Source organism: Cyprinus carpio, chromosome B4 (assembly GCF_018340385.1).
Source record: "Cyprinus carpio isolate SPL01 chromosome B4, ASM1834038v1, whole genome shotgun sequence".
In the NCBI taxonomy this organism is placed as follows: Eukaryota; Metazoa; Chordata; class Actinopteri; order Cypriniformes; family Cyprinidae; genus Cyprinus; species Cyprinus carpio.
Window position 1 is genome coordinate 28,858,671 of NC_056600.1, and position 63,240 is coordinate 28,921,910.

General features: G+C 40.2%; 1 protein-coding gene across 1 annotated transcript; it reads left to right on the forward strand.

The window, feature by feature from the left end:
* Positions 1–39,358: 39,358 nt before the first annotated feature.
* On the forward strand, positions 39,359–54,844 carry LOC109080716 (zinc finger protein 91-like). The gene is made up of 3 exons (XM_042722826.1): positions 39,359–39,498; positions 40,032–40,137; positions 49,200–54,844. The coding sequence occupies exons 2-3, from the start codon at positions 40,053–40,055 to the stop codon at positions 51,824–51,826; spliced, it is 2,712 nt and encodes a 903-aa protein (XP_042578760.1). The 5' UTR covers positions 39,359–39,498; positions 40,032–40,052; the 3' UTR covers positions 51,827–54,844.
* The last annotated feature ends 8,396 nt before the right edge of the window (positions 54,845–63,240 follow it).

The window sequence follows — 63,240 nt, forward strand, 5'->3', positions numbered from 1 at the left end:
CCTTAGAGTTACAAAATGACCTGCTCTTATCATCTGATCGTGGTTGTATCTCTCTATTAAGTGCTATTGGATCTTAGTGCTGCGTTCGACACTATTGACCACACTATTCTTTTGCATAGACTAGAACACTTTGTTGGCATTAATGGAAGTGCATTAGCATGGTTTAAATCGTACTTACAGTAGGTGGACATCCAAAACGTCGTTTCTATACCGCCGCTCGTACCGCCGCCGCGGCGTCTGCAAAGTGCATTTGCAGCTTTTGACCGCTGAGTGGCGCTTTAATCACAGGTTTTCAAACAAGCACATCAAAGCACATTTTTCGCAAATAGACGTCAGCTTTGCCTCACCGAAGTGTTATATTTGATTGCAGTCGGGGAAAATGAAAGAAAAAATATTTAATATTCACAGATGAAAGTGTAGTCCCTATGAAGATATGTGCGTTTCTTAGAACGAATTCAAGCAGGATAAATGTCAAGCCTACGAGCCTGTGCTTATATTTTCTCTACTATATATTTTAGATTAGACACATTTAAATAGTGTCCAGTATTATTTATATATGTATATATTATATATGAATTATGTGTTATATTATTAAAAAGAAAATGTGGTTTACTTTGCATTGGAGCATTAAAAGTGATAGGCCTATTGTGAGCTAGGCTTGCGTGTTTTATAAATTATTTTCTTTATTTTAGTAAAACGTAAGGCACTGTATAATTTCGCTCCCATTATTTAGGCCTAATTAAAACAAGAAACGAATAAATTAAACCTGCACGATTTAACTAAATCATTGAAACTATAAAGAATGTATGGATTAATAAAACGTCCTCTTATCAACAAAGTGCACACGATGTAAAAAAAAAAAAGAGCTTCATTAATTGACAACTTCAGTGATTTTAAATGGAGTCTTCTTTGCTTGCTTTCATATAATTAAGTAAAGTAAAAATAAATAAATAAAATAAATAAATAAATTGCAGCCGCATTTAAATGCAGGTTTGTATAATATTCCGTAAAATATCAGTGCAAGATTTGCTCTGCATGATGCTAAGTGCACGCAGCATTTATTCTTATTTGTCTACATATTTTATCTTCATTACAAATCTTGTCTGGTTTTATTTTGGATAATTGCATGTAAAAAATATTTACTTTGTAATGCATATGCAAAATGTGAATTATTATTTATATTCAAGTGTTTGTGCAAAAATTATTAATGCGCATGCATGACAGGGGAGGCGCCCTCTCGATCACGTGATTTTTTTCCTAATAATGAAATAACTGAAAATTGTGGCGTCTCACATACATGAGAAATATATCTACAGAAAGCTTGAAATGTCTTTTAAACGAATCAATTCAAAACGAAAGCATTATGTAATCTGTGAAGGTTGTATTTCTCTTTAAAGGCGCATTCATGTGGAGAGAGTCAGCACTGTGAATTTCATCTTGCAGCCGACAAGAAAACAATTGTTTATTAATAAATAATTAAAATGTCTCCTTTTTCATAATTATTAGGCTACTTCTGCCTGTGCTTTGTGACAAACTTAATGCATGTTCTTGAGCATGGAAAATATTAAGGCTGGATTATAGTTGTAAATTTAATATAAACTTGCGATTAGTTGAATAATGACAAATGAACGACTAGTAACTACAAATCTTACGTGGGAAGCAGACCTATTAAATACCATCTAGACATCTCTGTTAAAGTTTTTTTTTTTTTTTTCAATTATCTTTTTATTGATTTTTAACATTTTAATAACATAATGCACAGAAGAGACAAAATATATAATAAAAAAAAAAAATAATAATAATAATAAAAAAAAAAAAAAAAAAACAGCAAATTAAATCAAGTCAGTCCATGGTCACAGATCACAGTTCAACCTTTGTAAATGTTATGTAAACATGCAAACATTGTAGTGTCAGAGGTCCATAAGCGGTTCCCATATCTTTCTGAAGGCATCCCACTTATTTTTTTAGGACGTATGTGCGTTGTTCCAGCCTTAAAGTTTCATTTAGGATTTTGTTTAAAACAGATTGAATGATGGGGGTCTTTGTTTGTTTCCAATTGAGCAAGATGCATTTCTTTGCTATATACGACATTAAGAAAATCCTCTTCCTGCATGTGGTGTCCAGTGTCCTTGTCCCAATTCAGTACCAAAGAGGTACAGTGTTGGTGTAATGTCCAGCGGGGTTTTCACAATCTAACAGTTAGATCATGTACTGCCTTCCAGAAATGTTTTAATTTCCTGCATTCCCAAAAAACATGCATAATTGACCCTTTACATGTTTTAGACAACGATGACATCTGGGGGATGAATTAGGAAACATTTTTACTTAAGCGGAGCGGAGTAAGGTACATTTCTGTGCATGAATTTATAATTTTGTTCGATTATCTTATTACAGGACAGTGAGGAAAAAACATTCTGACATATCGTATCCCACTGATCGTCATCAAAAGCACATCCCATATCCTTCTGCCATATGTTCCTAAGTGGGGTTAAGGAAGAGCTGTAATGGTCCAACAAAGTGCTATAAATTTCAGAGATTTTTCCTTTTAATGATGTCGATTTTACCAAAATCTCCTCAAGATTTGTTAGCCCCAAAGATAGGCGTTTTTCCCCTTTTAGGGTGTTTATTAGGTGGCGAATTTGTAAGTATTTATAAAAGTCCCATTTCGGAATTTCATATTCTGACATTAAAACAGCAAAGGACTTAAGCGTATCACCATCGAACAATTGTAGGAATTGGTATATACCATTACTTCTCCACTCTGCAAACAAGGAACCATCAATAGATGGTGGCAGATCTGGATTTAAGTATAAGGGGGAAAGCCTGGAGATTTTACCAAAATTCCCACAGACTTGTTTTGTGTCTTGCCAAGCCCGAAGAGTGTTGTAAACTACATACGTTTTTGTTATTTGATGTAGTGCATTTATGTTGTTAATGAATGGTAGCAAGGTTGTAGAAATAGGAGTACAAAGTTCTTCTTCTATGTCTATCCAGACTGCACTATTACGTCTTTGCACCCAGCTAATAATGTTCTTTGTCTGGGCGGCCCAATAGTACATCTGTAAGTCTGGTATTGCCAGTCCCCACTTTCTCTCTGGATTTTGTTAGAGTTTTAAAAGCTGTTCTTGGTGAGGAATTTTTTCCAGATGAAAGAGGTTAACATTTTTATTTACAGATTTAAAGAAAGTTTTATCCAAGTAACAGGGCAGTGACTGAAATAATAACTAAAACGGGGCAGAACATTCATTTTAATTACATTAGTTCGTGCGAGAAATGAGATGGGGAGCAATTTCCAATGTTCTAATTCTTCTTTAATCTTTTTAAGCAGTGGAATGTAGTTTATGAGGTAGAGGTCCTTAAGTTTTAGAGCCACATTCACCCCCAAGATATTTAAAGCTGCTTTGAGCCCAGGTGTGAACGGTGAGATTGCCTTGAGAGTCTATTCGAAACTGACGAGTTAATTAATAATGCATTGGATTTTGTCAAATTGATTTTATAGCCTGAAATTGTTCCAAATTTAGTTATAAGGTCTAATATTGCTGGGAGTGATTGCTCGGGACTAGTTAAGTATAGAATTATATCATCGGCATAAAGTGAAATTTTGTTCTGTGTTTTTCCCGATATTTATACCAGCAATCTCTTCATTAGCCCGTATGGCTTCTGCGAGTGGTTCAATTGCCAAGTTAAATAAAAATGGAGACAAAGGGCACCCCTGCCGACAGCCTCTAAACAAATCAAATTTTTCAGTGAGGGTACCATTTGTACATATTTGGGCTTGTGGATTGCTATACATAGTTCTGACCCACCTAATACATTTTTCACCAAGATTAAATTTCTCCAGAACGGCAAACAGATATGACCACTCGACCCTATCAAACGCTTTTTCTGCGTCAAGCGAAAGTAATAAGGCTGTTCTGTTGTGTAGGGATGAGTGGTCAATTATATTTAGTAGCCTCCGGATATTGTCAGATGCATAGCGTGCCTTCATAAAGCCGGACTGATCGGGATTAATAATCTGGGGCAAAAGGTCTTCCAGCCTGTGTGCAATTAATTTGGATAATATCTTAAAGTCAACTGGAAGTAATGAAATTGGGCGAAATCATGCGCATTCAGCAGCATCCTTGTCCTTATTGTGTAATTAAAGATATTATTGCTGTCTTCATAGTGTCAGGAAGGACACCATTTTCAAAAAAATCAGTAACCATGGGCATGAAAAGTGGCTCAATTTGCACCCAGAAAGCCTTATAGAATTCTACAGAATATCCGTCCAAACCTGGGGTTTTTCCAGAGGGCATTGACTTAATTGCTTGTAACACTTCCTCTGGGGTGAATGGGGCACTTAACTGCTCCTTCTCATCCTCTGAGATAGAGGGTAAGGATATTTTTTCCAAAAATCTGTGGATATCTGTTGCGAAGGGATTTTCTGACGCGTAAAGCTGTTTATAAAAATCAAGAAATGAGGACTTAATAGATTGTGTATCATATTTCAACTGGCCTGCCGCATTACAGGTGCATTTTTATTGTGCTTTCTGCGCGTTCTTTTTTGAGTTGATAGGCTAGAAATTTACTCGGCTTGTTACCATATTCATGATATTTCTGTTTAGTAAAGAATAAAAGTTTTTTAATATGTTCTGTTTTGAATGAGATTAAGATTAGTTCTGGCTGCATAAAGTTTTCTTAAGTTTTTCCTCTATAGGAGATTGTTTATGGCATTGTTCCAAATCGATTAACTCTTTCTTAAGTTTGTTCTGCTTGTTTAGTAATTGTTTTTTTTTTGCAGATGCGTATGAGATCAACTGGCCCCTAATTACTGCTTTAGCCGCGTCCCACATCACTCCCGGAGTAACAGGGGAGGACACATTATCCTGTCTGTACTGCTCTAACCATTTTCTAACATTTTTACAGGCTTCATGGTCTGTGAGAAGTGAGGCATTAAATCTCCATTGTTTGTTTTTGATTTGTCTGTTGGGGAAGGGATAACCGCAGGTAGACTGGTGAGTGGTCTGATATAAGAATGGCCCCTATATCACATGAAACTATAGATGAGAGATGATCTTGGGGTAAAAAAAATAAATCTAATCGGGAGTATGATTTGTGTCTAGCCGAATAGAAAGTGTAGTCTTTCCTTGTGGGATTAAGTTCTCTCCAAACATCGACCAGGCCTACATCAGCCGAGGCTAATCTCAGAGTCTTAGAAGCGTTGGGGTTAGACAGTGTGGTTGAAGATTTGTCTAAGTTACTATCCATATGACAATTAAAATCTCCAGCAACTATTCCAAAGTCTGTATTATATTGATTAAATAGGCTGATTGTATCCATCATGAATTTAGGGTTATCTTCGTTTGGTGCGTATATGTTCAACAATGTCAGTTCTTGTCCATATAGCATCCCCTTAATTAGTATTTGTCTGCCACCGAAATCGCTATATTGCTCCTTAAATATGAAAGGTATTCTTTTATGAATAAGTATTGCGGTTCCCCTTTTATTGCTAGTAAAACTAGAAAAATAAACTTGCCCAACCCAATCTCTCTTGAGTTTTTTGTGCTCTTCATTGGACAAATGGGTTTCCTGAAGGAAAGCTATGTCTACTTTTTCTTTTTTTAATTAGAATGTAAGAACTCTCTTCCCGCTTAATTGGGTGGCCAAGGCCTCTGACATTAAACGTTTATTACATTAAGTGTACTAGACATACAAAGTTTTGCCTGCTACATTGGTTTCGTGTGACCATGATAGAGTTGAAGTAAAAGAAAAAACAATATAAGACCAACGAACTAATAAAAACAAAAAATATAACATGGGTAGAGCATGAGGGGCCCCCTCTACCCACTCCCTCCCCGCCTCCCCAAAACCCTAGCCTAGTCCCCAAACAACAAGGCAACCCCATTGAAACACGTAACACCCTCAAGTTGACCGGCAAGTAATAGCTAACTGTCAACAGCGCACATCTGTTTAGAAGAAGGCGGCATCTCTGTGCAGGAGAACGGCAAGAAAAGAGTTAAACCTTAAATTTCTTAGGTGGTACTTCACTCCACTTAACAGCAAGCATGCAGGTAATGAAAAAAAAAAAAAATAAATAAAAAAAAAAACACCTTTTATATTTGTCCAAAGAAACAATATAATAGCATGAAAAAAGATATATGTATAATAATTGTTCTCAAGTGTATATATATACATATATATAGACATACATATATATATATATATATATATATATATATATATATATAAAAAAAAAAAAAATGTTCAGCCTTGCTCTCTTCTACATACCATTGCTAGAAAAGTATCAAATATATCCAAAATAAAGTGACAGTCATATAAAAAGGCTGCTAATATTCACGGAAAATAAATAAATAAAATAAAGATAAAGCAAGAGTCTGTTTTATATTAGCATGTGTGTGCCTGCTGCGGATTGTTCATATTTCCCACCGATGTAGAGCCCGTTACCTGGCTTAACTGGCCACCATCAGGCCCAATGGTGAGCCTGATTTCTGCACAAAAATGTATGTACTCATCCCTCTTCAGGTATAGAAAACGATTCAGTTCAAACCTGGTAAATTTAGGCTATTTTGCAGTGATTTTGCAGTGAAATTCCTCAGCCTCTTGTGGGGAGGAAAACATCTGGATCTTCCCGTTGTGTAGCACTCTCAGTTAACATGGTTGGAGGTGAAATCCTCGGAAGGTCCCCATGTCAACAAACAGCTTTTTTACAGTGTTGAAGTCCCGTCTTCGTCGGATCGTCTCCGCGGAGAAATCCTGGACGAATGCGAGTTTGGATCCGTCGTGTGTAATGTCCCGTTGTCTTGTGGAGCGTAAGACGAATTCTTTATCTTGGTAGTTGAGAAAGCGAAGGAGGACGGCTCGATTCTGGTTGGGGATAGCTGAGGTCAAGGTACGGTGGGCTCTTTCTAATATGAATACTCTGTCGGATTCGATGCCCAGCCACTGGGGTAACATATCGGTTATAAAGTCCAAAAGAGGACGCTTACCCTCAGCTCCCTCCTTAAGACCAAACAGCCGGATATTTTTCCTCCTACCGCGGTTTTCTAGGTCTTCTGTCTTTTCTTCCAGGTATGCGAGCCACCTTGTTGCTTTAGCCATATCCCTCTCGCTCTTATCCAGCGCGTCCTCTGTAGCGGGCTTCAGCTTCCTCGATTCGTTTTTCATTAGCTGTCACATCTCGTTTAATTTCACCTAAATTTTTCTCCATCACCGAGATAGAGTTCGTCAGCTCCCCCAGTTGGTTGTTTATTTCCCGTCCAGCTTCGAGCTGAACTCAGAGCGGAGTGATTTAAGCTCAGTTAGCACGTCGGTTACACTAGCCATGCTGTTGTCTTCGACACTCTCGACCGGAGAAGATATCTTCACGCTTCGTGAGCTTGTTTTGCGAGCATTCAAGAAGATTTCACACTCCTTTGGTACAGGGGGTTTTAGGCATTATTTGTATTATGTAGTTGACCAGGTTTGCAAAGGTTTGGAGCTGTTTAATGTGCGATGTTGTACGGAGCCGTCAAACTATGCTGCCATCTTGTTCGGGCTCTCTAGCGCCCCCCTCTCTGTTAAAGTTTTTAAAGAATTTTATACGCGTTTGCATAAATTCTTCCTTCAGAACGGTCTGTAATGGAGAGATGCCTTAACACTGATTTTTCCTCTGAAACAGAAAAACGAAAATAGAAATAAAATAAATATTTTATGTTTTGAGAATGATTGGGCTCAACCCTCCCCGCGCGTTTGAGACACGCTGCGGAGCAGAGTATGAGCGGAGCGGAGTGATTCTGACTGAAGAGGAGCGGATTTTTTAAAAGTCGGAGCGTCGTGGTTTTCACTCGCTCCAGCACCGCTCCATCACGAATACAATTCATGCCAACAGCCCGTAATATAACTGCATATTTAGGGCAAGAATTCACATGATGAACATATTTTAGCTATAGCTTGATACACATAATCTCTCCGATCAGAAAACTATAATGACGGCAATAGTCAAGCTTTACAGGCTAGTTCTCAAGGAGTTTGTCTTCCTTTTACTGATTATTTTCGGGTTAAAGCATGATTTAAACAGATACAGCACATTCACACGCAATCGCTGTCGCAATAATGCATTCAAACAAATGTAATTTTACAGTGCTGCTTCATCTGTATCTGATTTTGAATGAGCAGAAATCTGTAAGAAATGCATCGATCTGTAGATAAAATAACTGACGAAAATGTAAACTGTTATTTTCATCACAAACAAAATTTGCACAGCAGAAAGCAGCAATTATACCTTTTAATGCTGACAATTTTATTAGTTTGGCGTTTGGTTTGCACACAATAGCCTAATCCCCTTTGAAACTCTCCTGTAATTTTATTCATTTATTTATTTTTATTTTATTTTTATAAGCTATTATGAACATAACATTTCAACTTTAGCCACGGAGTGAAGGCGGAGCAGTGTTTCTGGTATCAATGAACGCGGAGCTTAGTGATTATTAAATGCTCGGAGTGCGGAGGGAAATTGTTGCTGCTCCACTCCGCTCACATAGGCCTACTGTACTGCCGAGTGAGAGAGATGTTTCGCCCTATATGAACAAAGAAATAAAAATAAATACATAACCTAAACCAGCGGCATAACGAGATGAAAATATAAACTAGAAAACTGATTTAGGCCTACACCTTGGTCTGTCCTCCGTCCATGACACTGACTCACTGCGGAGCTGCCAGTTTTAATCTGAACAGCTTTTAACGCCGAGTGGATGGCATGATGAGCTAGTATTAAAAAATAATATATTTTTATATTAAAACTTGTTTTGAACAATTTCTTTGTCATTTGAATATTGATTTTAATAGGGAGGCAAAAAAAAAATCGATTTAAATTGTAAATCGGATTTTTTTGTGAAAAAAATCGGGGATTTTTTTTTAGGCCATAGGCCTATCGCCCAGCCCTAATGCAACAGTTTTTTTTTTTTTTTTTTTTTTTTTAAGTTAAGGCAACTTCCTCTGAAAATAAGTTATAATAACTAATAAACTTTATTGCGCTCTACAGTAGTCAACATTTGAAGTGATCAAACCTTTCTTTAAAGTTGTCCTAAAACCAATATGTCCTAAAAACCTGTTCTGCAAGTTTGAAACCCTCATAAGGCACTGTCCATATGAAAGAGCAAGAAATTCACACCTTTATCTCGACCCCCACAAGCTATACAGAACTACACCCCAGCCCCCTCCAGCTGAACTGAACTCGGTCTGTTTGTTGGCTGTGAGGAACGGTGTGTTGTCATGTTTACTGGGGTGAAACTGCCTGCACTCACAGCAGCCTTACTCTTTTTATTCATTATTTTCCGCGCAGCCCATATTATTATTTTTCACTAGACCAAAATAATAACAAATTATCAATTGATAATTTATCATTATTTTTGCCAAAATCATTGTTATTTGTGTACGTAGGCGTTTGCGGAAGGCTTTAAGACCAAGCGGAATCCTCCATAAGCTGCTCCCGCTTCACAGCGCGGGACTCACGCAAACTGACCTAACATTTAGCAAAGCAGGAAAACATTCAGTCTGCCTGAAGGAAGACGTATTTCATTGTAAGTTAATGCTGTTAAATAGAGAGTAAAAAAAAAAAAACTAGTGTAGGCTATTCTTAAACTTGGAGCTCATTATATTGAAGTACAAATCCAAACACCAGAAGCAACCTACACTCTCAGTGTTCTTTCACTGAAAAGTTATGCATTTTATTTATTTATTCACAGGCTATATGGTTGAAATAATATTTTAGTTGAAAACTTTAAGTGCCACTGTTTAAAAAAATGCATCAAATGTTTCATAGACCTTCAGTTGTCATGCTTTGAAATCCCATGCCATTTGTAATTTCACTGTATTTCACCTCCTAAATGACTACCCCAATTATATAATGGTAAAATTTATTCAGACCGATGGCATTTTTTATGACATTATTTATTTTTATTTTTAGAATAGGCTAATTGTAACATAAATGTCACGGTAGGAAATCCATTGGTTCCTCCGTGTCATGTTTTGTGTTTGTTTTTGTACTCACGTAGTCTCCATGTGCTCGTTTGGTTGATTGTTGTCACCTGTGTGTTGATTGTCTCGCTCCAGCTGATCCTCATCTCCACTCAGCTACATAAACTCACTCATCTCTCTGTCTGTTGTCAGATCCTCATTTCATGTCTCAGCTTCCCAGTTGGATTACCGTCTCCCGTGTTCGTGTTCTGGATTGTGTTCGTGTTGTCGTCTTCGTTTGAGTGTTCCGGTCTTTTCCTGGTTTCATCCATCGACCGCCTTCACCTTCACCACCGACTTCACCATCAGCACTTCTCTCACGCCACCACCGTAGACCTTCTCTCACCATTGCCTACATACTGGACTCTATTATCAATAAACTTCTTCTGATTGCCTGCATTTGCCTCCTCCTCTTTTACGAGCCATCACAGTAGGATCTGACCATCATGGAAGCAGCAGGCGATCGCTCCCCATCTCATCTGGAGGAGTTTCTGCAGAGAGCCATTGGTCGTATGGATCGACAAGGCGATAGATGAGATGGGTCGAGCTTTCCAAGCAATGGTGATGAAGGTGTCCGAGCTCGCTCTCCAGGCTCAACAACAACAACAACCGCCACCCGCTGCGCCTCCCACGCCACCCACCACACCGCCGATCGTCTCCGGGGGGATTTCCCAGTCCGAACCACGCCTCCCCATCCCTGAGAAATATGCGGGTGAGCCAAAGTTTTGTCGATCATTTCTGTCTCATTGTTCTCTGCACTTCGCCCTGCAGCCCCGCACGTTTAACACCGAGGAAAAGAAGGTGGCATTCGTCTTGTCACTACTGACGGGGAGGGCTGCCCTCTGGGGGACGGCGGTGTGGGAGAACCAAGACAGCTGCTGTGCCTCGTTCCACGCCCTTTCGGAGGAGATGAGACGGGTCTTTCGACCGCTCCGTCGCCGGGAGGGAGGCGGCTAGACTTCTCACGGACCTACGTCAGGGAAGACAGGTCCGTATCCGACTATTCCATTGAGTTCCGCACCCTGGCGGCGGAGTGTAAGTGGAACGAAGAGGCGCAGTGGGATCACTTCCTGCATGGGTTGGCTGACCGCATCCAACAGGAGATCCGCACCGTCGAGCTCCCCACTTCTCTCAATGGCCTGATCGACCCTCACCATCAGAGTAGACAACCGACTCGACCAAGCCGCCAGACGGAGGGGGAGAACAGTTCTCGCGACCAGACCGGAGGCTCAGCGTCAGCGCTCAGAGGTTGCGGTCAGCCCACCGGGAGATCTTGAACCCATGCAGGTGGGGCGAGCTCGGCTCTCCCGGGAGGAGAGGATCAGGCGGAGATCCCTGGGACTGTGTTTATACTGCGGCAGCCAAGAACATCACATCCAGCGCTGTCCGGTAAAAGACCAAGCCCGATAGTAAGACGGAGGCTACTATCGGGTGGGATCTCTGCCAGGAAGACCTCATCTACATCGACACTCCTTCCGGTGAGTCTACGGTGGTCCACCCACGCACTCGATCATCACCTTTGTTGGATTCTGGGGCCGAGGGTAGTTTTCATGGACTAAGTTTGCTACTAGACTCAACATTCCTCTCACCTCCCTCAAACACCCCATTGCACCTTTTGCACTCAACGGACACAGACTGCCAGTCATCACACAGACCCACTTTACCTGTTTCTCTCATCACATCTGGCAACCATACGGAGGAGATTTCATTTTTACATCACGGACTCACCTCAATCTCCCATTGTTCTCGGTCACACCTGGCTCCAGAAACACAACCCCAGGATCGATTGGCGCCTCGGATCTGTGGCTAGCTGGAGCGAGGAGTGTCATTGGTCTTGTCTTTTGTCTGCTGGTGTTAATGTTTCTGAGTCTGTGTTTTCAGGGGGAAGCAGTGGATTTGGCTAACGTGCCCGCGGAGTACCACGACCTGAAGGAGGTGTTCAGTAAGTCTCGTGCTGATTCTCTTCCTCCTCATCGTCCCTATGACTGTGCGATAGAGTTATTGCCAGGAACTTACTCCGCCTAAGGGCAAGTTATATTCTTTGTCGATTCCAGAGACGGCCGGCCATGGAGAAATATATATCCAGTTCTCTAGCAACGGGGTTCATCCGCCCCTTCTTCTTCTCCAGCGGGGGCGGGGTTCTTTTTTGTGGGAAAGAAGGACGGATCCTTGCGACCTTGCATTGACTACCGAGGGCTGAACAACATAACGGTAAAGAATACCTATCCTTTGCCGCTTATGTCTTCAGCTTTTGAGAGGTTGCAGGGAGCGTCCGTTTTCACTAAATTGGACTTACGTAATGCTTATCATTTGGTCCGCATCAGGGAGGGGGGATGAGTGGAAGACTGCCTTTAACACCCCTAGAGGCCATTTTGAGTACTGCGTGATGCCTTTCGGGCTAACGAACTCGCCGGCAGTCTTCCAAGCACTCGTTAATGACGTGTTGCGAGACATGGTCGATCTGTTCATATATGTTTACCTGGATGACATATTGATTTTTTTTCTTCGTCTCTCCAGGAACACGTGCAACACGTACGACGAGTGCTTCTGCGGTTTGCTAGAGAATGGATTGTTTGTCAAGGCGGAGAAATGCGTTTTTCATGCACAGTCTGTTTCTTTTCTAGGACACATCATTTCGACTGAGGGTGTTCGCATGGATCCTGAGAAGGTTAAGGCTGTGGTAAATTGGCCATCCCCAGAGTCTCGCACAAGGCCCTGCAGAGATTTCTGGGGTTCGCCAATTTTTTACCGGCGTTTCATTCGCAATTTCAGCCACACTAGCCGCTCCTCTGACCGCCTTGACCTCCCCTAGTTTTTGACGTTCAGGTGGTCAAACGCAGCCGAGGCTGCGTTTGCCAAACTGAAAAGCTGCTTTGTTTCAGCTCCCATTCTCGTCACCCCTGATCGCTCACGTCAAATTCATAGTGGAGGTCGACGCGTCAGAGGTGGGGGTAGGAGCAGTGTTGTCCCAACGCGCATCCTCAGACGGAAGGTGCATCCTTGCGCGTATTATTCTCACCGTTTATCTCCTGCAGAAGTTAATTATGACATTGGCAATCGAGAGTTGTTGGCAGTCAAACTTGCACTGGAAGAATGGCGTCACTGGCTTGAAGGGTCGGGTGTACCTTTCATTGTATGGACGGACCATAAGTATCTCGAATACATTAGAACCGCCAAAAGACTTAACTCCAGGCAGGCTCGGTGGGCATTGTTTTTTTCGGTCGTTTCGATTTTACACTTTCTTACCGGCCGGGTTTCCAAAAACATCAAACCCGATGCTTTATCCCGTCTTTTTGAGCGTTCCAATCGTACTGCTACTCCCGAGCCCATTTTACCGGGGACCATCATTATCTCCGCGCTCAGATGGGAGGTCGAATCGAAGGTGTTGACTGCCTTAGAAGGGGTAACGCCCCGGCTCGTTGCCCACCGAACCGATTGTTTGTGCCGGAGGGGTTACGGTCAGACGTTCTCCAGTGGGGTCATTGTTCCAGTGTTGCTTGTCACCCAGGGGTTAGTAGAACTAGGTTTCTAGTCAAGCAATGATTTTGGTGGCCTGGGATGGCTCGTGACGTCCACGACTTCGTCTTGGCTTGTTCAGTTTGCGCTATTGGTAAGACTTCCAATCGACCTCCAGATGGGTTACTCTTACCGCTGTCTGTCCCTTCGAGACCCTGGTCCCACATTTCGCTAGATTTCATTACCGCGCCCTCCCCCCCTCTAAGGGCAATACGGTGATTTTAACCGTAGTGGACCGGTTCTCGAAGGCGACTCATTTTATTCCCTTGCCCAAATTACCATCAGCCAAGGAAACAGCGGTAGCTGTCATTGACCACGTCTTCCGTATACATGGCCTTCCGACAGACGTGGTTTTCTGACAGGGGTCCCCAATTTGTGTCCAAATTTTGGCGAGAATTTTGTAAATTGTTAGGAGCGACTGTTAGTCTTTCTTCCGGGTTCCATCCCCAGAGCAATGGTCAAACCGAGCGAGCCAATCAGGATGTCGAAAGGGTTTTGCGATGTTTGGCTTCCAATAATCCTTCGTCCTGGTGTCAGCAACTCTCAATTGTGGAGTACGCACACAATTCTTTACCAGTGTCATCTACGGGCATGTCTCCATTTAAGTGTAGTTTAGGGTACCAACCACCTAATTTTGTCAGTACGGAATCCGAGGTTTCGGTCCCCTCCGCACACGCACTAGTCCAGAGGTGTCACCGCACCTGGACCAGAGCTCGCAGAGCTCTGCTCCAGGCTAGGTCGCGCACCAAGGCTAAGGCCGATCGCCACCGGTCGAAGCCTCCCCGTTACGTCGTCGGTCAAAGAGTGTGGCTTTCAACCCAGAATATTCAGATGCGTTCCATTTCGAATAAGCTTGCTCCCAAATTTATTGGCCCGTTTTCTGTTACCAAAATCATTAATCCGGTAACAGTGCGTCTTAGCCTTCCTCCGGCGTACAGGAGGGTTCATCCCGTGTTCCATGTGTCCAACATTAAACCGGTGATTTTTTTCCCCCGTCTTAACCCCCCTCCTGCCCCGGTTCCCCCCCCGCCTCGTATCGTTAATGGGGAAACCACATATTTGGTTAATCGTATTCTGGACTCTAGACGGAGGGGACGCGGATTTCAGTACTTGGTGGATTGGGAAGGTTACGGTCCGGAGGAGAGAAGGTGGGTTCCTGCTCGGGACATACTGGATCACCGCCTTATTGATGATTACAATCTACAGGTAAAGCAGGCTGGGAACGTCAGGTGACGTCCTAGGGGAGGGGGTACTGTCACGGTAGGAAATCCATTGGTTCCTCCGTGTCATGTTTTGTGTTTGGTTTTTGTACTCACGTAGTCTCCATGTGCTCGTTTGGTTGATTGTTGTCACCTGTGTGTTGATTGTCTAGCTCCAGCTGATCCTCATCTCCACTCAGCTACATAAACTCACTCATCTCTCTGTCTGTTGTCAGATCCTCATTTCATGTCTCAGCTTCCCAGTTGGATTACCGTCTCCCGTGTTCGTGTTCTGGATTGTGTTCGTGTTGTCGTCTTCGTGTGAGTGTTCCGGTCTGTTCCTGGTTTCATCCATCGACCGCCTTCACATTCACCACCGGACTTCACCATCAGCACTTCTCACGCCACCGTAGACCTTCTCTCACCATTGCCTACATACTGGACTCTATTATCAATAAACTTCTTCTGATTGCCTGCATTTGCCTCCTCCTCTTTTACGAGCCATCACAAATGGATGAATCAAAACAAATATAACTTTTTAACTGCAGGCAGATATAGGCCTGTATTATTGTACATTACAAATATTTAGATCCCTTATTTTATTAAAGAATAAATACTTATTTTCTTCAAGAATAAACATTATAAATAATTAAAGAAAGAACCTCTATTAGCCCTTATTTGTAGGTTGTAGGAGATATGCGAGCGATTAATAGATTTAAAAAAAGAAAAAAGTGGGTGCTTGGTTTCAGAAAACGTATACAGCTCGTAAAAAATGCTATGATGAAAAAGTCATGCTAACTTATTAATTCATAGAAATAATTTAATTAAAATTTTTTTTTTTTTCGAGATTCAACTTGAATTTCAATACTATTAAACTGACTTTAAAATCTCAAGGAGTTTATAAGTTGAAACGGTAAAATGTCACAGTGCATGCTAGCCTAAATGAACTTGTATCTTGTATAGTATCCGAAGACTTGAGTGCATGTTAGCATAAAACTAACAATATAATTTGATTTTTTTTTTATATGAACAATTCCTGTATAATATGTGACAGCAATCTTTATATCAAACATTTTGAAATCGTCCACAGCTGAACAACGCGAGAGGCAGATTGAGCGCACGGAGTGAATGTGATGCACAAAGTCATTTTTAGATGCAATGGAAAAATAAAGCTGGATAAAAACATACACGAAAACCCGCTAAAAAATAAATTACATTTGTGAGAGTTGCATTTTATTACATTCAGAAATAATAACGGCAGGCCTAATAATGCTATAAGCTAATGTACCAACAGGATATTTTTAGTTCCCTTCACTTTACAACAAATCCTTTAAATTTAAAAAAATTATCAGAACAGAACAAGAATTACAAATATATAATTCTAATGGATAAATATAATTGCAGTATATAATAATATAGGCTTATAAAAAAAAAATAATAAGAATAATAATTTAAAATAATTTAAAGCGATACATTATGTTGGGCTTATCTCTCTCATTTGGGACAAATCCAAACATGTTGCCCATTTGAAGCTAAACTCTTATTCATTAGGTAAAATAGGCTTTGGATTTCACACGTGTTTCAGTATCGACGAAAAAAAAAATCATGGCTCGGTGAACGACTGCTGTTTCCAATGAATATGTGCGCGTGAGGCACCAGCGCGATCAAAGTCACAATTCACAATTATTGGTCACACAGTAAAGGCATAATTCAAAAATGCAAAGTGTTAGCAGTTTGAAAAATCAAGAATAATAACAGAGTTAATATGAATTATTTGTAAATGCTGGACCGTTCTCATTTCGCTCTGCAAATGGAACCAGAAGATTATTATTATTATTATTATTTTTTAAACCAAGAATGAACCGAAATGAAAACATTTTAATCCGTATATATAAATATATATATATATATATATTTATATATATAATGACTGTTTAAAAACAATAGCATGCATAAGAGCCTTTGTGTAAAGGGTTTTTTTTTTTTTTGATGAGTAGACTGTAGCCTAAGACTATCCTATTTTTAATGGCTTTTAAGAGTGTTATAATGTATATTATAATGTTATTGTTGTTTAACGTCTTCCTTTCATTTTACAATTACATTCAGTTCGCAATCCGTCCCTTTGCGCCACCTGGCAGTAGTTTCGTGAATGATTTTAACACGCGACTGATTTGCAGTTAACGCCGCGGCCCTGCGGCGGTGGTACACGCAGCGGCATTACCCATTTTGGATGTCTGCCATCTGTATGTGACCGCCATCAATTCGTAGCAATGAATGAAGAGGTATCATATCGTTCACAAGTGCAGTATGGCGTACCGCAAGGCTCAGTACTAGGGCCGTTACTCTTCACGCTTTACATGTTACCCTTGGGAGATATCATCAGGAAACACGCTGTTAGCTTTCACTGTTATGCTGATGATACTCAGCTCTATATTTCTTAACGGCCTGGCGAAACATACCAATTTGAAAAACTAACGGAAATCATAGTCGATATAAAAAACTGGATGACTAGTAATTTCTTACTGCTAAATTCTGAAAAAACAGAGGTGTTAATTATAGGACCTAAAAACTCTGCATGTAATAACCTAGAACACTGTCTAAGATTCAATGGCTGCTCTGTCAATGCTTCGTCATCAGTTAGGAACCTATGTGTGCTATTTGATAGCAACCTTTCCTTAGAAAGCCACGTTTCTAGCATTTGTAAAACTGCATTTTTCCATCTCAAAAATATATCTAAATTACGGCCTATGCTCTCAATGTCAAATGCAGAAAATGTTAATCCATGCGTTCATGACCTCAAGGTTAGACTATTGTAATGCTCTATTGGGTAGTTGTTCTGCACGCTTAGTAAACAAACTCCAGTTAGTCCAAAATGCAGCAGCTAGAGTTCTTACTAGAACCAGGAAGTATGATCATATTAACCCGTTCCTGTCAACACTGCACTGGCTCTCTATCAAACATAGTATAGATTTTAAAATCTTGCTTACTACTTATAAAGCCCTCAATGGTTTAGCACCTCAGTATTTGAACTAGCTCTTGTTACATTATAGTCCTCCACGTCCACTGTGTTCTCAAAACTCTGGCAATTTGATAATACCTAGAATATCAAAGTCAACTGAGGGCGGCAGATCCTTCTCCTATTTAGCGCCCAAACTCTGGAATAACCTACCTAACATTGTTCGGGAGGCAGACACACTCTTGCAGTTTAAATCTAGATTAAAGACCCATCTCTTTAACCTGGCTTACACATAACATACTAATACACTTCTAATATACAAATCCGTTAAAGGATTTTTAGGCTGCATTAATTAGGTAAACCGGGAACACTTCCCATAACACCCGATGTACTTGCTACATCGTTAGAAGAATGGCATCTACGCTCATATTAGTCTGTTTCTCTCTTATTCCGAGGTCACCGTAGCCACCAGATCCAGTCTGTATCCAGATCAGAGGCTCACTGCAGTCACCCGGATCCAGTACGTATCCAGCCCAGATGGTGGATTAGCACCTAGAAAGGACCTCTACAGCCCTGAAAGACAGCAGGGACCAGGACTAGAGCCCCAGAGACAGATCCCCTGTAAAGACCTTGTCTCAGATGACCACCGGGACAAGACCACAGGAAACAGATGATTCTTCTGCACAATCTGACTTTGCTGCAGCCTGGAATTGAACTGCTGGTTTCGTCTGGTCAGAGGAGAATTGGCCCCCGAACTGAGCCTGGTTTCTCCCAAGGTTTTTTTCTCCATTCTGTCACCGATGGAGTTTTGGTTCCTTGCCGCTGTCTCCTCTGGCTTGCTTAGTTGAGGACACTTCATTTACAGCGATATCGTTGACTTGATTGCAAATTATTGCACAGATACTATTTAAACTGAACTGAGCTGCATGATGACATCACTGAATTCAATGATGAACTGCCTTTAACTGTCATTTTGCATTATTAACACACTGTTTTCCTAATTAATGTTGTTCAGTTGCTTTGACGCAATCTTTTTTGTTTAAAGCGCTATATAAATAAAGATGACTTGACTTGACTATCTATCTGAATTTCTTCTTCTTTATACTCCATCTAGAAGCCTACGATCCTGTGACCAGTTTTTGTTGGTGGTCCCTCGCGTTAGGCTAAAGCGTAGAGGGGAGCATGCTTTTGCAGTGGCAGGGCCACGACTCTGGAATACCCTGCCTTTAGAGATTAGAATGGCCCATTGATTAGAACTGGCACAATTACACTGCAGCTCTCAAAGCAGTTGTTTATTAACTTGTCAACACTTGACAACATGACAGTTCACTTTTAGAATAAATGACAAGAAGGCACAATATATCCATTTTGGTCATCAGAATTGTAAGAATACTGCTTATCAAATGGTCGATAATAAAATAGGTCCTAAAGTGCAAACACTGAAAAAAGGAACAATTTCATCTTCTATTATAAATGCATAAATTTAACACTCCATTTCAAAAGAAAAAAAACTTCTCATCTTTCGCAAACACTACTTTTCAACACTACTGCAAACATACATACCAATATGATACTCTGTACCATAACTTTTTACCCAAAGGGTTGTGTCAACATCAGAATAAATTTACATGTCGAGTTCTCTGCTTAAAACATCACAACCTTGTAAATCATTAACCAGCTCAGGTTTCATTGGTCCATATTGAAGCCTCTCAAAGTTAAATGTCTCCCAGTGCAAAGCCATGTGTGACTGATGCATTTTAACCAATGTTTTTGTAAGGTGTTTAACATTTTTGTTTAAAAAAAATTATGTTTAGCCTCAAATCTCATACACCAAACATGTATAAGCGGACCAATTTTACGAATACACCTGGTGTTTTGGCAATATATATTTGTCTGGAAACAGGGTTTTAAATAAAGTGTGGTGATCATGAATTTAATGTTTAAGGTAGTATGTCATACCATTAGTTAATCGGTTAAACAAAAAAATAAAAAAAATCTTAAAAACAAAAAAAAAAAAAAAACAAAAATCAAAACATTACAACACAACATCCACAAAAACAACAAAAATAAACCTACAACTGCGTAACAAGCTCCATGTCTGAACTGCATTCAGACCAAGATCTTTACTGTCATCCATTTTAAGCCCACTTGGCCTGTTTTTTCTTTCAAGGTAACCGTAATTAAAACTTTGAACTCCTTCACTTAACTCTTTAACAGACAACAAATTTTTAACTAAATGCTGATAAACAAGTTTCAGTTCATACTGCACCACACCTTCTAAAAAATCATGCATTATGTCAACTGCATAGTTCTCAGAGATTTTGAAGAACTACAATATATTAAGCAAACTATTTTTTTTAACACCAAAAACTGAGGTCTCTGGATTTTCAAGTAATGCATTACAATGAACTGCATGTAAATCATTTGAACGAAGAATCAAATGTGGGTCATCTTCGGTGAAAACAGTCTGAAAGTCACTTTCACAGTGAGACAAAATCTACAATGCACTGAACGACTCTACAAATCCAAATAGTCCATGAAGAGCCAAGTTGTCCCCTGTTACCTGAATAACTGTGCCTCTTAAAGGGGCATCAGAAAGAGCAGTGTGTATTCCTTGAGTTTCTAAAATTATGAGGTCATCAATGAGAGGTTGAAGTATAGCATCAAATCTATATTTTTTCAAGTCTTCGGAATGAAACAAGGAAACAACATGGATGTTCATCAAAACAGAGTTAAATTTTGGGGGAAGATTCCTTAAAATAAAATAAATGCAACAGAGTTTGTGAATGCCCTTTTTAGATCCTCGAAGTCATCATAGTAAAGCTGAAGCTGCAGTGCATGTTTGTCATGTGTAAAAAGACTATGAGTTTTTTATGTATTCTGCATCACAAATGTCTTCATAAATATCCTCGTGGAGATGAAAACTTTAACTACTTCCTTATTTTTAAACATGGATAGAAGCATTTTTAGAAATGGAACATAAACAAACTTGTCCATAACTGGGACTTGGGTGTAGACTCCTATTGTTTTGTCTCGATGTACATCATATCGCACACCAAGAACACACTCAATGGGTTCAACTATTTCCCATTTTTCTCTGTAGTATTTCTGTCGTTTAGCCTCAGTGTTGAAAATGGTGAAGGGATTATCCATGTCATCGAATGCAGCTTCAACTTTCTGACTAATTTCTTCACTACTCTGAACTGATGAAAAACTTCTCAAAATTGTCTCTCTTGTATGGCTTTGAATATCATTTATCAACTCCTCCATTGAAACAACTACACTCTGAAATGTACTGTTAGCAATTCTTGATGCCTGTAACTGAGCAACAACAGATCCACACATGTCCTGCAACAGTTTTTCAGATTTAAGCCCTGCTGAATAGTGTTGTGAAGTTGAAGGTGTTGGGTCAGCTTCACTAACATTCAGTTCAAAAGTTCTTTCACAATTACCACTTGATTCACCCTCATTCACACTCACATTGTGGACTGTCCCATCACCATGAACTCTGATTAAATGTTTCTTAAATCCAGAATATGTGCCAAACATTGAAGAACATCCGAACTCTGCACATCGCAAACGCAAGCACTTTCCAGGGTAAAGTCCGTGTAGAAGTTTCAAATGCCGACAGATCAGAGAGGAAGTCCGATGAGAAGTTTTACAAATAAAACATGTAAACATGCTTTGTCCCTATCTTCAATCACTCCTTTCCACTGAGAAATCTTGCCCTTAGTTCTGACACTTGGTCGTCCTTTGGAGGTTCCAGCATCTATGTTGTACACTGCCGTTTGGATGAACATGTAGAAGTTTGCCAGACTTTCGTGGTATGATGTGCTGAACACAAAGTGTGCCTTAAAGAGCTCATCAAATGCTGCTATCGTCATCTAACCCTTGAATGGAATTGGTTTCATGTAGACAATAATGAAGAACCTCTGAATGCTCTTGGTATTTTCTCCAATACAGAGCAGGAAAGGCTGTGCAGATCCGACTTTCTCCAAAAACATTGGAATGCTGGTTCCCATCTACAGGTGCTGGTCATATAATTAGAATATCATCAAAAAGTTGATTTATTTCACTAATTCCATTCAAAAAGTGAAACTTATATATTATATTCATTCATTACACACAGACTGATATATTTCAAATTTTTATTTCTTTTTAATTTCGATGATTATAACTGACAACTAAGGAAAATCCCAAATTCAGTATCTCAGAAAATTAGAATATTACTTAAGACCAATACAAAGAAAGGATGTTTAGAAATCTCGGCCAACTGAAAAGTATGAACATGAAAAGTATGAGCATGTACAGCACTCAATGCTTAGTTGGGGGCTCCTTTTACCCTGAATTACTGCAGCAATGCGGCGTGGCATGTAGTCGATCAGTCTGTGGCACTGCTCAGGTGTTATGAGAGCCCAGGTTGCTCTGATAGTGGCCTTTAGCTCTTCTGCATTCTTGGGTCTGGCATATCACATCTTCCTCTTCACAATACCCCATAGATTTTCTATGGGGTTTAAGGTCAGGCGAGTTTGCTGGCCAATTAAGAACAGGGATACCATGGTCCTTAAACCAGGTACTGGTAGCTTTGGCACTGTGTGCAGGTGCCAAGTCCTGTTGGAAAATGAAATCTGCATCTCCATAAAGTTGGTCAGCAGCAGGAAGCATGAAGTGCTCTAAAACTTCCTGGTATACGGCTGTGTTGATCTTGGACCTCAGAAAACACAGTGGACCAACACCAGCAGATGACATGGCACCGCAAACCATCACTGACTGTGGAAACTTTACACCTGAACCTCAAGCAACGTGGATTGTGTGCCTCTCCTCTCTTCCTCCAGACTCTGGGTCCCTGATTTCCAAAGAAAATGCAAAATTTACTTTCATCAGAGCACATAACTTTGGACCACTCAGCAGCAGTCCAGTCCTTTTTGAAGCGAGACACTTCTGACACTGTCTGTTGTTCAAGAGTGGCTTGACACAAGGATTGCGACAGCTGAAACCCATGTCTTGCATACGTCTGTGTGTAGTGGTTCTTGAAGCAGTGACTCCAGCTGCAGTCCACTCTTTGTGAATCTCCCCCACATTTTTGAATGGGTTTTGTTTCACAATCCTCTCCAGGGTGCGGTTATCCCTATTGCTTGTACAGTTTTTTCTACCACATCTTTTCCTTACCTTCGCCTCTCTATTAATGTGCTTGGACACAGAGCTCTGTGAACAGCCAGCCTCTTTTGCAATGACCTTTTGTGTCTTGTCCTCCTTGTGCAAGGTGTCAATGGTCGTCTTTTGGACAGCTGTCAAGTCAGCAGTCTTCCCCATGATTGAGTATCCCACAAAACTACACCAATATACAACCTAAACACAATACACTAATTTTGTGAGTTAATTAGCTGATTAGAGTGTGGCACCAGGTGTCTTCAATATTGAACCTTTTCACAATATTCTAATTTTCTGAGATACTGATACTTTATTTGGGATTTTCCTTAGTTGTCAGTTATAAACATCAAAATTAAAAGAAATAAACATTTGAAATATATCAGTCTCTGTGTAATAAATGAATATAATATACAAGTTTCACTTTTTGAATGGAATTAGTGAAATAAATCAACTTTTTGATGATATTTTAATTATATGACCAGCACCTGTATTGTAAGGAAATGGGTCAAGGCAATCAAGACTGCATGAAATATTGTTTAAATACCTGAAAAACATCTAGGTTCTCTCTCTCTCTCTCTCTCTCTCTCTCTCTCTCTCTCTCTCTTTCTTTCTCTCTCTCTCTCTCACTCATTTCCAGTGTGTTTGTTGAGCGTGAGCAGACTGAGTGGTGCGAGTGCAGGTGGTGATTGTGAGTGAATCCTTTTTTTCTTTTCTTTTTTCTTGCCTGAGTTTGTTTCTTTAAGTGCTTTATACTTATTTTACTTGTCGGGCCGCGTGCTGCCATTCACTGAGCAGGCAGCATGATGGCCCCGCGGTCACAGGTTTTGAATAATCTCACACTGCGCAAATGTTCATATCTATGTGCTGTCGTGTGGGCTAAATGTGCGCGTTTGGCTGTGGGTGAGGTCGTGGGGCATGAACATGTTGTGTCGGCCTCCAGGATGAACAGTGCCATGGTTGTTTTTCTTAGCTCGATTAAAAAAGCAAACGAGTTGGTTGAGACTGGTATAGTTGTTGACAACCTCTTTACTCCTGTACTCCCGCTTTCCATGCCGTCTAAAAAAGTGTTGTTGTCTAATGTCCCGCCGTTCGTAAGTGATGAAATGTTAGTGAAAATTATGCCCAGGTATGGTAAACTGGTGTCACCTGTCAAGATGATATCAGCTGGCTGCAAGTCCCCTCTCCTGAAACATGTGGTTTCATTTAGGCGATTTCTTTTCATGATCTTAAAGGAAGATGAAGAACTAGATTTGTCACTCAATCTTAAAATTGATGATTGTGATTATGTTATTTATGCCACAACGGAAACGATGAAATGTTTAAATTGCAAGGAGGTGGGCCATTTAATTCGCACATGACCTCGTAAAAATAATGAAAGCAGGTCAGTGGCTGTTGATAGTGTGAGTGATGTTGGTGAGACGGCTGAGGCCGAACCGTCAAATGCTGCTCCGTCTCAGACAGAGTCAGATAAAAGGAAAGACAGTGACGACGTGAGTTTATCTGCGAGTTTAACAGCTCAGGTTACTGACCCCGATATTGTGGTTGAGAAAAGTAGTTCAGCCAATACTACTGATACTCCAATTTCTAAATCTGTTATGGAGACAGATATGCAAAGAGACGATGGAACGGTTAATGTTTTGCAGTCGGATTTACTTTGGGATGGTATTGAAATGGAGGCGGAACAGAGCCAATTTAAAGTGCCAACGAAAAGGAAAAAGCCTAGCGGTTTTCAAGGTGTTAAATCAAATAAAGCAGATGTGGAGGATGGTTATTGTGACGATGGAATGGAAAGCGGTAGTGAGTCCTCGGATTCTAGCGTTAGTTTGTCTCAGAGTGACTTGTCTATCAACAGTTATGAAGCTGAGGATATTAAACTCTTTCTCAGGGCTACAAAAAACAAAAGAGGGATGCGTGTAATTGAGTATTTTCCTGACACAAAACAGTTTGTTGACAAAACTAGGCTTTTCATGTCAGAAGGTTTGTTTACAAACAAAGAGATATATCGGTTAAAAAAGATAGTGAGAACGCTCTCGTCTGGTGATGTTAATGATAGTGAGAAGACTATGACCATGGATGTAGTGGGTGTGTGTGCAGTTCTGCTTTGTTTGTTTTTTTCTATTTTCTAAACATGTGTGAGGTGAATATTGCAACAATGAATGTAAATGGTTTAAGGGAAATTAGAAAAAGAGCTAAAGTGTTTGAGTTGGTTAAACAAAAAAAAGTTGATGTTGCCATGTTGCAAGAAACTCATAGTGATTTAAGAAATGCTGCTGACTGGGCAGAGGAGTGGGATGGAGTCTCACTTAGTGGAGGGGTTGCCATTCTTTTTGCTAAATGTTTTATTCCACACACTTATCAGGTTGAAGAAGTTGTTAAAGGCAGGCTTTTAAAAGTAAGAGCCACTTTTGAAAAATGCACTTTTGTTTTTATTTGTGTGTACGTCCCTACTTCAGCTGTGGAAAGAATGGTGTTTTTAAATGTACTCTGTTCTGTTATGCAAAAATGTTGTGCGGAAGAATACTTATTTCTGGGTGGGGATTTTAACTGTACAGTGTCAAATTTGGATAGGAACCATATTGAGCCTCATTTGCTCTCACGTAATCGTTTAATTCAACTTGTTAAGACACATGAGTTATGTGACATTTGGAGGCGGTTTAATGGGGCACAAAAGCAGTACACCTGGACTCATGTTCGAGACAGTGTCATCTCTTTAGCAAGGTTGGATTGGTTCTATGTATATAAGCATCACTGTAATATTGTTAAAAAATGTTTAATTACCCCCTTTGGGTTTTACTGATCACAGCATTGTGCAGTGCTTTGTGTTTGTAAACTTCATCAAACCAAAGAGTGCATTCTGGCAATTAAATGTTAATTTGTTAAGCGATAAGTATTTTAAAGACATGTTTAAGGTGTTTTGGGAGGAGTTCAAAACTATAAAGGGATCTTTTAATTCCTTACGACAATGGTGGGACTTTGGGAAAATCCAAATGAAGCAATTTTGCATACAATATGCTCAAAACGTCAATAAAGAGGCTACTTTAGTTATGAACACCTTGGAGGCCGATATTTTAAAACTTCAAAAATTAGCTGAGTCAACTGGTGTCCAAAGCTATTTTGACTTTTTGGTCAATAAGAAGACACAGTTGGCTGATTTGCTGGGTTTTAAAACACAGGGGGCTCTGGTCAGATCGCGGTTCCAGTGTGTGAACCAGATGGATGCTCCTTCCAGGTTTTTTTTTAACTTGGAGAGGAAGAATGGCCAGAGTAGGGCCATTCATGCCTTGCGCTCTGAATCTGGTAGATTATTGATGGACCCTGCAGAAATCCGTAAAAGAGCAGTTGTTTTCTATAAAAACTTGTACGAAAATGAGCTTGGAGCAGAATATGAGGGTGAAAGTGAATTTTTTGTCAACTTACCTCAGATGTCAGAGAAGGCAACTGCTGAGATCTCAGGTGCTTTGAGTGAGGGTGAGCTGTATAAGGCCCTCCAAGGAATGGAGTCTGGAAAGGCCCCGGGAATCGATGGTCTGCCAGTAGACTTGTATAAGTCATTCTGGGCTGAACTGAAAGAGGGCCTGCTGGAGGTTTTGAACGAAAGCCTGGCTGAAGGCCGGCTGTCTCTGAGCTGCCGCAGAGCAGTGTTAACCCTCTTGCCCAAAACAGGTGACCTTACTGACATCAAGTGTTGGCGACCCGTCCCATACAGAAGTCACATAGATCGAAATATATTTAAAATAAATACATTTTTATATATTGAAATATCTTACATTTAAATAGAAGAAAATATGTTTTATAAAATATATGTAAATATATTCTAAAATATATTACAAAAATATATTTAAATATTTGATTCTGGCCCGCTTTTTAATATTTTCCACATATATTAAACATATGTAAATATATTTTTATTGGAAATATTTACATATATTTATTTCCCATATATGTAAATACATTTAGATATCAGACTATGTAAATATATTCATTTGGAATATATGTCTATATATTAATTTCTAATATTTGTTAACATATTACATTTCAGTACATGTAAATATATTACATTTCTATATATGTAAATATTTTATATTGTAAATGTTTACATATATTTATTTCCCATATATGTAAATACATTTAGATATCAGACTATGTAAATATATAAATTTGCAATATATGTCTATGTATTAATTTCTAATATTTGTAAACATATTACATTTCAGTACACACATATACATATATACATATACATATACATATACATATATGAATTTAAACATTCAAATACTGAACAGAAATTGGAGACTGAAAAATGTAAAAATCCCCAGACAATGCAACTTAAAAACTGTGACAGTATAAATTCACTTGCAAAAATGAGCAGTATATTCAGATGACATAACACCTGCTATAGAAAAATAAGAATTTTATTGACATTGACAAAAGAACAGAGTGCACATAAACTGCACAATTAAAACATAAATCAAACCAGCAACTTTACTGAAATTGCTATTATGAATACTATAGGATGATGCTAAAACCTGAAAAGTAATTCTTGAAGTTTGTTTTTTTTTAATTAATTAATTAAAGTCTGTGTAAAAAAAAAAAAAAAAAAATTTAGAGTTGTCTAATAGAGAGGGTGAAAGAAGAACGTTCATCTCGTTCCGCTTTCTCAGGGAACAAGGTTACAGCTAAGTAACCGGGAACGTTCCCTTTCGAAAGCTTCAGTCGATGCTGCGCTGCTCAGCGCATTGGGAACGAGAATACCCACGCCGCCGTGCTTGAAAATGTCTGGACCCCTAAGGTTGTGCAGGTGTGCTACCAAACCACAAGAAGGCCTCAGACATTAGCTTGTGATGTTGACTCAAGGACATGAGAGTCCGGAGTAGCATGGACATCCAAACTATAAAATCTTATGAATGTGTGCGGAGAGGACCAACCTGCCGCATCACAAACCTGTTGTAAGGGGGCACCCCTTGCTAAAGCACTAGAGGAGGCGACCCCCCTTGTGGAGTGAGCTCTAAGACCTATAGGCGAAGCTTGACCGCGCGCCTCATAAGCCAAAGCAATAGCATCCCTGACCCAGTGAGACATGGTCTGCCTGGTGGCAGCTGCTCCTCTGTTACCACCACCATAACAGACGAACAGTTGCTCCGACTTACGCCACTGGCTAGTGCGGTGGACATAAGTCTGAAGAGCACGGACTGGACACAGTCTATAAGATTTCTCCTGCTCCGGCGTTATGAACTGCGGAGGACAGAAGGCCTCTAGAATGACCGGATGTACAGCCGAAAACGGAACCTTAGGCAGGTAATCAGGATGAGGATGCAGAATCACTTTCACACTCCCTGGGGCAAAGTCTAAGCATGATGGTGAGATAGACAGAGCCTGCATATCCCCAATTCTCTTCAAAGAAGTTATTGCCATGAGAAAAAAACATTCCCCTTGAGCTGGGTGGCCATCCAAGACTGCTCCCCAGCCCATCAGGGAGGCATCTGTCGTTAGCAGTCTGCAACGACACGGTGCCCCTAGAGTGGGACCCAAGGCAAGGAACCGGGGTCTGAGCCACAGAGATAGTGTACGAAGCCCGCGGCGCGTCACTTTTATTTGCCTTTGAGGATTGGCTCTCGGATGAAATCCTCTGGCTTTTAGCCACAACTGAAATGGTCTCATGTGTAACAGCCCCAAAGGAATCACCGTGGATGCTGAAGCCATGAAACCTAACATCTTTTGATACTGACAAACAGTGTGATCCTGGCCTAGCCTGACCTTGCTCATGGTCTGCTGAATGGTCTCAATCCGAGCGGGAGACAGTTGTGCCCGCATCGTGATCGAATCCCAAACGATCCCGAGATAAGTCGTTCTCTGGGCCGGACAGAGAACACTCTTCTCGGTGTTGAGTCTCAACCCCAGAGAAACTAGATGAGCTAACACGATGTCCCTGTGTTGTAGCGCCATCTCTTGCGATTGGCTAGTATCAGCCAATCGACGATATAATTCAAAATGCGAATGCCCTGGAGTCATAATGGAGCCAGCGCTGCATCCATGCATTTTGTGTACGTGCGAGGTGATGAGGCTAGGCCGAAAGGAAGAACCCGAAACTGGTATGCTTCGCCCCCGAAAGCGAACCTCAGGTATTTCCTGTGTTGTGGCAAAATTTCTATATGAAAATATGCGTCCTTCAGATCGATCGTGATGAACCAATCGCGATGCCGAATTTGCGACATGACCGTCTTGACGGTTAACATCTTGAACTTGAGTGCTCTGATTGTACGGTTTAAGCCTCGAAGAATCAAGATTGGACGCACTCCCCCACCCTTTTTGGGAACTAGGAAATATCTGCTGTAATAGCCTGACTCTCTCTGTGGAAGAGGAACATGTTCTATGGCCTCTTTGCCCAGAAGAATTTGTAGTTCTTGAGACAGTACCTGCATCAGCTCCGGTTTCACGGAAGTGGAGACCACGCCGTTGAAACGTGGAGGATGACGAATAAATTGGATCCTGTATCCTATCCGTACTGTGCTCAACACCCATGCAGAAATGCCTGGCAGAAGTTTCCACGCTGCCAGACTCTCTGAGAGTGGTACCAATTTCAGTACTTCCTTTTGAGGGGATGTTAGATATTCCAGTGCTTCCTGCTGTCATTCAGGACACGGAACATCTAATATCTCGCTGGAAACCCCCGCCCCCCGAGGCACAAGAAGCGGCGGGGATGGAGGGGTTTTGTGAGGGTAACGGGGTGGAGCGAAAAGCTCTCGAGCGCGCACCACCCCGTGAGGGACTACCCCCACCAGCACGGGCGCCATAGCGTCAGGACTTCTTCTTATTAATGAAAGTCCTGAGGTCTGGCTTGGGAGGTTGCTGAGCACGGCGAACCTGTCCCCAATCCCTACGAGGGGGATGACGGTCTGCCATGCTCTGCTTTTTAACCTCCCTGGTTTTTGAAGGACCGGGGCGAGGCTGGGTGGCTGATGGCCCCTCCCCTTGAGTGCGGCGAGGAAGAAATTGAACGAACGCTTCTTCATGTTTCTTTACTTCCCTAAACCTGTCAACGACCGTATTAACCGAATCGCCAAACAGGCCAGATGGAGAGATAGGAGAGTCTAAAAGAAACCAAACGTTCCTTCTCTTTAATGCCCGTCAAATTAAGCCACAGATGCCTCTCCGTGCTGACTAAAGCTGACATCGACCGGCCAATGGCACGAGCCGTCTGCTTTTGCTGGTCGCCTGGAGAGACAAATCTGTGGCCCGACGAAGCTCAGCGAATGCTTCCTCGTCGATTGTACTGCCCACACTCAAGTCCTTCAACCGGTCAGCCTGGTATGCCTGTAACACTGCCATAGTGTGCAGCGCAGCACCAGCCTGACCTGCAGCTTGGTAAGCTTTACCCACTAGCGATAATGTAATTCTACAAGGTTTAGTGGGGAGAGTAGGTTTCTTCACCGAGGATGCAGATTCAGGCGAGAGATAGCTCACAAGCGACTCTTCAACCTGAGGCATCTCTGAATACCCCCGCGACTTTGCATCCACGATAGTTGAAAAAGTCAACGTCGAGGGCACAAAGATGCGGGAAGTATATGGTTTGCTGCATGACTTCGACAGCTCATCATGGAGGTCCTCGAAAAAGGGGAGAGACTGATGTTGCGGTCTCTCTCTCCTACCACCCGACAGAAACCTATCCTCCAGCTTACTACATTTGGGGGTCTCTTGTTCATGTGGCCAGTCAAGCTGCAGCCTGTCCACCGCGCGAGTAACCACCTCGAGCAGCTCCTCGACCGATTTCCTCTTGCGAGAGGAGCGTTCAGAGGCGGCCTGCTCATCGCCCGAAGACTCAAGAGATATATCATCCTCCTCGTGAATCGAAGAAGAAGCACCGGAGCGCGCTTCGAGATCACGAGAGAGGATGCATGGATCTGGTGACACTGTAAGCGAAAGGGACGGGCCCGTCGCTCGCTCGTCGTCATGCAGACCCGCACGAGAGCCCTCCGACGAAAAGGTGGGTGCGGTCTGAAAATAGTCCAGACGAGCACGAAGCATCTTCACTGAGAGCAGCTCACAATGCTCGCACTCGCCCGTCTCTAAAGCCAGAACCGCGTGCTCTTCCCCCAAACAAACAAAACAGTAATCATGCGTATCCAGCTCATACATAGGACGAGAGCATGGAGGAACACAACACTTACTGTTTCGTTGGGTCATCGTACGAAGATCTGTAGTAGACAAAAAAGAATCTTCCTGACGCACACATGCACAGAATGATCTGAAGACAAAAGACCTGTTGATGCACCTGTGGCTTATCTATTTATAGCCCCGTGTTGCGGGCGCGCTCAGATGACGTCATCAACCGAGGCTATATTACCGCCGGGTCAATTCTATCGACGTGTTACACACATTATTCACAGCTGGTCACGAACAAGACGTTTCCCAATGCGCTGAGCAGCGCAGCATCGACTGAAGCTTTCTAAAGGGAACATCCAAACCTTGCCCCTGATTCCTTCAAGATTTTATGGATTAATATAAAAAAATTAATTAACATGACAATACTTTGATTTTTTTTTCTTGCAAATGCAAATTGTATCAAAATTGGTGTTTTTGGAGTGTGTGTGTGTAGTTTAATTTGTAGAACAAAACATCAAAGTAGAGTCATGTTAATTTTGCCACTGTCTTTACTTTACGAAAAAACACCATTATATAAATCCATAAAAAATCTTGAAGGAAGCAGGGGCAGGGTTTGGATGTTCTTCCTTCACCCTCTCTATTAGACAACTCTAAACAATAACAGGGAATTGACGCCAACTTAGAATTGATGGCCTGTCCCAGGTGTCCAGCAGTTGCCTTTTTATGGCGTTTCATGACAGCATCTGCAAAACAAAACAATAAAGATGATAAAAAAACATTTGGATTAGTCAGTTGTTACTTGACATGATTCTGGTCAAGTGTTTATACCCTTAACCCTTAAGGTCACTGCACACTATAGTCGGATATTTTCACACATTAAAAAATAAATACGACCTCACTTTGTGTCAATCACGTTTACACAATACCTCCGAAACTTGTTTCTGACATAAAAAAATATTGGATCTTAACCACTGAAAGAAGACTAGGACATACGCCGCGTTTCCACCGCTGGAACTTTACCCAGGAACTAGGGACTTTGGGCTGGTACTCGGTGTGTTTCCACAGTAGGAACCAGGATCTAAATAAAGTTCCGGGTAGAAAGTCCCTGCTCACGAGGTAGTACTTTTTCAAAGGTCCGGAACTTTCGGGGGCGGGACTTGAGCGCTAAACATCCTGATTGGTTGAGTTCACGCAGCATTGTGATTTCAACAACCATTTATTCGGATAATTTTCAAACTATTACTGTTATTGTATCACGAAATGTAGTTTTAAAAGTATTTCAGGCGAGAATGTAGTTGTTTAAAACTCAAATCTGTGGTTTATTTATAAAGACAGCGCCTATTTAAAAATGTGTTTCGCCGATTTCAGAGATGGTCAGCTCCACGCGATCAGCGGAAGCTCAGAGCTTATGTATCCTCCGAGAGCAGTCTGAACTCGGCTAGTCCTTCTGAAATGTGCTGCTGGCTCTGATGTCTTTTTAGTGGTTAAACTTAAAATATAATTAGTTTTGTGTAAATCTAACAGGTAATCTTTGGTCTTCATTCAATTGATCTATATGTTAAAGGGTTAGTTCAGCCAAAAATGAAAATTATGTCATTAATGACTCACCCTCATGTCGTTCCAAACCCGCACAGTTTAAGATATTTCAGATTTAGTCCGAGAGCTTCTGATCCTCCATTGAAAATGTATGTACGGTATACTCTCCATGTCCAGAAAGGTAATAAAAACATCATCAAAGTAGTCCATGTGACATCAGAGGGTCAGTTAGAATTTATTGAAGCATTGAAAATACATTTTGCTCCAAAAATAACAAAAATTACGACTTTATTCAGGATTGTCTTCTCTTCCGGATCTGTTGTGAATGCGACTGCTGTGACTGTTGACGTATGATGCTGCTGACATGTTTTCTGGTGCGCCCAATAACAAAGATAACACATCAGTGTTCCGAAGATGAACGGAGGTCTTACGGGTTTGGAACGACATGATACAATTTCATTGTATTGTAGGCTGTATATATACACATTTCCCTGAACGAAGTACATTTCTGCGGCTATTATTATGTTTAAATGAAAACGAAAGGAGGCAGTGGTATTTGATATCATAGCCTATTTCATCTTATTGTAAATATACAGTGAGGAAAATTGCAGTAGCCAAGGCGAGCTGACTGATGTTAAGTACGCTGTTGTTTGCAGAATTACCAGACTTGCGTCGTTTTGTCCGCGGGAGATCACACTCCCGAGTCGAACTCACATAGTCCGAACTACCGAGGAAGCAAGTCCAAAATTTGCGTACTCTGTATTGAGAAACACGGGCAGGCTTACGTCACCAGACTATTTGCCTAATCTTCACGGTACTTTAGACCGCGGTGGAAATGCTGAAAGCAACAGGTCTGTGGGGGGAAAATAGTTCCTGGGCAAAAAAGTTCCTGGTACAATTGTTCCGGGTAATTTCGGTGGAAATGCGGCAATAGACATGACTTTATGGATATACAGCAAATGTGGGGGAAATTATGATTCACACTGGTGCACTTCTGAATAGATGTATTATAGCAAACCGGGTTTAATGAATCTCACACCTAACATACAGCATTATGGTCATTTCACACTGCCACCAATTTTGTTTTGTTTGGTCAGTGCGTTCACCCTGTTGTATGGCTGAGTATGGCAAGTGTGAAAAGTTAATTTGCAAAAACTGATAAATGCCATTTTTTTAAAAAAAATGTGTATAGCACGTATAGCACGATCTGAACCCTAAATATCTTTGGTCAAAAAATCCGGTATTGTCCACTTTCAAGGCATAATATAATTCAATATAATTCAAATATTAACAATGGTGGTTATAAATGTAATGTGAAGCTTTTACATTCACAATGCTCATTTTGATCTTGGTGGTGAAGTGTGCAGAAAATTCTGCTGGACTGAAATTTAGTCTTTGGTGAACAGTTTTCAAGAGTGCAAATAAGATTTAAGTTTAAAGCACCTTTCAGACATGTGTGAGGTTTCCACAAGCAACAAAGTCTACTTGAACAAACACTTTACTACATTTAAAGTTTAGAAAATCTTACTTATAATTCCCACCTTCACCATCGATCTGGCATGGCAGATGACCATTACAGACTGTTTCACTTTGAAGTGAGGCACAGTCACAGTACTCGGTTCTGTCTTACCAGTATTAATTTTCATTTCAAAGCACTATTTTATTATCATCTGTGTCTCATTTTGAATTATGTTGTACGTCTCTGGTTGTAGTGTCCTCAGTGCAGTGTTAAACAGGATGGCCTTGTAAGACATACAGGACTCAAATATTTGATATTTATTTGACATATTTTTAATATCTGATAAACTTCTGAATGTTTGAGGTTTTTCTTACTAGTCAGATGGTTCATAGTGCCTGGAGAAGTTCTTCAACAAGAGGTCCACTCCAACTCTGCTGCACGGTCAAGAATATAGGAAAATAAACAATGTGTCACATAGCCAACAATACGTAGTATACAATGTCAGATTTATTAGAAATAAACTACAGCAGAGGTGAAATGCAGAAAAGAGAAAGAATAATGTACAGAACCTACAAAAAATCTTAAGAAAAGAGAATTTACGTTTTTAGGTTTTAAAGATGCTTGATGATAAAGGTGAAATATATTGTATACATACATATAAACGGGTATATATCGTTTAGATTTGTAATGTTTTTTAATGGAGTCTCTTATGCTCATCAAGGTTGTATTTAGTTGATCAAAAATACAGAAAAATAGTAATGTGAAATATTATTGCAATTTCTAATATTGGTTTCCTTTCTTATTATACTTTTAAATATAATTTTTATAAATTTTCTTCTGTGACGCAGCACTGTATTTTCAGCATCATTACTCAGAACATCATTCTAAGTTATTATCAGTGTTGATAATATTATCAACTGTTGTGCTGCTTAATATTTTTGGAACCTGTGTTCCATAAATAAAATAAAAAGTTCAAAACAACAGAATTGATTCAAAATAGAAATTTTGACAATATTCTAACAGTATCAATTTTTATCCATTTAACACCTTAATCCCTGCTGAATAAAAGTATTCTAAAAGTTTCTTTAAAAAAAAGAAATGTACTGACCAAACAGTAGTGTATATTTAACACACACACACACACACACACACACACACACACACAAAAATATATTTTAAATATTAGCATGGCTTTACAGGAATCAATTATATTTTAAGGTATACTCAAATATAAAACTGTTATGTTAAAATTAAAACAGCACAACTGTTTCCAACACTGATAATAAATCAGCATAATTTAATGATTTCTGAAGGATCATAATGATGCTGAAAATTTAGCATGGCTTTACAGGAATCAATTATATTTTAAAGTATATTAAAATATAAAACTGTTACGTTAAATTTCAATGATAGTCTATTTCACAAAATTACAGTTTTTTCCTTTATTTTATCCAATTTTTTTTATTATCTGTTCACATCTTATTTTTTATTATCTGTGTGTTGTTGTTGTCTCTGTGTTCTGGAAGCTTGTGACACTAAAACAAATTCCTTATATGTGCAGACATACTTGACAATAAAGCTCTTTCTGACTCTGATTTGCGTGTGTGTAATAGCTATACAGTAGGCCTAATACAGTACAAATGGAAATGCTTATTTTTCAATTAAAGATAACTTATAGATTTAATGGACTGCTTTGGGTGCTTGACACTTCATTGGTCGTTTTGTTTAAGAATGATATTCAAGGTTAAGAGTACGCTGTAAGTTATTTAAATATAAATTGTTTCATCTAGGTATTTAACAACATTACCTACATTAAAGAAAGACGACTTTCCTTATTTATTACGTCTTCCCTTAGGGTAAAATGCACGTTTTCTTGCATGGCTGGATGTTGGAATCACGTTGTTTGCATTCTCCCAGACTGATTAGCTGTTAGCTGAAGTCGAAACGCGGACGTTAAAAAACCTAACTCCGTTAGCGCGAGTCGAGCTCGCTGTGAAGCGGGAGCGAGCAGCCGGCAGAGGATTCCGCTTAGTCTTAAAGCCTCCCTCGAACAGCTATGCTCACAAATCAAACACTTGTCAAAAAAGAAAAATAGATTCTCAGCTTAGAGTTTGGTATTCGTATGGTCTAGGTGGTCATACGGGATATGCCTTAAATACGGGACAACTGCGTTCCATACAGCTTTCATAATGCTTCTTTGACCCCTTAAATACAGGATGATACCATATTATACAGAACGGTTAAATCAATTAGCTTTTTTTAATTCATCCATTAACAAATTGCCAACAAAACATTTACAAAGCTATAAAAAAAAACTCATCTACACAAAATATGTGATTAAAATCCCAGACTTTCATAAATAAGAGCTTAAATCTATAGCTAGCTTACCTCTTATAGTTAGCCTCTGTTAGCTCACGGTTGTGATGCTAACGGACTTATTCCCATGACACTGTAAAGTAAATATTCAACAGAAGCGTGTCAATTACATGTAAGAAAGTGTCAGGAAAACTTGTATGTATTATTTGTGTAATTTTAGGGACTAAACTTACCTGAAAGCAGTAAAAACAACAGTGAGAGACGGAGAGATTTGCTACTTGTCAGCTGAGTTGCGGCCCCGTTTCCATGGTAACTCCCTCCACTCCAGTTTAAATGCGCCTCGAATGTTCAACGCGCGCGCCCATCAAACACATTACACAGCGTTTACATAGTACATAAAATTATAAAGTCCTGACACTTGATAACATATTAAGTTGATAGTAGGCCTAAAAAAAATAATAATAAAATATCAACAAAATAAAATAAAATAAAATAAAATAAAAAAAAAAATAAAAAAATTAAAAATGGTAAACAGTGTAGAAACAAAATGCATTGCTGCACTGCAAAAACACATTGATTAAAAGTTATTTGAGGCATGAATATAATTTAACACACTCGCAACATATGTATTTTTAAAATAGATTTTCAAAATATATTTCAATATATTTAACAGTGCTTCACATATATGTGAATATATTACCTTTCCGTATGGGGTATCTCTGCTCTGTAGTGACTACAAACTGCTCTCCAAATTGTTGGCTAATCGGTTAGCATGGGTGATGAATTCTGTCATCAATCCTGATCAGACCTACTGTGTTCCACTGTATTCCACTGTGTTCTACTGTGTTTTGCCAAAAGTTCACTGATTACATAAGATTTCTTAAGATCAATGGGGGTTTATGTGCTCCTTTTAAAGTTCATAGAGGTGTTAGACAGGGGTGCTCATTATCTGGCATGCTCTATTCTTTAGCGATTGAACCACTTTTACAGCAAATAAGGGCTAAACTACATGGTATATGTTTGCCAAACTTTAAGGATAATCTCATATTGTCAGCTTATGCTGATGATGTGATAGTTATGATTAGCAGGCAAAGAGACATACAGGTTTTGTTAAAACTACTCACAGCCTTTAAAGTTTTATCTTCTGCAAATGTAAACTGGAGGAAAGGTGAAGCATTATTATTGAGTAAATGGACAGAGCGAAGACCAGAACTTCCAGAGGGCTTAGTTTGAGGAACAGCGGGTTTTAAATATTTAGGTGTGTTTCTGGGTAATGATTTAAAAGTGCAAAAAAATTGGGATGGGGTCATTGAGAAAATTAAAGGTCGCCTGGAAAAATGGAAATGTTTAACTCTGAAGATGTCGTACAGAGGGCGAATTTTAGTAGTTAATAATTTAATTGCATCCTCATTATGGCATAAATTTGCATGTATCAATCCTCCCACTCACCTGTTAGCTAAAATCCAGGCTACTTTAGTAGATTTCTTTTGGGATAAACTGCATTGGGTCCCGCAGAGTGTTATCTTTGCCAAAAGAGGAGGGTGAACAAGGCTTAATACATTTGCAAAGCAGGTTAGCAACCTTTCGGTTGCAGCGTATCCAAAGACTATTAGTTGGTTCAGCTGATTTTAAATGGTGTGCCGTGGCTTATGTGATTTTACACAAGCTTGAGAATCTGGGGCTGGACAAAACACTTTTTCTGTTGGACTCCATGAAACTGAACACTTCTGGTTTGCCATTGTTTTACAGGAACATTGTTAAGGTTTGGAGTCTTTTTGTTTTTAATCAAACAGAAGAACAACAGTCTCTTTATTGGCTCCTGGAAGAACCTCTAGTTCGGGGAGCACGTTTGGATTTATCTCCCAGACAGCAAGCAGTTTCGGCCCAGATCCGGCCCACATCTGCCCCGCATGGATTTCACGTGGGCCAGATCTGGGCCGAAACTGCTTGCTGTCTGGGCTGCCAGTGGACTGTACCCAGGACTTAATAAAGCACTGGTGGGTAACAAAGTCATCACCTTGGGACAATTATTGGAGTCAGCAGGACCTGATTTTAAAAATGAAGAAACAGTTGCTCAACGGTTGGGTTTCAGATCTACTCGTCTAGTTAAACAGCTATTATTGAAGTGGCAGGCCGCACTTAAACCAACGGAATGGTCTTTGCTCTCTAGTTTCCGTGATGGCCTCAGTAAGCCCAATCCCACAGACTCCTTCCCTCGTTTGTTTCTTTCTGTGAACATATAAGGTTTTTCAGGATTTTTTTTAAAGTCTGTTGAATCTCTGGATGTAGAGTTTTTATCTTGTATGGGGAAAACACTGTATAAGTACTGTGTGATCAGTTTTAACAAAAAAATTGTTAGATAAGAAGGTTGACACCCCATGGCGTGATTTTTTTCAAGTTAGATGCAAGTAGAAAACCTGAATGGAGGGCATTGTATAAACCACCATTGATCAAAAGAGCTGGTGACTTGCAGTGGAGGATCCTTTATGGTGCCATTGCAGTCAATTCTTTCATCTCAGTCTTGAACCCAGAGATTGGTGCTGAATGTCCTTTTCGCAATGAGAGGGAAACCATTTTTCATGCTTTTGTGAACTATGCTAGATTGAATGTTTTGTTTTTGTTTTTAAGAAATGTTTTCACACGTTGCAGTGAAACCTTTTCTTTGGAAGTGTTTATTTTTGGTTTTAAATATGTAAGGAAAAGACGATTTTTTTTTTGTCAATTGTTTAATTTTATATTAGGTCAAGCCAAGCTGGCTGTCTATATAAGCAGGAAGAAGAAAGTTGAACATAATCTGGAACAGAATATAGTTGTTTTTTTTTTTCAAATATGGTACAAGCAAGGATATTGATTGATTTTAATTATTATAAGCATATGGATGATCTTGACACATTTGAAAGTATTTGTTGCTGTAACGGTCTTCTGTGTTGTTTGTTTGAAGCCGACCTGGTTTTTACATTTATGTGATTTGCTTTAGGCATCAATAATGGTTTTAATTGTACTGTGATTTTTCTACTTGTATTAAAGTTTTGTTAAAAATCAAAATTCTCTCTCTCTCTCTCTCTCCTCGTAAAGCATTTATTTATTTATTTATTTATTGGGTCGTTTCTTTCTTCCACTCCACACTCCAGACCAGTAGGTGGCAGTAATGCACATTTTCGCTGGTTTGCCAAAACGCTAGAAGAAGAAGAAAAAGAAGACTTTTATTTTGGTTTGACGCCGTGACGTCATAAGTCTGCTCCCCGCGTCTGTGATTCGGCTGAGGAGAGGTTTGTGTTTTTAATCATCTGAAGTGTTTAAATAATTACAACCAATTTATTGTACAGATAACTATTGTTTAATTTACCTTCGTAACACGTTACCTAACACTAAAAAAACATTTCTTCGTGTAAGTTAAGCTTATCTGCATGAGTAACAGAACAGTTGTGTCTCATTTCTCTCCCTGAGTTCTGAATCACTAGATTGTAAACACGAATTCGCTCCCTAGCAAGTAGTGATGGAGAAACGGAGCTCTTTAAAACTAAACTGAACCCAATTTGTAGCAAAATGATTCTGTTTCGAACGACACAAACGTGTAGTGAAAACAAACCCAGCAAATGTTTGGATAAAAACGCGGAATATACTGTCATACAATAAGAAATATAAAGCACAAGTAAATGCTAAACTTCCTGTATACTTTGTGTCCTTTGGTTTGAACTGCGTGTTTTGAGCGGTGTGTTTGTCTAGTGCTTGAGGAGCTGATGGAGATGTAGTTTTGACTTCTCTTTCTATCGGTTAATTATTCCCTTCTTAATCACGACAGACTGTCCAAACACACAGAACCATGGCGTTTATTAAAGAGGAGACTGTAGACATAAGGATTGAAGAAGTCTTCTGTCTCAAACAAGAGGATTTCGAGGAACTAACAGGTTGGTTTTCAATCTCAAAGCATCTGATTCTTATTAAACCGTCATCATGAGTTTGTTGTGACTGGATTGACAGAAAGTCCAGTAGAGTATAGTCCAGCTGTTACTTCTGTCACCATATCATAACACATCTGCATTAATGTATAATACCCATCAGCTGCTACTTTGGCTGAACGTCAAATAAAGATAGATATAATAAGGACAGGAAGAGGTTTTAGAGAGTGTAGGGGTGTAACGGTACATGTATTCAGCATGTGTACCTAACAAATCATTCGTTTTTCCAGGAAATTCAGACAATAAATGCTGATGTGGCGAGACCGATCATTAAATTCTAACACCTCCGTGAAGCTGGCCCTCCACTCAACGCAAAATAGTTTGTGCCTGTAATATTTTCGTTTGTGCCGCTTCCGTTTTTAAAACATTAGACACTGAATTATAGACGATGACGTCGCCAGCCCCCCACACGCTCCAGATTTACACCAAATAGTCTCAGTTGTTTGTGCTGGTAATATTTTAGTTTTTCCTACTGTCTCTTTTATAAACTGATTAATGTAGCAAAACACTGGCAAAAGTATTGATTATGAATGTGTCGTTTTCCTAATAAAAGGCCTTAAAAAGTCTTAAAATGTCTTAAATTCAGATTCAATAGGGCTGAAATATTTTTGTTCACATTATCGCTAAAATATCTTTTATATAATGTAGGGCTGCAACTAACGATTATTTTAATAATCGATTAATCTGTCGATTATTTTTTCGATGAATCGGATAAAAAACAAGAAAAGCATTCATTTCCAACCCTTTATTCAAAAACAGAACTAAAATCTTTAGAAAGTGCACAAACATGTTTCTCCTTGAACATCCCTGAGCTGTTATAATAATAATAATAAAATAAAATAAAAATGGACTAACACAAAAAACATACACATGTATGCTTTACATCTGCCAAATATATAGACTTTTTTTTTAATAAAGTGCCACTTGAGCTGCCAGAACAATAAATAATTTATAAAAAATAAAGAACAATACAAATCAGAAAATTTAACAGGATTTGTTTGAATGTCAGAACTCAGAACTTGTTCTCTACACTACACTGCAGACGCACACACTCACAAACTCTCACACTGACACACACACACACACATATACAGACACACACACACACACACGTACACACTCTCTCTCTCAAGTTCACTTGAAGCTTATTCATTAAATTATAGTAAGTGCAAGGTTCATTTATACACCAAGTGCTATAAAAGAACTTTAAAATTAAATTAAAAAGTACAACACACACAAATATATTTGTCAATAAAAACCTATATGGGACAAAGCACAGAATATACACTGCAAAAAATGCTTTTCTAACTTAGTAGTTTTGTCCTGTTTTCAGTCTAAATATCTAAAAAATCTTAAATCAAGATACATTTACTAGACACATGAAATAGCATAAGAAATAAAAAAAAAAACAAAAAAAGAAAAATTATCTAAAAAAAAAAAAAAATCTACCATGCTAATGGGGTAAGAAAAATAATTTTAATGAGATATAATCTCAAACAGAAGTTTTAAGCATCACTTAATTTTCTCATGCCATTTTTCTTGTCTAGTAGCCTAATCTTGATTTAAGATTTTTTAGATATTTGGACTGGAAACGAGACAAAATTACTAAGTAAGAAAAGCTTTTATTGCAGTGTAGCTATACGTGACAACAGATTGAAAAATGAATGGTCCAAAAAAGGCGAGTGAATAAAAACATGTCTTTAGTCTTGCAATGCAAAGTGCAAAGTAACTATACCACCCCTGCTTTACTACTGTTATTAACGAGCTAACGCTAACTTGTCATGCTTGTCAAGCTGGATAACGAGCAAACACCAGCACCAGGGACATTACGTTCCTCACTTCAAAACGGAACAAAAGTAGGATTCTGTAGTGACTTACCCTGCTGTTGAACTCCCTTCCTCCTCATCAAAGACTCCAACATGTTTGCGTTTCAGGTGCTGGATCATTGCCGTGGTGCTCCCGTGCCATGCCATGTCGCGTTTGCATATTTTGCAGTTAACACACACTTTTTCTGTTTATTTAGTGTGAAGTGCTCCCACACCTTGGATGACTTGGGTCGCACGGATTTATCTGCCTCTGCCGTGTATCTTTCCTCTACCTCCGCCCATTTTTCACACTCCTTACTTGCTCACCCCCTTCTATAGCCCTTTCCCAAATGGCACACTCCGGACTTGTGGACTTCCTCAGAGTCCACACTTTGGTGACGTCATGTAGAGCAGACCTATAGGGCCCTTGGCGTGTGTCCACGAGGCCAGACTCGATTGTCACACCGGAAATAACAGTCTGGTTGTTTTTTGACAGGAGTTTCAGATGAATTTACAGGTTTAAATATAAATACTAGGTTTACATATGACTCAGTAAAGCCCTGACATTCGGTTCTATTTATTTAATGAATCCTAATGCGATCGTATTATTCAACACGCTATTATTATGTTTGAAATATCAACCACTTGTCGATGACCATAATGTTTGTATAAACTGTAGGTAACAACTGGTAAAATGTACACCTAGGTCATAAAAACCATAATGATACCTACACTATTAAACTATTTTCTTCCCAGCCATGTCATCAATTGCTCTTGAGCGAAATCTCCTCCCATCTGTTGTCTGATTGGCATTTCGCAAGGATTCCTGGGTAGTTAAAGTGTGCGGCGCCTGCATCTATGCGGGCTTCGCGGAAGACCGCTTCAAGGGTACAAAGGGGGCGCTGCTGAGCACACTTCAGAGCGTTAAAATGCTGAATGGGACGCCATACGGACTCATAGACTCGGCGAGCACGCGCAATTTAAGTCCATGAGACCGAAAGTCCACATGAAGTGCGCCATTTGGGACAGGGCCTATGAGGCGCCAAACTCTGCTAGCATCAGTGCGCGAGAAAGACCGAGTGTGTTCACTCCGCTCCGCGCTCAACTCAAGTTTTTATTTTATTATTATTATAATTTTTTTTAATAATATTCAAACGTCTCCGTGTCGCACGACAACAAATCGATTATGAAATTCGTTGCCAACTCTTTTAGTAATCGATTTTTATCGATTTGTTGTTGCAGCCCTAATATAATGTTCTCAATAATAATGTAGGTCGAGCTACAGCTGACCAGCTTTCCAGCTAGTTTACTTTTGTTTTTTACTTACCCGACTGGACAAATAGCCTGACTAAAATTTAAGTGACAAAAAAATAACCAGCGTAGCATCGAAACGCGGTAATGATTCTTCTGATTTTATTACATTCGGCATAAACAGCGCTTGATAATGTATTTCTGGTATCAAGGTTTGTGAGAGACTTCAGAACAAACGAGCGTGACAGCACACATAAAGAAGCTCAGAAGAAACACACTTAGGTAAAAATTCTAAATGTTTAGTTTATTATAACATGATATAGTTAAGTAACACCCTGACAAGGGAGCTATTTTGCTGAATATTTTTATGATTCCAAATGTCCCATTGGTTTTATTTCAGTAAACAAGTAGTCAGGTAATTATTAAATTTCTTACATTTTAGACACAATATTTTCTCTTTTTGTTCTATTTCTACAACAAAAATAGTTCAGAACAAAGATCACAGCAGAAGTACCTAATTCTCTAAGCAAGACTCGGTGGTGTTTTGTTACTGAATGATTCAGCGCTTTGAACGAATCGGTTGAATGCCACAATGACTCACTCATTAAGTGACTAACCGCCACCTACTGGTGGTTTAGTCTGTTTAAAAGTGTGCATTTTCCCCCCAACATTTCTTATTTGTATATCCAAAAATTTATTTAAAACATCAATCTCATAATATTATTTATTGTAGCTGTAATTTTGCAGTTTAAATTATTTAATCTGACTGGTAGCAGCCCTATAGTGTATATTTAATTTATTGATCAATTGTAATAATTTGACATGAAAGATGATATTTACATATAAAAGGTTGAAAAAGGTCTTTGTAAAGGTAAATAAAAATATGCAGATTTAAGTATGTAAAAGCTGATCGAACACTAAAAATATTGCTTCAGAATAAATAGACCATCTCTTTTGTGGGGATATTTTGTATGGAATATTGTCTGCTAATATGAAAAGTTCTATAAAAATGTTAAATGAACAGTATATTATAGTAATATAATTTATGACAGCGATGATGTTTTGTTTTATTTTTACATTAAACACATTAAATATTACATATACTGTATGTATGCAATATAATGTGTATTTCCATTGCAGGATTAGGTCTCAATTTTCATATATGGTGGTATTAAGAAGGTCTTAAAAAGTCTTAAATTTAGCTTGTTCATATCTGCAGAAACCCTACATAGATTTCTGATGTCTGTGAGCCGGTTCATTGTTGTGATGCGCTCCATTCACGGAGACCGTATGAGACGACAGGAAGCACATCCAGAAATTAGTATTTTAAGTTATTTCCACAGAAAAAAAAAAATTCAAGGGATTGCGCAGTCGCCTCTATCATACAGTAAGCGTGATAATACTCCCACACTCCTCCTGAACTCTTGAAAGGTGCCTATATAGTGGTTTAATAATTCATATAAAAAACTAATAATAATATCCTGTTTTGGTCATATTTACTATTAATTGCCCAGCTTCTCCTATCAATGATCTAGCACAGAGATGGTTAGTTCTCAACTGACGTGTGGGAGAAGCATTACTTCTAATTTGACCAAAGAAAACTTGTTAAAATTGAATTTTTTCTACATTAATTTGTGCATTTTTCAAATGTTTATTAAAGGTGCAAAAAGTCACAAATAATTCAGTATTTTACTTTTCTTGGGCAGCTTTTTTTATGTACAGTTCTATTTTCAATTTTGATTTTTCAGGATAGCATTTAAAAATACTACACTATTCTTTTTTAAATTTGTTTCACCATGGTTAAAAAAGGAAAAACGAATAAATGCAAAAGTATAGGCTACACGGACTTGGATACAGTATTGCATGTTTTATTAACGTGCACAGAAACGAAAATAGGCCTATGAATATCAAGTCTTTACTTTTGTTATTTTTTTGTTTCGGTTTTGTAAAGATATAATGAAATAGGCCTATGTCATTTTTCTTAATTAGCCTAATTGAATGAAAATGGCTACTAACAATTAAGTAATCGGGACTATTTCATGTGATTTGGTTTGCCACTTGAATTTTACTTTATTACTTCAAATGTAGGCTATTGTTAAAGGCAGTAGCAAAAATGAAAATACTACTGCCGCAAACCATCACAAACAAGACTATTTGGGGTAAATTTGGAGGATGTGGGGGGTTGAGTGACTTCAGAATAATCACTAAATAATATTTTAATATCTAAAAAACCAAAGCAACACAAACTAAAATTTTTACAGCACAAATGGAGCACAAACGAATGAGACGGTTTTGACAAAGTTTTGCATTGGGTAGGGGCCCAACTTCACAGAGGTAGTTCTAATGCATCCAATTCAGTTCGGCAACGCTTGACGTCACTACATTCAAAGTAAACGATAGGCATTGACGCCCCATGTGAATAATCCGTAACGACAGCGCGGAGCGCGAGTGTGTGCGATCATCCCTTCATCTTTAGCCTACTTTAACACATTAACCTAATTTTAATTTTAATAATGAAAAAATAACACAATTTAAATATTTTAGTGCAGTTAAGGCAGTGGCCCCGCCCCCAGACCTGTACGTCATCTTACATTTCATACTGTTGACAAATATGATACAGGGTAACAACTTCATAAGCGCAGTTATGCCCTAAAATTCAAGATATTGGGGCAAAAATTCTCATAAGCATATATTTATATCATATGATAAGCGATATCACACGAGCAATGAGAGCAATACTTATCTATCACACAAGTGCTGTTTATGTCCGAATACCATGAGTGCAAATGTGATTTTAAACAAAGGTTCAGTAAATAAGACGGTAATATTGTTTTATATTTTAAACACAATGTTGTCTGTTTTTGCCAATAAAAAATTACCTAAAGCCACAGCAGAATTGTTGTGCGTCTCCAAGCAACGCATCTGTGCTTTGTTTCTAAATGAATCCGTGTTTTGAATGAATCGTGTGAACCAATGATTCAAAGGCCCATTCATGAAGTGAGCTGTTTACTCAGTTCCTGAATGAATCAGCCATTTGAACGATTTATAAAGAGTATTATTGTATTATTTACTTTAAAATAAAAAGGGGAAAACCTTGAAATGGATATTTTCCCCTAAAAAATTTAAATTACATCATTTACTCAAACCTGAATGACTGAATGACTTTTGTGGAACATAGAAGGTATTTTGAAAATTTTTGATAAAGTTGTTTTGGTTACCAATGACTTTCATTGCATGAAGGGAAAAAAACTGAGATGTTTCACAAATTATCTTCTTTTATATTCCATTTATGTAAGATAGTTGTAGCCTATACGTTTGTGTAATAAACTTTGTCGATCCAGATAAAATATTTATTTCTTAAGCTACTATTGTTAATGTCTACTTCCTGTCTACATTACATTCTCATTTAATAAAAATAGCTTTAAATAAGCTTTTGTGGGTATTTTCAAAGCCAAATGAAATAAACAAAAAATTAAACTAATTGACACATCATGTAATTAAATTAAAAATTTAAATCGACTGAGCCATAGAATGAACATCTCACGTAATCGCTAAATCAGTGTTTTAATTGCAGAAAGACATCAAGACAGCTTGTAAACAAAATGTCACACAGCATTTAATTTAGACTACCTCAGGCTGGTCATCAGTGTACACATCTAGTGAAAAACTTTGAGAAATATTAGACTATATATATATTTAATTATATTTGGCTTGACCTGTTAGTGATGTCTAAATTATTTAATGTGTTTAAATAAACCTTTTATGAAACAAGTTATGACAGCCACTGTGTAAATGATTATATTTCAACAACAAATATAAATTGTATCATCTAGAAGTGAATTAAAAAATGGCATTATGTGCAATTTACATTTTTGAATAGGCTACAAAATTTTAATTTGAATGTTGGTTATTATAGTTAAAATTAAAAAGTAATTGAATTTAAGAATTTAATTTCAATACCAGTTCCTGAACAGTACTTTTTTCGATACCAATATTAAGTCAATTTAAGATTAAAATTGTCTAAAAAAATATTTGGTTTTATTTTTTCAGCTTGTTGACATTTATACTGAAACTTAAAATAGTTTTCATTTTCCACATCTTCTAGGCTACGGCTACACTAGTGCGTTAAATGCATAGCTCAGAACGAATCATCATTTCTATTAATTTTCCACTTATTTACTGATGAACATTAGCTGCTTCCAGTGCTTTCTGCCTGTGTTTTCTCTTCCGTGATCACTGTTTCGACTCGGAGGCTCTTTTCTGAAATGCTGTGGAAACACCAGTATGGATGAGGATGATTTTCATTTAAAAATGCAATTTAAAATGAAAATGCTGTAGTGTAAACTTAGCCTTGCATTTATGGGGTTGTGATGCTTACACACTACAGCCTCGGGTGTGAGCCACGTTTCTGGGTGTAACCTAGTGCTTTTCCTTTATGCCTCACCAAAGCCAATCACCAGCACTTGATATAGGCATATCAAGCATGCTTACTGGCTCACTGAAACAAAATATAAAAGATGTTCTGAGATTACATGCAGCAACTGTTTCAGTAGCTAAGTGTATATGAGATTGTACAACATGTTGTTGGTTTTAAAGGGTTAGTTCACCCAAAAATGAAAATTAGGCCATAAATTACTCATTATTGTAAGTCATTATTGTATATGACTTTCTTCTTTCAGACGAATCCAGTCAGAGTTATTTTAAAAATTGTCTTTGATCTTTCAAGCTGTTTGATGTCACTCAGCGGGTGTTGCACTGCTTCAGTCCAAGAGAAGTGTCTCACACGGCTCCGGGGGGTAAACAAAGGCCTCCTGTAGCCAATTGATGCGTTTTTGTAAGAAAATATCCATATTCAAAACGTAATAATCACTTGAATCTAGCTTGCGCTCACTGTTGTAAATGAAGCAGTTCTGGGGCAATGACGTATGAGGTCAGGTTTGCGCATGCGCCGCTCAGAAGTGAAGAACGCGGATATGCAGCGGCGAGATCTAAACAAAACAACGGTCACTAATTAGAAGTACAAGACGAGGATTTGTAAAAAAGAATGTTGGAGGATTTCGATATAAGCCAAGAGAAGACTGATTTTCCTTTGCTAGAGTAAGGAAACTTTGCTTCTTTTGATCCTGTAAACAAACGTTGGTTTTCACGAGACAGCGCAGCGCTGAGCTCCATACGTCATGCTCCCGGAGCTGCTTCTGTGTACAACTGTTGGCGCAAGCTAGAGTGCACGTTTGACGAGTGACGCAGACTTCTATATATTTAACGACTGAACAACTACTCAGACAACGATATAAAAATGTTCGATATAGTGCACAATATAGGCACGTTCTACGAGTGACGCAGACAGCTCACACGAACACGTGCTGAATTGAGTGCTGTGCCTGCCTGTGATGTGGAGATTGTGAATAATTAAAAAAATAATAATATTAGTCGAATTTAAAATAAACATTTGCATTTGAATGTTAGGAGTGTGTCAGGGAGCGTCATCAGTGGCGCGCAAGATGCGGTAATGTAAGTGACGTTGCATTTTAATGTTTTATTAGTCTACTCTAGCCCACGAGATGCGCCGCTGCTGCGTTATGCATTTTAAATATTAGAGAAATATAGAAGCTCAATGCAAAGAAGATCTTGATTAGGTTAAAACCAAAACCAAGCCATACACAAAGAGTGCATATTCAGCACATTTTTAGACAGACATTTTTAAATGGATGTGCTTTTTATTAAACTTCTTTTGGACTGATGCAGTGCAACACCCGCTGAGTGACATCAAACAGCTTGAAAGATCAATGACAATTTTTAAAATAACTCTGACTGGATTTGCCTGAAAGAAGAAAGTCATATACACCTAGGAAGACTTCAGGGTGAGTAATTTATGGCCTAATTTTAATTTTTTGGTGAACTAACCCGTTAATGTTTTACATGTTTAAATGTTTGTCTTTTTCTTTTTTGCCTTAGACCTGACAGCAATTAAAAAGGAGAAGGAAGTGCTGAATAAAATGAAAGAGAAAGATCAGCATGAAAATCTTCATGAATTCATAACTGAAGAAAAATCCTTCAATTGCTCACAGACTAAAAAGACTTCCTCACGAAAAAGAGTTAAAAAAGCGATAGGAGCTAGAAGTTGTTTAACCTGCTTTCAGTGTGGAAAGCTTTTCACTAAAAAAGGAAGCCTTAACAGGCACATGAGAATTCACAGTGGAGAGAAACCTTACTCATGCCCTCAGTGTGGAAAGTGTTTCGATCAGCCTGGAGATCTTAAAATCCACATGAGAATTCACACTGGAGAAAACCCTTCCACCAGCCAACAGTGTGGAGTAAATTTCACTCAAAAAGGGATTCTCAATAGGGACATGAAAGTTCACACTGGGGAGAAACCTTACACATGCCCTCAGTGTGGAAAGGGTTTTCATCAACATGGAAACTTTAAAATCCACATGAAAATTCATTCAGGAGAAAGGCCTTTTACCTGCCAACAGTGTGGAAAACAATTCAACCGAAAAGTAAACCTTGAAGTACACATGAAAATTCACACTGGAGAAAGACCTTTCACCTGCCTTCAGTGTGGAAAACACTTCAATCAAAAAACAAACCTTAACAGGCACATGCGAATACACACCGGAGAAAAGCCTTACTCATGCCCTCAGTGTGGAGTAAGTTTCACACAAAAAGCGGTTCTCAATAGGCACATAAGAAATCATACTAGGGAAAAGCCTTACACATGCCTTCAGTGCGGAAAGTGTTTTGATCAAAATGAAAAGCTTGAAGCACACATGAGAATTCACACTGGAGAAAGACCTTTCACCTGCCAACAGTGTGGAAAACACTTCAATCAAAAAACAAACCTTACCAGGCATATGAGAATTCACACTGGAGAGAAGCCTTACACATGCCTTCAGTGTGGAAGGAGCTTTCATCAACATGTAAATCTTAAAGTACACATGAGAATTCACAAACGTGAAAAACTTTATTCATGCCTGCAGTGCGGAAACAGTTTTGCTCAAGAGGGAAACCTTAACGTCCACATGAAAATTCATACAGAAGAAAACCCTTCCACCAGCCAACAGTGTGGAGTAAATTTCACTCAAAAAGGGATTCTCAATAGGGACATGGAAGTTCACACTGGGGAGAAACCTTACACATGCCCTCAGTGTGGAAAGGGTTTTCATCAACATAGAAACCTTGAAGTCCACATGAAAATTCATTCAGGAGAAAGACCTTTCACCTGCCAACAGTGTGGAAAACACTTCATTCAAAAAACAAACCTTAACAGGCATATGAGAATTCACACTGGAGAGAAGTCTTACACATGCCTTCAGTGTGGAAAGAGCTTTTATCAACATGTAAACCTTAAAGTACACATGAGAATTCATTCAGGAGAAAGGCCTTTTACCTGCCAACAGTGTGGAAAACACTTCAACCAAAAAGTAAACCTTAAATATCACATGATAGTGCACACTGGAGAAAACCCTTTCACTTGCCATCAGTGTGGAAAACGTTTCACTCAAAAAGGAAGCCTTAACAGGCACATGAGAATACACACCGGAGAGAAACCTTACTCGTGCCATCAGTGTGGAGTAAGTTTCACACAAAAAGCGGTTCTCAATAGGCACATAAGAAATCATACTAGGGAAAAGCCTTACACATGCCTTCAGTGTGGAAAGAGTTTTGATCAAAGTGAAAAGCTTGAAGTACACATGAGAATTCACACTGGAGAAAGCCCTTTCACCTGCCAACAGTGTGGAAAACACTTCAATCAAAAAACAAACCTTACCAGGCATATGAGAATTCACACTGGAGAGAAGCCTTACACATGCCTTCAGTGTGGAAGGAGCTTTCATCAACATGTAAACCTTAAAGTACACATGAGAATTCACAATCGTGAAAAACTTTATTCATGCCTGCAGTGCGGAAACAGTTTTGCTCAAGAGGGAAACCTTAATGTGCACATGAAGATTCATACAGAAGAAAACCCTTTTACCTGTCAACAGTTCACAAAACTGGAAAGAGGTGGAAAGAGTTTTGATCAAAATGAAAAGCTTGAAGAACATATGAGAATTCACACTGGAGAAAACCCTTTCACCAGCCAACAGTGTGGAGTAAGTTTCACTCAAAAAGGGATTCTCAACGGGGACATGAAAATTCAGACTGTGGAGAAGCCTTACACATGCCCTCAGTGTGGAAAGGGTTTTCATCAACATAGAAACCTTAAAGTCCATGTGAAAATACATACAGGTGAAAGGCCTTTTACCAGACAACAGTGTGGAAAAAGTTTTAACCGAAAAGGAAACCTTAATGACCACATGAGAGTACACACAGGAGAAAGTCCATTCACTTGCCAGCAGTGTGGAATGAGTTTCACTCAAAAAGGAAGCCTTAACAGGCACATGAGAATACACACCAGAGAGAAGTCTTACTCATGCCCTCAGTGTGGAAAGAGTTTCACTCAAAGAGGAAGCCTTAACAGGCACATGAGAGCTCACACTGGAGAGAAGCCATACACATGCCCTAAGTGTGGAAAGTGTTTCATTCAGCATGGAAACCTTAAAGTCCATATGAGAATTCACACTGGAGAAAAGCTGTAATTAATCCCCTCAGTGGGAAAGAGTTTTGATCAACATGGAAACCCTAAAGTCCATATGAAAGTTCACACTGGAAAGAGCCCTTTCAACTGTCAACAGTGTGGAAAATGTTTTAACCGAAAAGGAAATCTTAATCTTAATCTTAAGAGAAGCCTTTTACCTTTTACCTTTTTACCTGCTAACAGTGTGGAATTTCACTCAAAATGAGATGCTTAACAGGCACATGAAATTTACACCAGAGAGAAAAGGTTTTAATCAGCATAGTAACCGTACAGGGTTAGTTCACCCAAAAATTAAAATTTTACTCACCCTTGAGGCATCCTAGGTGTATATGACTTTCTTCTTCCAGACAAATCCAGTCAGAGTTATATTAAAAATTGTCCTGGCTATTCCAATCTCTGTCATTGCAGTCAGCAGATGTTGCAGTTGCACAGTCCACAAGTCGTCAAATAAAGCATGCGCATTCATAATAAAACGTGCCTCACACGACTCCGGGGGGTGAATAGAGGCCTCTCGTAGTGAATTGCGCACGCACTGTGCATACGTACTACGTCATCCGCCAGAACAGCTTCCGCGTACGACAGATACCCGAAGTGAGAGAAAAGTGTTTATTATGTTTAAAATATGGATATTTTTCTTACAAAAACGCTTGCAGGAGGGCCTTTAATCACCCCACGGAGCCGTGTGAGGCACGTTTTATTACAAATGTGCACGCTTTATTTTATTTATCTTATTTTTGTAAGAAAAATATCGATATTCTTAACTTAACTTAATAAACCTTAATCTCTAACTTCCGCTAACTGTCATATGCACTTTCACAAGAGAGTGGTGTCCACCAGATGATGTAGGACATAGGCAAACGCTTTGACGAACACGGAAGTGACGAATGTGGAAGCGCAGAGAAGAGAGCAAAACAAAACACCAGTCATGAATTAATAGTACAAAACGAGGATTTGTAAAGGAAAAATGTCGGAGGATTTCAATATAAGCCAAGAGTACACTGGTTTTTCTTTGCTGTAAACAAAACTTGTTTCTCGCAAGACTAGCATATTCTCAACGGAGCTTACGCTACACCTACATCATACATCATCCGCTGGACACCACTCTCTCGGGAATGTGCATACGACAGTTAGCCGAAGTTAGAGATAAATCATAGGGTATTTTTTTATTTTTGGGTGAACTATCCCTTTAAAGGAAACGTGATCATTTACATGAGACTTCACAATGCAAAAAGGTATTACACAGGCCTTCCAGAGTGATTAGTTTCATATATCAAAGAGACCTGAAAATATGGAGTGTTGCAGAATGTTTACAAAAAAAAAAATCAGTTATCAGTTATACATTCATTCTGGAGGCTATTTGTGTAAATGTTCTTTGTGTGACGTCATTACTCAAATAAATACACACTGTAATTTTTTCTTATAAAAAAAAAAAAAAGAACTGCCCAGGGAAAAAAAGATCAACAAGAAAGAATATAAAAGTATTTTTACATCCCAGGACATAGTATTACTATTTGTTGTTGTTGTTTTGTATTTTATCGCCATACTGTGTACATACTGTGTGTAAGTAGGTCTCTCTCTTTTTTCTTCCATGCTGTTATGTTGAGAATTGTAAATACATACCACACTTTTCCTTGGAAATTTTGAGAAATCTTGTCCTCTTTCCTTTTTTCTTTTTCTTTTAGTTATTCCTCTCTAACCCTGCACTGAGGATAGGACATGATAATTGGGGGCTTGTCTCTTTACAACAACTGGAAACGTTAATTTAAACGTAAATTATTTTTTTCCCCCTCTCTAGGCTTGTGTTTATGGGGTGCAGTCTAACATGTGTTAATGCTTAGTTTTTAAATAAACAAATTTTTCAACATAATTTACCTTAATTCTACATCGCTCTGTTTCTTCTCTTATGAACACTCTGATGATTTTCTGGTTTTATGAAGCCCCTCCCACAGAATTACACAATGGGATTGGTATGTTGTGATTTGCTAAACTGCGTTTAAACTGCACATTCAGAAACGTCACGCCCCTTACCTCAGAATGTAGATCTACAGAGAATGGTCAAAGCGATGGAGATACTCATATAAGGTGTGCACGACTTGAAGCCGCGCTGACTGATCAGTGTATGACATCAATGTACCACAAGAGTGAGTCAAAAGCATAAGGAGCCGCCTGCTCTCTAAAGCTCACAGAACTTTGATTTCATTCGATCGGTCTGAGCAGTGCAAACCGAGCCAAAACAATGGATATTTTAGGCAATATAGAAATCCTGGCCAGGACGTGTCTGGGAAAAATGGCACATGTGATCACTAGGGATGCATCGATCCGATACTCTGGATGGGTATCGACGCCGATCCAAGCTTTTTGAAGGGATTGGATATCGGCGATGTATGACCGATTCAAATTCAATACTGTTACCAGTGGTTGATGAATGAAAAGCAAAAAAACAATGGCCTACTTTAAAACTATAATAATTATTATAAGAATACAATTACTTATTTTAAAACATTGCCTTAAAAAATTAAATACATTTAAAATATGTTGCGCTGCTTGCGCAACCACATGTGAGTGTGACAGGCAAGTTGAGTCGGAACCTAAATATTTTAACCTTGAAACATCAGCGAGTAGCACTGCAAATTGTAATATTTGCGAAGCCAAAGTTTCAAGAGGTGGAAGTAGTGTTTCGACTTGCAGTACAACAAATTTAATCAAGCATCACGCAAAAGAACACGACGAGTTCACGCAAATCGAATGGAAAAAGGATGTCAAAGCAGCTGACCTTGACAGATGTGTTTCACAGGCAAGAAAAACTTTCAAAGTAGAACCCTAAAGCTGTAAAAATAACAGAAAAAGTACTTGAATTCATTGTTCTAGATGATCAGCCCCTCTCTGTTGTTGAAAACACTGGTTTTCCGTCGCCTCATGGAACATCTGGAGCTGCGATATACACTCACCTAAAGGATTATTAGGAACACCATACTAATACTGTGTTTGACCCCCTTTCGCCTTCAGAACTGCCTTAATTCTACGTGGCATTGATTCAACAAGGTGCTGAAAGCATTCTTTAGAAATGTTGGCCCATATTGATAGGATAGCATCTTGCAGTTGATGGAGATTTGTGGGATGCACATCCAGGGCACGAAGCTCCCGTTCCACCACATCCCAAAGATGCTCTGTTGGGTTGAGATCTGGTGACTGTGGGGACCATTTTAGTACAGTAAACTCATTGACATGTTCAAAAAAAAAATTTGAAATGATTCGAGCTTTGTGACATGGTGCATTATCCTGCTGGAAGTAGCCATCAGAGGATGGGTACATGGTGGTCATAAAGGGATGGACATGGTCAGAAACAATGCTCAGGTAGGCCGTGGCATTTAAACGATGCCCAATTGACACTAAGGGGCCTAAAGTGTGCCAAGAATACATCCCCCACACCATTACACCACCACCACCAGCCTGCACAGTGGTAACAAGGCATGATGGATCCATGTTCTCATTCTGTTTACGCCAAATTCTGACTCTAACATCTGAATGTCTCAACAGAAATCGAGACTCATCAGACCAGGCAACATTTTTCCAGTCTTCAACGGTCCAAATTTGGTGAGCTCGTGCAAATTGTAGCTTCTTTTTCCTATTTGTAGTGGAGATGAGTGGTACCCGGTGGGGTCTTCTGCTGTTGTGGCTTCACAAATGCTTTGCTGCATACCTCGATTGTAACGAGTGGTTATTTCAGTCAAAGTTGCTCTTCTATCAGCTTGAATCAGTCGGCCCATTCTCCTCTGACCTCTAGCATCAATAAGGCATTTTTGCCCACAGGACTGCCGCATACTGGATGTTCCCCCCTTTTCACACCATTCTTTGTAAACCCTAGAAATGGTTGTGCGTGAAAATCCCAGTAACTGAGCAGATTGTGAAATACTCAGACCGGCCCGTCTGGCACCAACAAACCCATGCCCACGCTCAAAATTACTTAAATCACCTTTCTTTCCCATTCTGACATTCAGTTTGGAGTTCAGGAGATTGTCTTGACCAGGACCACACCCCTAAATGCATTGAAGCAACTGCCATGTGATTGGTTGATTAGATAATTGCAATAAATAGAAAATTTAACACTAATAACCAATAATCCTATAGTATATTGAATCATGACACACGCCAGCCGCCTCATCGCGCACGCGCAAATAACACCTGTCTACAATTATTCACCTCAAAAGCGGGATGAATTAATTACGATGCTTCCTGCTGCACGTTTTCATGTCTGGAAATTTCACAGTTATTTTGTTTTCAAAGAGGATAAAGAAAATAACATAGTTGTACAGAACAAGCGGAAAATAAGCCTGAAAATGTACAAATTAACATGAGTCCCCACACATTGGATCAGTCAATGAAATAAAGAAAGATAGCATTTCAACATGTAAGCTTATTTTAAAATAGACTAATATGTATATTGTGTAATTTTTTTAATGTTGTGTATAAACTATATTTACTGTTAAAGAAATAAAAAAGAATAATAAAAATAAAACTGTAATACTAAACTGTATAGCCACAAAATTACCTCACTGCTGCATCTATGAATAAATTATCTAACCTGTCTTGGTTAATCAAATAAGACATAATTATTAAAAATATAAATCTGATCTGTCTTAAGCACTACAAATATAAATAATGTGTGAAATCTGTCATACCCACTGGAGCTTCATCAATAGGGCACGAATGCGCTGAATACCTCTGAAGTAAAGTAACCCTTGAACAGGTTAGGTTCACAGAATAACGTTGAAAAGGTGTGATACTTATATACCATTTGCTGTTACACAGTGTTTTAGAACCAGAATTTGAGGTTCTCTACCCCTTGGTCGCTTCGATGCTGTTGGCCCCGTCCTGAACCCCAACACCTTCGCGATTTGAGCCAAATGCTGCTGCTGCGCCAGCTATACCATGATCGCCAATTGTATTGAACAAAAAAGGTGTGGAAAATATATATTTATTCATCGAATTCCCCAGGTGCAGTTTATTTCAGTCAGGGCATTCTTCATTTCCTTCAACTCCTTGGCCATCTGTGATTGAACTGGAATCCTCTGCATTTCAAGGACTGCATCGGTGAGGACACGCCCACTGCTGAGGGTTGAGAGCGGACGTGGCGATGACGCTTGGTCCAGAAGCTGCTCAGCTGCAGCATCGTGTACCAGGTGGCCCCGCGAAGGGAGACACTCCAGCAAGGAAATAAAATTGTTCTATATTACATAACGCTGTAATTGTGTAGCTTAGCATACATTCCTCTTGACTGCATTCATTTTACTTATTTCTCTTACCTGTGTGCACCCGGTGCATCTGGCGCCAGTGTCGCCCCCTCCACCTCAGTCACCACTCCACTTAATAGGATTCCCAATAATTGCCGCCAGTCTCTCATCAAGAGGGTCAGCCCGTGTCCCCTTTCCCCACCCGCGGCAGACACACTCTGGCGATGGAGTTTTCTCCAGACGCTTTTTTGCCTCGACTTTGATGTCCGACCATTTTCTTTTTTATTTCGGACACGGTCCGAGGTTGTGAGGCTACAGCATTTATGGATGCCTGCCACCGCTTGCCACTAAGTGCCTTTTGGCATTAGTAATGCCCACACTGTGCCTATCCAAACAACATTTTTCTCCTCTTTTCCACCTCGCTAACGATAACTTCTACTTCACATTGAGTGAAGTTACGCTTTTGCTTTCCTCCTACAGCGAGCTGTTGGATGTGGTTTCTCGTCGGCAGTGGGTAAGCTGGGACTGGATTGGGAGGTTGAGAAGGCCGAGGCCCAACCTTCATCGAAGCTGGACGACCGCTTTTTAACCAGTCGTGCTCCTGCGCAGCCCCGTGAGTCCCCTGCCTTTTTCCGGACCTCCACCAGGAGGTTTCGAGGTCCTGAAGCAGTCCTACTGGCGCCGCATCACTAATGCTGCGGCCGCGGATTTCGCCACCATTTCAGATATGGCGAACCATGGCTATGCAGCGATGCCTCCGGTGGAGGAGACTCTCGCAGAACATCTCGGCTTCTAATTCGCCACGGCATGGAAGTCTCGCCCCTCCTTCCTTCAAAGGCGTGTCGAGTCACGCCTAGCCTCGTCGGGAAATCTTACATGGCCGCTGGCCAGGCGGCTGCGATCGCTCCACTCTATGGCGGTCCTCCAGGCCTACCAAGCGGAGCTTTTAAAAGATCTCGACGAGGGGGGAGGGCATCACACCGAGGCTGTGAAAGAGCCTGCGTCGAGCAGCGGATTTGGCGCTTCTGGCGCTACCAAACATACTGCTCGGGCAGTGGGCCGTTCCATGGCTGGTTTGATTACGGTCGAGTGCCACCTTTGCCTGAATCTCACCGATATCAAGGAAAAGGATAAATCCTTTCTCATGGACGCGCCCGTTTCTAAGGACGGTTTGTTTGGAAAGGCAGTTACGTCGGTGGTGGATAAATTTAGGGCAGCGAAACAGCAATCAGCCGCTTTCCGCCAGCTGATTCCACGCAGACCCAGGGGAGACTGAGCGAGCGACAGCCCGCCAGCGGTCTCGTTCAACCTCTTCAAACCGCCAGCGGGCTGCCTCACGGGAAGAGCCTTAGCCTATGGCCCCTGCGTAAGGACTGGGGTCCTAAGGCCTTTCCACCCGGCTCTCCAGCGACAGCGAAAGATTGGACCTGAGTTCGACGGCTAATGCCTCTCGCCTCGGGCTCCTAATAGCAGCTCCTGATATTCTCGCTGCTTGCCAGGGACTGTGCCTCCACTAGAGAGCACTGTTGGACCGTTTTGGCGCATCCAACCCTCTCACTGCAGTCCCCACGCTCAAACATTGACTGTCTCGCCGCAAAAGGCGCTTTGAGCAGCATTGGATCGAGCAATCATGTCAGGCGTTTCCTCAGACACTCTGCGCGATTCAGCCTTCAGAATCCGAGGAACGTTACAAGGGTCTGGCAAAGACGGCCCGTTTATGACAGCTCACACAGCCGCCGCTTTTTTGCTAGCGGCAGAGCCCGATGTTCATCTTGTTGGATTAACTCCTGCCGTAGACACGCTTCAGGATTATACACAACGAGACACAGCGAATTTGACGCGACGCGCTTCCCTCGCTTACGGATCGCGCTGAGCTTTCCGTGATTCGGGCATGTTAACGCCGTATGAAAACGTTGCAAAAGGCGGAAACCTTGAAACCACTGACGCTATTTCGGGCCGCGTGGGAACGCTTTGCCCGGCATTTTCGCAATGGGTGTTACGACGATTCGCCCTCGGATACACCATTCAGTTTGAAAAGGCCGCCTCCTTTCCGCGGAATTCTTTCCACGGTTGTGAAACCAGAGGAAGTCGCGGTGCTGCGGCAAGAAATGACAGCTCTGCTGAGGAAAGGGGCTATAGAAGTACACCCCCTCAGATGGTGTCAGGTTTTTACAGCCGCTATTTTGTTGTACCAAAAAAAGGGGGCGGTTTGTGACCCATATTGGATCTACGCCATTTGAATTTTGCACTCAGGACGAGCAAATTCAAGATGTTAACGGTAAAGTCCATTTTGTCTCAGATTCAACCAAACACTTGGTTTGTCAGGATCGATCTGAAGGATGCATATTTTCATATTCAGATCATCAAGAGACACAGGAAGCTCCTCAGATTCGCTTTAGAGGGCAAAGCGTATCAATACCCGTGTTCTTCCTTTTCGCTTAGCCCTGGCTCCCCGAACTTTTTCAAAATGCATGGGACGCAGCTCTGGCCCCGGCGGCTCCAGGGCGTTCATGTGCTGAATTACTTGGACGATTGGCTGGTGCTAGCTCAATCACAGACTCAAGCACTCTCTCACCGAGATTTAGTGCTGAATCATTTAAGCAGCCTGGGCTTATGCACGAATTTCCAGAAGAGTGTTTTAATCCCCTCTCAACGGATAACCTTTCTGGGAATAGATTTGGACTCTCGCTGCATGACAGCCAGACTATCTCTCCCGCGACGTCAGTCTCTCACGCCAGCGCGCGTCACTTCAAAGTAGGTCGCACAGTGACGGTGAGTCTGTGCCTCAGGCTGTTAGGTCTGATGGCAGCGGCATCCCCTGTAATCCGTCTGGGTTTACTTCACATGCGCCCTTTTCAGTGGTGGGACGAAAAGTCAGAACATTTCACCCGTTGTTTTTTCGTGATCGCACGCGATTTCGGTGACACGGAGGTCTGTTATGTCAATAAAACAGTGGATGTCAACCGAGTTCCTTCTAGGCGGAGTTCGGCTGGGGATTTGTGCTTCCCGAGAGACTGTCATGACGGGACGCGTCTTTGACCGGTTGGGGAGCTGTTTGTCAAGGGCGCCCAGCTCACGGAGTGTGGGCTGGCGACACAACGCGGTTAGCACATAAACAGGTTGGAACTACTGGCAGGTTTTCTAGCTCTCCAGTATTTCTCAAATCTGCTGACCGGCCGTCATGTACTACTCAGGTCAGACAACATGGCGGTTGTGTCGTACCTGAATCATCAAGAAGGGTTACGCTCTCGCCCCCTGTGCAGGCTGGCGAGGAGTATTCTCCTTTGGTCTCAGAACAGATTTCTGTCGATCCGAGCGGTTCATGTCCCCAGACGTTTGAACGTCGGAGCGGATCTACTATCCAGACAGACTTTGGAGCAGGGGGAGTGGAGATTACACCCACAGACGGTGAGCCTTTTATGGCGGATATTCGGAGAGGCGAGAGTGGACTTATTGGCGTCGAGCACGACTACGATTGCCCGCTGTGGTTCTCTCCTATGCCCTCCATCAGCCCCTAGGCTTGGATGCGTTAGCTCACGATTGGCCCAGGACCAGCTTGTATGCTTTTCCTCCAATTCGTCTAATTCCAGCGGTGTTGTCCAGGATACGGCTGGACAGAGTATACAACCTTCTACCAGTCTCTCCATGGTAGACCACACACACACAGTACACCAAAATGAACAATCTAGTAGCAGGCTCTCCATGGGAGATTCCCCTCAGACAGGACTTACTAAGCACGAGGAATGATTTGGCACCCAAGGCCAGATCTGTGGAAACTGTGGGCGTGGCCTCTGAGCGGAGTGAGTTAATATGTCCCGGTCTTTCCGCGGAAACCTCCGAGACTATTATGAATTCCAGAGCAGCATCTACGAGACGCTTATATGCTTTCAAATGGAAGCTGTTTACGACCTTGTGTGGTTTTCGTAGTATGGATCCAGTTTACTGCCCAGTGGCTTCAGTACTGGAGTTCCTTCAAGATCGTTTCTCTGACGGAGTATGCGCCAGCAACTTTGAAAGTTTACGTGGCAGCCATTTCAGCTAACCACATATATATAGATGCAAGTGCTTCAATGGGCCACCATCCGCTGGTCTCTGGCTTTATCTCCCTCAAGAGAGTTGGGGATTTACAAGCTCTTTCTGTCGGGCCCGCGTGCATGGACTTTACACCGGCTTTGTGAGGCCTTTCCCGAGGCCTGTCCCTAAAGCGAGTTCATTTTCAGCATGGTCCTGGAGGCTTTTGCTGAGATCGACAGGAGATCTATGTTCGATCGAACAGCCCCATGGCGTGAGTCCGACCTGCTGTTTGTCTGTTTTGGACACAAGAATAGAGGCCATGCTGTCCACGAAGCAGCGCATGTCCCATTGGTTGGTGGAGGCAATATCTTTAGCCTATGAGGCGCTGCGGTCTCGCTTCGCCTCTAGGAGTCAGAGCTCATTCCACTAGAGCAGTTGCTTCCTCTCAGGCTGTCCTCAGTGGATCTTCTATGGCTGATATCTGTGCTGCGGCAGGATGGTCCTCACCGAACACTTTTATCAAGTTTTACAGTTTGGATATAAGGTCGGCTCCTGGCTCCCGGGTTCTCTCCGCTTGAGCAGATGCTTCCTTGGATCCCAGCTATCAGGTGCGTCAGGCGTTATGGTATAGGGTTCCCATCACGGTGGCGTCACCGCAGCATCGAAGTGACCTATGAAAGGGAACATCTCGGTTACGTATGTAACCACGGTTCCCTGAATAGGGAAGCGAGATGCTGCGATCCCGGCCGTTCCATACCTGATAGCATTCTTCTCTTCAGTTCATGAAATCTGAGCAAAATAGCGATGCGGCACCGGGTATACGATGCGTGCGCATGCGTGAGGCGGTGCTAAGCGCTATTTGGCCAATAGGATTGGCGAGATGGTATAGGGCTTCAGACATTCGTCACACCGAAGGTGTTCCCATAAGGTGACGTCACCGCAGCATCTCGTTCCCTATTCAGGGAACCGTGGTTACATACGTAACCGAGATGTTTCCCTGTTTTGCCATGGGATTTACTAGGATAACTAGGATTTACACAAGCTCCAGTCTGGATCCAGAACACCTGAGAAGAGATGATGCCAACCCCTCAGAGGACCTCAGATGATGCTAACCCAGAGACAACATACAGAACTACCACATTTTTGTTATAAGTTTGATTGCATAATTGCTGTTAATAGTGTTAATCGTCTGTTTGATTACGTCTTTTATTGATTTTTCTGAACATTTCTGCCGTATACACATAAACTGACCGTCACCACTGATAAGCTACTACTAAATATTGTAGAAACTTTTGTTTGCAAAAAGCTGCTTTGCAATGATTTGTATTTACAAAACCCCTATAAACTTTACCATAACAAAATAAAATCTAAATAATACACTGAAAGTGAAGGTGATTGTTCAGTTACTTTATTTCATCAAGTTCTTACAATTCTCATTTAAACTCTTCACTACTTACTTCAAAGGGAAATTATATAGATGATTTATTGTGCAAATGTGAAAGTAAAATTCAATAGACTCATATCAAATTCCATTTTAAGCAAGTCAGTTCACTTTGCGGGCATCTTGATAACTCCTTTGAAAACAATTATGACTCATTTTTAAGTAAAGAGATAAAGGGAAAAAATGAGAGGAATACTGGATACAGTAAGTGAAAGGGAAAACAAGAGGAGATTGGGTGAGCCTCGGATGGATCTGGACACAAATCCAGGCTGATCGCTGATTATATGAGAGTTGATCCAGCCCTGGTATTTAGAAACTCTGGTGTACACACCAGGAAAGTTGGGTAGTGCACATTTGTGACCAAAACTCACAATGCCAGCCTGAATCCACCGAGAAAGTTTCTTGATGACCAGTGGACCTCCAGAGTCTCCCTGCAGAGACAGACACTTGACATATTTATCTCTGACAATATGCAGTAAGCAACTGTAAGCAGATAGTGACTGACATCTTAGCGTACATGAGTCTTTCCCACCCTCTTAATCCAGTGCACAGCATGTTACTTGTAATGATGCTTACGTAGGCAGATTGACAAACACTGTTGCTGACAACTGGTATCTGTACCTCTTGCAGTATGTTTGGAGTCTCATTGCCTATATAGTATAAATAATAATAATAAAAAAATCTCTTATAGATCACTAAACAAAGTTTTAGGCTTGTAAACATCTGTTT

Excerpts from the sequence above, each read along its gene's own strand:
- LOC109080716 (XM_042722826.1), top strand. The coding sequence starts at position 40,053 with ATGGCGTTTATTAAAGAGGAGACTGTAGACATAAGGATTGAAGAAGTC. Across the intron at positions 40,138-49,199 it reads GGATTTCGAGGAACTAACAG|ACCTGACAGCAATTAAAAAG; the intron begins GTTGGTTTTCAA and ends TTTTTGCCTTAG.